At 35.1% G+C, this 72,089-nt stretch overlaps 3 protein-coding genes across 3 annotated transcripts; 2 read left to right on the forward strand and 1 right to left on the reverse strand.

Annotated features, from left to right (window-relative positions):
- Positions 1–27,092: 27,092 nt before the first annotated feature.
- LOC145676659 (uncharacterized) lies at positions 27,093–34,947 on the reverse strand. The gene is made up of 2 exons (XM_081747503.1): positions 34,744–34,947; positions 27,093–27,908 (listed from the first exon to the last, which is right to left on the reverse strand). The coding sequence occupies exons 1-2, from the start codon at positions 34,945–34,947 to the stop codon at positions 27,093–27,095; spliced, it is 1,020 nt and encodes a 339-aa protein (XP_081603629.1).
- A 243-nt stretch (positions 34,948–35,190) lies between these two features.
- Positions 35,191–35,565, forward strand: LOC145676660 (protein GVQW3-like). The gene has a single exon (XM_081747504.1). It carries the CDS (start codon positions 35,191–35,193, stop codon positions 35,563–35,565), a length of 375 nt encoding a protein of 124 aa, XP_081603630.1.
- A 24,622-nt stretch (positions 35,566–60,187) lies between these two features.
- LOC145676661 (uncharacterized) lies at positions 60,188–60,784 on the forward strand. Its single transcript, XM_081747505.1, has one exon. The coding sequence runs from the start codon at positions 60,188–60,190 to the stop codon at positions 60,782–60,784; it is 597 nt and encodes a 198-aa protein (XP_081603631.1).
- Positions 60,785–72,089: the final 11,305 nt, after the last annotated feature.

Genomic DNA, 72,089 nt, shown 5'->3' on the forward strand with positions numbered 1-72,089 from the left:
ATTCAATTCCCCCTTCCCGGTCCCAAAATCATTTAAAGAACCACACCACTTTTTTTTTTTTTTTTTTTTTTTTTAAATCTTCCATGCTTCTCTCTTGTCTATTCAGAATGCATGCTAAGAGATGTGTGTTTAAGAAGCACTGGAACACGTCCGAATCATTTGTTGACGCCCCACTGTAAGCTGATTTTAAGCAATGTCAACAAACTTTTGTTTATAAAACACCCTCTAATTCCTGACTCAACTTCTTGTTCATGTGTGCTGACAACACTTTCAGCCTTTTCTTATCGCAATACACCAACGATTTACGAGTTAACGTGTTGACAGTTCAATATGATTTCGTGTCTGTAATCAACACTTGGGTTAGATTGACTTCTTCGGAAATGGACATTACATAGTAGGTGAATCTTGGGGATAGACTGGATTAATCATTTGATAATTACTTGTCGTTTCCAGTATACTTTAAGAGAGCATTCATACTGTAGTGTCCTTCGATCATGCAGTCTTTAACTCAGGATCAGCGTGCTAATGTAATTGAATGGTCCATTTTATCAGAAAAATCTGCAAGAGCAACAAGATCCCGTATAGTTAAAGAACTCGGATTAAAAGTACACGATATGCAAATTCACCGTTTGTACAAACAGTTCCGCAGCAATTGTTTTCACACTGCCCATCTTGCATCTAGAAAAAGTGCAGGAAGATCTCCAAGTGTATCTACAGAAGAAACAAAAAGACATGTGTTGTTATCTGTTACTAGTTCACCGCCCTTGCTCGTCGAAGCTTAGGCTTAAATATTAAGAAAACTACGCTACAAATAATTTTAAGAAACGTGAAGGTAAAACCATACAAGATCCGAATGGTTTCTGAATTGTGTGCAAGTGATTATGGTGATCGTGTTTATTTCTGTAACTGGTTTATCGAGAAGTTAAATGAAAACCCTATGTTCTTATTTCAAGTGATGTTTTCCGATGGAGCAAAATTCTTCTTAAATGGTTCTGTGTCCTCATGACATGCAAGATATTGGTCATCGATACAGCCGAACGTGAGATCAGAAGTGTCAATGGACAAAGGAGGATTAATGGTTTGGTGTAGTATAACTGCGACTGAGGTGATAGGAGCTTTCTTTTTCTTTTTTTTTTTATGAAAATGTAACAACGTCATCATACCAAAAGCTACTAAGAGAAAAAGTATTTGCTAAACTTGATCGTTTAAATTTAGGTCAAAGTGATGAATTATGGTTTATGCAAGATGGAGCGCCAGTGCATCGCTCAAATACGACTATAAATCTTTTGAGAGAGAAATTTGGGGAACGGATTATTTATATGGGGTCAAGTGTCGAATGGCCACCAAGAAGTCCGGATCTTACACTATGCGATTTTTAATTGTGGGGATTCCTAAAACAAATTGTCTACCAAAAATCATGTAACAGTGTAGAGGACTTGAAACATAGGATTGTCCACAATATAGAGATGATCACTCCAGATATGTTGGAGAAGGTGTTCACAGTTTCTTTAGTAAATCGCATTAATTTATGTCTTGCTCGTTCAGGAGGGCATGCCGAATAAAAGTAAGTTGATTTTATGGGGTTTACACTTAGGTTAATGATCTTTTTAAACAATTAGTGAAAGTAGAGCCAAAAAGAGTTGTTTTCAACAAAGAATAATTTCTAGCAACTGATTCTTATTCCTCGGGAAACATTTGTTTCTATTACAACCGTGTGTCCGTGTGTATTACGTCTGCAGTATATACGAGTAAGTTGTTATATGGAAAGTTGCATAATACGGTTATTGTGTAAGAAGTAATGAAAATACATGTTTTTTCTTTTTACGAATAAAGCAAACAATATTGAAACATAAAACTCACTTTTAATTTTTAAGATCTTACTTTTCTTTTTTTTTTTTTTTTTTTTTTTTTTTTTTTTTTTTTTTTTTGTTCCTGATACGTTTTCCATTGTCATTTTGTGTTCTATTTCGAGATGGTTCTGCTTAAGTGTGTAGAAAATTCGTAGATGATTTGTGTGTGAGATTTTCTGCTATAAAGGAGCCCTAATTGATTTTTTAAAATATAAAATTCTTTGAATATATTCCAGTGACACGATAACAGCAAAGCTATATGCATAATCAGTTACACTGACAAAAGTTATTCATTTACAGTAATTTCCAGGTTTATTGTATATATATTTTTTTTTGTTTTGCAACAATGACAACTTACATATTAATTATGACACATTTATTGTGAATTTTTGTGATTTTTGGAAGGAGGGCTGTAGCCCATATAAGTCACTGGGACATGCAAAGAGCATCGGAATATTAGTTCTGTGACATTTGTGACTAACGCTCATTAGTATTTTCAAAATAAAATTTGGAATTTTCATAAAGATCCACAATCTTATGCTTCGCCCCCTTTGCCGCTAAAGGTGGTGCGTTATCAAAATTATACCGAATTAAAAAAAAAAACCAGCGCCAAATTTCACATTACTTGATTTTAAAAAGTAGCTTCTTCCGGTGTGTCCCTGTTAAGGATATATATCGTGATTTGTGGAAGGGGGCTGTAGCCCCACATCAATCACTGGCACATGCAAGGAGCATCGGAATCTTAATTCTGTGTCATTTGGGATTAATCGGATACTCATTCACACTTCCAGAATAAAATTTGGATATTTTTTATAAAGATTCAAATGCTTATGCTGCGCGCCCTGTGCCCTTCTAATCCAGTGTCACCAAAATAACATTCTATATTTCAAAAACGCGTACCTTTTTACTAAGATAAATTATTTTACATTAATTTGACAAGAAATAATGGTTTCTCGGATGTCCCTTCTAAAATATTTATGGCTAATTTTTATGTGATTTTTTGGAAGGGGGCTGTAGCCCCATATCAATCACTGGCACACGCAAAAAACATCGGAATATTAATTCTGCGAAATTTATGATTAATCTGATGCTCACTGGCATTTCCAGAATAAAATTTTAATTTTTTATGAACATCCATCACTTTATGTTTCGCCCTCTGTGTCGCCCTCTGTGTCCCCTAACATATATGGGATGTTAATATGGGGTACCAAAGTAACATCCCATAATAAAAGACACATACCTTTTTAGCACAATAACACCAAATTTAACTTAATTGATTTTTTAAAAAATAGTTTCTTCCGGTATGTTCCTGCCAACGATATTTATGGTAAATTTTTAATATGATTTTTGGAAGGGAGGCTGTAGCCCCATATTAGTCACTGACACATGCAAGGATCATCGGAATATTAATTCTGTGACAGTGGTGAAAAATCTAACGCTCACTGGCATTTCCGGAACAAAATTTTGAATTTTTATAAACATCCATCATTTTATATTTCGCCCCCTGTGCCCCCCTAAGGCGGTGCGTTATCAAAATAACATTCCAGATTTGAAAAACGCATACTCTTTTGATACAATGACGCCTAATTTTACATTAATTTTAAAAAATACCTTCTTCTCGTATGTCCCTACTAAGGATAATTATCGTGATTTTTTTTATTTTTGAAAGGGGGCTATAGCCCCATATAAGTCACTGGCACATGCAAGGAGCACTAGAATATTAATTCTGTGACAGTGGTGAAAAATCTGACGCTTACTGGCATTTCCGGAACAAAATTTTGAATTTTTATAAAGATCCATCATCGAGTACTTCGCCCCCTGTGCCCCCCCTAAGGCGATGCATTATCAAAATAACATTCCAGATTTGAAAAACGCATACTCTTTTAATACAATGACGTCAAATTTCACATTAATTAACAAAAATACCTTCTTCTCGTATGTCCCTACTACAGATATTTATGGTGATTTTTTTTTATTTTTGAAAGGGGCTATAGCCTCATTATCAGTCACTCTTACATGTAAGGACATTGGAGCATTAATTCTGTGACATTTGTGATTAATCTCGCGCTTACTGGCATTCCGAAAATAAATTTTGGAATTTTGGTAACATATCACCCATTACTTTTTTACGCCCCTTGCCCCCCAAAAGGGGGAACTTCGCAAAATAATGTTTGAGACGGCTTTACTAGCTTTGTGAATGAGTGTTTTTGCATTTTGTAACAAATACAACTCATTTGCTCCAAAATCTTCACGAATAATTATTGGAGAAAACTGCTTCTAAAATTTAACATTGAATCTCCCATAAGGAAAATGAACTTTCGTGTTTACACCCCTAAAAGGGGGGCTAAACAGCAATTTTCTCTTATTTTCATTAGAAATTCGAAAAATTCAGATATTTCTCAATAAGAGTGCCAAATTTTACATTAATAGTGTGTAAACTTCATCTTCTCCCAGCGCTGTAGAAAATAACACGAATTATGGAACAGTCTATATATATATATATATATATATATATATATATATATATGTCTGTATTTTCATTTATTTTTGATAGTGTCTGAAGAAGGATATGCTAGATATCCGAAACAGTTACAAATTATAATTTAAAATAAAGTGGGTTTTAAGCTTTGGTCAGTGTCTCTTTTGCTAAAATCGGAAATTAAAATTTTCTATGGCTGGAAACATTTCTACTATAGTTTATTCAAGGAAAGTTCAGTACCTCATGTAAACAGATACATGTGGTAATTGTTTCACTTTATTGGTTAAAGAGCCTTGGAACATCCATGCGGCAGAAGAAAATAGTCCATTGTCAAATAAGCTGTTTTTCAATGTTTTTGTTGCTTGTAAGGCTCATTACTAGAAATGCAATTTCCTTACAGCTATATAACAGAAACAGCACGGTGTATAAGAACTAAATTGAATTAATGCATTAAAAGAGAATAAGCATGCGCAGAAAGTGAGAGTTTGGTCCACGTTACGCACAAATCACGGTTTACAGTAGGCTGCGTGCGAGGAATATGTACAACACCTACAGGGTACAAGCACGTGCTTTTCGAAAGAAGTGCTGACCGATAGCCAACCATCCGATGACTGGCGGAGTAATACTACTCTGTAATGTTTACATTAGGATCAGAAAGTTTGTTGAATGAACTTTAGATAGATGCAAACCATCTTAAACTTTCGCACATCATTAACACATTCTGGAAGTGACATGTCGATACCTAAAAACGAAGCATGTAATAAGAAAATACATTATGGTAAACAGAAAAGTAAAGAAAATCAATTCGAATTTTTCGAGAGCTCCCTAATTACTCAATTGTAACGATCTGTCCTTGCTTTTGTTCAGTAAGAACCGATGTTCAACTGGTGTAAATTGACTTGTGTTCGTAGTTATAGGTACGGATTTATAAACAAATTTCGAAAATTTTTAATTCTTTTACCCAAAAACAGGGAAATAATAACTTTCTTAGTTGGCAACACCGATTATGAGTTCAAAATAGCCTAGAAAATTAGTATCCATATGAGGCATAGACTATTCTGACAACTCTTAAGTACCTCTCTCCAAAGCCAAGGAAACTAAAAGAACTAGAAAATCTGAAAAATTTCCGACCTTTTTACTTTCGGACTCAAGTGTAGGAGGGAAATTGAACTCTCAGAGGGGAAAAAATCAGGATAAAATTTGGTCCAACCATATTTGGCACAGAAATAAGCTTCCGATTGATTAGTTAGTGTTCACACAGCAGAGGATTAAATGCGTGATCACTCGTGTAAATGCAATTGTAGACTTAAGTTAAATATTAGTCTGCCTCAGAAAAAAAAGGAACGTGAAGATACAAAGTTTCTTTTGTTTTTACCGGCGCAAGTGGGATTGTTATTACGTGCAAAGTGACGTAAATATAAGCTAATGAAATTCTAATAACGAATGCTATTAGAAGAATCCTACCTTTCTTTTAGTCGTAGACGCTATTCAAAATTCGTAAAGGTTATTATAACATAATGGAACATTAAGATTATTCTGTATTTTAAATATTAAATTTTCACATGCCAAAAAGCGGGTTCACAATTTGGGGAGGACAGGGAGCAACTGCGTAGCGTCGAAATCAGCACCATAAAAGCGTGAATATATTCTGCTGTTTTCTGGTATAACATGTGATTCATCCGGGTTACATGCACAGGACCGACACGGCGTAGGATCGACACGGCATAGGATCGACACGGCACAGAACCGAAACGGCACAGAACCGAAACGGCACAGAACCGAAACGGCATAGGATCGACAGCAGAACTTTCATACGATCGAAATAATAAAAAATACATTATTTTATAATTACGCAATATTAAGTAACAATTATTTTCTCAAGGATATATAGGAGAGAACCGTCATACGATCGAAACGGCATAGGAACGAAACGGCGTAGGATCGACACGGCATAGGACCGAAACGGCACAGGATCGACACGGCACAGGACCGAAACGGCATAGGATCGACACGGCACAGGATCGATATTCTGTAGGGTGGTCAACACTTTCTGAAAATATCAATATCGCATATCCCTCACCTTGAATTTGTGGATATAAAAAATTGTAAGGATAAATAATTCTAAATGGTCTATTTTTAAAAAAATTATATATATATATATATATATATATATATATATATATATATATATATATACAAATTGTATAAAAATATTGTGCGTAATATATCCATGCCGTAATAAATACACCTTTAATTTTGTGATATTAAAAAAAAAATACGCTAAATAACTCCAATAGTTGATTCGAGGTTTTCAATACCGAATAAATAATATTATTTGTCTGATATTTTTATAATGCTGTAATTTTTTATGTATACTAAGTTGAAGTATGTACATGTAACTGCAATTTTAAAACTGTAGGCTTAGAATTTGCGTTTGGATTTTTTTTTTTTTTTTTTTTTTTTTTTTTTTTTTTTAAGCGAAGCAATGCACCTATGTTAAGTTGCCTCCTTTCAAATTTCGAATTGAAATCGGAAGCCAATCGTTTGTTTTTCGTTTGTTATTGACTTTTTTGAAGAAAAATAGTAAAAATCGTATCTTTCTTAAAACATAAAGAGATGTTTACAAAATAAAGTTGGTATATGGCCAAATTTACCCTTGTTCCTCCATTTAAAATTTTGATTGAAAATCAAAATCAATTCTTTGATATGCGTATGCTACTAATTACTTTGAAAAAGAATAGTCTGTTTCGAAAAACATAAAGAGTCTTTTCAAGAGAAATGGGTGTTGGAATTTCATATTGGCTCCACTTTAAAGTCTCGAATCAAAACCGAAGCCAAGCGTTTCTTATTGGTTGTTTTTAAGAGCAAATCGCTTGTTTCGAAAAAATAGAGAAAGAGATTTACAAAATAAATTTAGAATGTGATCAAATTCAATCTGATTCCTTTACTTACAAATTTCGATTCAAGACCAAAATCAATCGTTTGATATGGATTTGTTGTTGCTTGTTTGGAAGAAAAGTAATTTGATTCGAAAAACATAAGAATATAATTAAGAAATAATGTTGATGAAGGTGATTTGTTTCGGGGCGGTTTGCTTATTTTGAAGAAAAAATCACTTGTTTCAAAACAACCAGTAAAATATATCTATTTCCAGGATACATTTGGTGGTCAACTTCATACTGTTTTTTCTGCTTTTAAATATCGATTCAATACTCAAGCTAATAACATGTTTTCCTTTCTTATTGATTGGTTTGAAGAGGAAATAGTTTGTTTTGAAAATTATTAAGAGTCATTTACAAAATAAGGTTGGGTGGGCCAACTTTTTGGTGGTATTTCAAATTTCGATTTAAAATCAAACTCAATCATTTATTTTTCGTTCGTTATTGATTGTTTTGAAGAAAAACTAAGAGCCATTAAAGAAATTTTTATAGTAAAGGTGGTCACCTTCACAGGGTTCCTGAACTTCAAATTTCGTTCAAAGCATAAAACGGTTAAAATAATAAGAGAAACACAATCAGTACTCTACGCAAATGTTTAGGGGGTTCAGGGGCTTTAGGAACACAAGTTTATATAATATCAAGTGTTTATATATATAAACTTGCTAATATGATAAACGTGCTTAATTTTGCATAATACCTTGCTCAAGGGGGGTTTCAAAGTCCTTAATCCCTTTACTTCAGTACGCCACTAAACATCAATTATAAGTCATTCGTTATCCAAATTGTACTTCTTGTACTGATTCAATCCTTAATTTTAAAGTTCAAAATTATATGAGCACTTATTATGCTATTGGAAAAGAGCACATATTTTATGACAGTGCAAGGTAGTTTCTTGTTTTAACAATTGAAAGAAAGGAAAACACCAATAAAAGTAATAATAATACCTGACACGAATTCCGATAGTAAATCATATTTTATTATCTTATTTGAAACTTTGAGAAAATTGAAACTCTACACCGAATACAAATTGGATAATAAGCAATGCTTTATACTTGCTTGATAAATTTCAAATTGAGAACAAAGAGAGTGATACTGTTTAAAAGAAAGATTGAATAAAAACAAGAATTTTAGGAATGATCTAAAAAATGGATCAAAATATTATGATCTTGGCTAATATTAATTTTTGAATCAGTTACCATAAAATATTCGAACGGTCTCTAAATCGAGTTTTCTCCAGATATGTAGTTCTCCAGGTATAAGGAGTACAAGAAAAATTTCGATTAATTAAATATTTTGGATTTTTTTTTATAACGGGCCACAAAATTTTTGGACGGTCCCTAAATCGACTTTTCATATTTTTTACGCAATAAGCATATCACACTGAGTTAAGTGATATCTTGGGTTGGGTTACGCTATATGTAGTTCTCCATATATAAGACATACAATAAAATTATTGATTGAATGAAATATATTGGACTTTTTGGATCAGGGGCTACAAACGTTGGGACGGTCCCTAAATCAAGGTTTCGTATTACTTTCGGAATAAGCACATCATGCTGAGTTAAGTGATAGTTTTGGTTTGGCTGCACTATATGTAGTTCTTCAGATATAAGACGTACAAGATTTTTTTTTTTTTTTTTTTATTGAATGAAATATATTAGATTTTTTGGATCAAGAGCAACAGAATTTTTGAATGGCCCCTAAATCGAGCTTTCGTTTTATTCAGGCACTAAGCACATCATACTGAGTTCAGTCATAGTTTAGGTTTGGGTACACTATATGTTGTTCTCCAGATATAAAGCCTACAAGAAATTTATTGTCTGAAATATATTGGATCTTTTGATCCAATAATAGTCCTTCATCCTCCATTTATACATTAAGCAAGTAACAGTATAACGTGTACATTACGTGATACACTTTGTATTTTATGGTGTGATGTTTAATAATAAATTATTAACAGAATACCCGTTCTTCGCACGGGGAGAATAGTTTCATTTTGAGCATAAAGGGCAATGGAATCTGAGTATGGATTTAAACTGCATCGGGAGTGTTACTGTTCATCTGAGTGACTCCAAATACTATTTCATCGACACTAATATCGGTATTATTTTTTATCATTATATATATAGTGTGTAACTTCATTAATGTAATGAACGTCTGGAGGTGATTCCTGGACTCGGAAGAAGAATTTAAATGAAACGAAGTCTTTAGCTTATCATAATTATAACTTCTATGCCAATGGTAACGGATGATCAATCAACGGCTTCCTGTTCAACTTAAGAGTGTGTAAAAATGAGAAAAAAATAACTTTGATCCAGAGTAGGTTTATAACGACTGTGCATAAGACAGTCAGGGGCAAAAGATCATGTACGATGAACTAGAGTATAAGGGATTCTTCACATAACAACAGTGATTCCCACAAATTATGTGAATATAATTTGAGCCAAACTAAGCTAGATTAAAAGATTTCCTCCCCGTAATGCGTAAATTCGTGGAAGATAATAACTACGAGTACAGAAGGAATGAAACTCGACGATACTCAAGGTTTTGCGCGTGTTGCACAAGGAAAGAAAGAAATACAATTTCAAATTATCGATTTATTCTGTTTCGGAGAAGGTAGGATAACTGAAATACTCAGAGGTACCTTGTACAGTATTTGTGCAATGCAGTATGTGTACACGAGACAGCTATGAAGAATAACAGTTCACAGTCTGATATTGTCGACCGTTGACCGCATTGCAAAGATGACATCGGCGAAGCAAATTTTTCCGCGTGTGATCAAGCACATCTGAAATTTCGTAGATGATTGCCGCAGCTATATTACATCGAGCTACAAGTTCTTCGACTGTCGTGGCCGGAGTTTCATACGTATCCCCGAAATAAAAAATCAAGCAGCGTGAGGTAGAATGAACGAGGTTGTCATAACACAGGTTTTTCTCTCCCAATCTGGGAATGTTTCATTTAGGTAAGTCTGCATATTCCTGTCAAAATGTGCAGGTGTACTATCATACTGAAATCACATCTGCTGTCTTATGTTCAAGGGCACATGTTCTATCAATTTTGGGAGAAAATTACGTAAAAATAAAAGATACGTACTCCCACACAAGCAGACCGATAATAAATAAGATCCTACCACAAAATTATCCACCACACCACACCAAATTTCTGCTGCTGATCGTTTACTAGAGTTGCATGTGGGTTTTTACGCCATACACATGATAGTTTCAAGACGGTTTTGATCATTCGACGTACGCTGTCTTCAAGTTCAGCTGTCCATATGGGGCTATTTCCTCCGATTTCACGTACGAGAAACCGAAGGGACCCCTCTCTCGAAGTCGAATATGGAGGCGTGGAAAAATACAAGGAAAGTTACTCTCTTTTGAGGGCGACGGTCACGATATAAACGCCTCACTTCTGGGCTATTGCCCTTTGCTACTCCATAAATGAGTTGCATATCTGCCAGCTCGTGGACAGGGTAATCTTCCATCGCGCAGGCGTGTACAGGTTAACACAATCAATTTTACTTAAACACCAACGTCTACACTTTTACACGACCTTAAATACCTGGACACAACCCTCTACCGTTGAACACAACATTTCCCATCCTGTTATACAGCAATTACACGTGTAACAGTAGAGCATCTGACTATGTATATCACTCACAAGTTGCGTAGATGCTTATTACAACTCAGCCATGCTAACTGAAGCCATTCCACAATAAAACTTCAAGACAGCCTTCTGTAAGCCACTCGCAATTGGCACACAAGGGACGATAGTTCCGTAGGTATTCCTCCGTGTAGGTATTCCATACAGCTCTAAGGTATGTACATTAGAATGTCGAAAAAAGACTATCCTTTTTTTTAAATGTACTTTCAACGAGCTTCCTTTGAGAAAATTTCTCCGGCAATGATAAAATCAAAATGTAAGTGGTCTACACTAGGATAGTATTTTGGTATATTCACAATAGCAATGAAGTTTTTCATAGCTCAGGGAAAAGTTGAGGTTTGCCAACTCGAAGGAAGGGGAAAACGCCATCAAAAGTATTCCTGGGAGAAGATTCATCTAACGGATAAATCAAGTATACTATTCCAGCGCACTTCTTGGTATCGTTATGCAACGTGTACAACATCCCTTGTTTCTCCACTTTTGTTGCTTCTGTGCACAGAAGTACCATATTCCACGGAATTACATATTACGAGGAAGAAACCGTTTAATGCAGCTTACTTTTGCCTCATATCTATTCACACAATATTTGGAATCCCTGGGTCATGTGGAGAATTCCTTGTACACTCGTTCATCACATATGATCTTTGCATTTTTCGATGTTATATTTATTTACATGCCGCCTGACTGTCCTATGCACAGTCGTTTTAAACCTAATCTGGATCAAAGTTATTTTTCCTTTTTCACACACTCTTGGACAGGAAGCCGTTCATTTATCATCCGTTACCATTAGCCTAGAAGATATAAGTGTGATACGTTAAAGACTTCGTTCCATTTAAAATCTTCTTCCGAGACGTCATTATGTACTGAGACAAAATAGATGAATCACACATGTGTATCTCTCTTTCTTTCGAATTCTGAGTGTTCTTCTAACTTGAACGATGCACTATTATTTTTTAATGTTAAATCTTGTACTTGATTGATCATTTCTTCATTCAACGTTTGATAAAATACTCAAAGGAATACTCCAGTTTCTTTGGAAGTCATCCTTGCATCGTCACTGTACACTAATCGAATCTACGACTAAAAACAACGGACATTCTTTTGCCCGACTTCAATCCGACGTTTTGTTCATGAGTTATGGCGGTTTATACATTTTTCCGATAAATTTTCGGGTGTTACACCCAGGTTGTTGTATAGTTTTTGTTTTATTTCGGTGTCAGGAATCACCTAACGACGTTTGCTATATTAATTAAGTTACACCCTATATATATACGGGCGCCATTTTATGTATTTAAAAAACCAAATTTGTTTAGTAACGTAAATAGCTAAACTATGAAAACGTATTTACTAGAGAAACACTTTTTAGTTCTTGTAATAATTTTCTCTCAAACAAAGTGAAGGTAAATATATACCAATAAATCAATACAGCTATATTTTAGAAAATGAAATGAAAACTTTGAGTTTTACGTCCCACGGTTATGCCGGTTAGGCTGAAGGAGACGGTGATTATGAGAAATGAATGAAATGGTGGAATGAAGAAAGTGGGAGGAAACGGGAGAACCCCGAGAAAACCCACGCACACGGTGTTTGTCCACCACAAAGTCCACCCAAGTCAAAACAAGGGAGGAAGGCAAATTAAGCAATTAGTTTACGTTTTAGTAGCTTACAATCAGGGGCGGATCCAGGACCGACTTCTGGGGGGTACGGTAGGTTGTCATACTGCTACTTTTAAGGGTTCCAAACTTTGGGATGGGTTTTATTTATATATATAAAATAAGAAAGATTCCTCTTCTGGAGGGGCGATCGCCCTTCCCCCTGGATCCGCCCCTGCTTACAATAGGGGGAAGGTAGTTTAAAGAGATTGTTTAGAGTGAACTACATTGTAATTGGTGGGATTGGTTGAGAATAGCCAATTAAATGTAAGGGATCTCAAAAGCTGTCTCATTGACATTTTTTTTTCATTTTATTCACTGTTACACGTTTAAGTTTTCCAAAATAAAATATATCACTGTGCTTAGTGACTAATTAGATTTGAATCAAATTAAGTACAGAAAACAGCGGGAGACCCGGGTTCGATTCCCGGCGGGAGCTCATGTGGTTCGGATTCCACGTTAATCAGTAGGTCCACGTCTCACATAGCCTCGCTGCTGAACGGGACGCTAAACTGAAATTCAACTCAAGTACAGAAAACAGAGCTTTTGAAGAAAGGGGATATTACAACTGGATTTTCAATAATTGCATAGGAATATACTTTTCATGGAAATATTCCTGTTGTCTCGTTAAGGTATTTGATATATTTCATGTCAAATCTAACTCAAAATTAAAATTAGGTTTATTTGCACTCACAGTAAAGGAAAAATATATTTGACAAACAGTATCACTGGTATGTACATATTTCATAGCAAGGTTGTTCGGTAGCTAATAACGCCAGAGGCAAATATATTTTACGAGAGGGAATCATATAATCTTTCATCATCTCAATATAAATGAATCGGTCGCTCATAGGACAGATAACAGTTCCTATCGCTAATAGGACTGTCGCTTCTGGGGCTAATTGCTTTTATACACAGTAATTCACGAATAGCTTTGCACATAAAAATATTTTATTTCTTATGTAGAAATAATTTTTAAGTTACATCGAGATTTTTGTTAGGTTTTTCCTACCTTTTGTTTTTAAATTGAGGTGTCTTCAAAGAAGTTCATCTAGTTTATATTTTGATATGTTACATTGAATAGTTTCTTTCGTATGTTTGTGTCTTCTTGTCTTAATTCATATAAATGTCGTGTTTTGAGCATGAGCGGATCTAGGGATTGTCTGTTGTTGGGGCGATTCTTCCGGGGTTTGGAATACCCCTCAATCGAGTGGGAGTCCGGGAACTTTCCCGCAGGAAATCGTTAATATAAAAACTAGATTTTTGAGCATTTTTGTGTATAATTCTCTATAGTACAACATAAGGGGATATTTTTATTTATTTATTTTTTTTTTTTTTCAGAAAGTTGTTGATGAGGGATCAAAGTCTCTCTACCACCCGTTAGTTAAAGAGAAGCTCTCCAGTGGTTTTCATCATTATGCAAATAGAAATGCTATCTTTTAGGCAACATTCCCTCACTGTATTTCACTATTTAGATTGCCGGTATGTCGAGTCAAAATCGTAAGAAAACATACCACCTCTGCTTTTTTTTTTTTTTTTTTTTTTTGTTCTTTATTTTTTTCACTTCGAACACTGACTGGAGACAGTGCTCTCGTGTACGCCCGGTATGGCTATATGGAACCAGAACGAATTACTATTAATAACGCAATCTTACTAAATAGACACGAACTGCTGGTTCGATGTGCTCCTATAAACGCATGCAAATAGCAGTGAAATGACAATGAAAACTGTCTGTCAATTCATATGCAGAATCTAAAGATTCGCTTCAAGTGGCCGGTGAAACTATAGTCAAGCGTGTACTTCGAACTCAAAAAGCTCACAGAATATTTTCTTTAGCCTAACCCTCTTACTTACGCTTTACATTTTCAGCAAGAAGCTTACAGTAACCGTACCCTGTGACCTTCCAAGGTAGACAACTTGTCAAGTTCCGGAAGATTTAAGTATTTTTCTGTCTGACGAGATTAAAATCATATCTCAGACAATAATTGCACACTAGCACCGAACATCATGAAATAAACACGTTATTACTATGTTCAATCTAATTATTTATGAACCTACCAAACCAGTTTCCTTATTGAAATGCATTATTATATTTCAGATAATAAAACTCTCTCTCTCTCTCTCTCTATATATATATATATATATATATATATATATATATATATATATATATATATATATAGTCCAAATCTAACAAATTACGGAAAACAGATAAACTCATAATTATACATGTAAACTAATAAAAATTACTAAAGTACTTACTGCTCGTTTGCTTGCTAGTTCTCTCACGAAAGGTGTGTATTCTTCCAGGAAAGAAAGAGAATTAGGAACTGGAGAGTTGAGAGTGATGTCCACAACACTATCGTAGAATCCACGTGAAGGTGTGTCGCTTCCGTGAATGCGTGTTCTACCGAAAGACAGAATAGTAAACGATGCACAGACAGAAGCTTCCAATAAACCGGCACACCCACCAACTATTTTTAGTTCTCGCTCTAATTGTAAAAATTTCACTGATTTTTAATTTACTATATTTTCTTCACTCACTTCTTTCTACAATCACGTTAACCTTCTAAAGAGTTATATATTATTTAATGTTGCACGCCAATACTATACACTGAATAATGAAAAATCACGTAGATGTTCACTAATTCAATAGTTCTCTTTAAAAACGCGGTTAATTATCACGTTCGCTATCAACGTAATACTCGACGCTCTACTGTCTCAACTGGAACTAGCGCGCGCGAGGAGCAATATGCAAGGCCGTTCGTCGGAAGCGCCTACAGTGATATGGCTTTTAACAACTACGACATGCGCAGATTATGTGCTCGCACGATGCTTTTTTAGAATTCTGGTTTTGTCGTGTCTGCTGCCGATCAATGCGTTCGCTGCTCCCCTTTTCCCTCTCCCTACTATGAAAAACTTGTTACGTGAACCATAGGGGGTCGGGATAAGAAGGGACGGGTGCACAAGGTAGCTGAAATGAGGACATGCTGTTCCATAATATCCAATTTAAAAAAAATGTGACGTGTTTTTCCTAATGAAGATATATGCACAAAACATTCATTCTTTTTTGTGTGTGTGTTACTGTTCAAGATCTGAGCAGTGACAACGCCAGAGGGGGGACAAACGGTAGGAGTGACCCCGGATGGCAATTATTGCTCCCCATAACATATATTGTAATGCAGGTCAGCTAATAACAAATAAAATGAATTCTTTCGATTTTTCCGTCCCACGGTTATGCCGTGTAAGCTAAAGTAGTTGGTAATGATCAAAATGAATGAAGTGGTGAAATGGAGAAAGTGGTAGGAAACGGGAAAACCCCAAGAAAATCCACGCACACAGTGTTTGTGTCAATATAAAACTATCATTTTCGGTATTCAGGAAATAATAACTGTCTCTATATTTCTCTGTTTTTCTTTTCTTTTTTTTTCTTTTTTTGCTCCCCCTCCCAAAAGAAATTTAAGTTTGCCTTGTTATTGGATTTGAGGTAAAACTAAAAAAAAAATACTTGATTAATTGGCCAGTCAAAGGTTTCAAGCTGAGAGGCACATGATCAGTACATCGCGAGTTCCATCACAACTATTAGAGATCTGCTCAATAGCGTCATTTCAAATTTTGCCAGGGAAAGGAGGGCCAAGATTGTCAACCAACATAAACATTTCACATTTTATTGGTATATATATTTTTTAATGTTTTACTCAAACTCCCCAACGCCCTACCTAAATGATGCTCCTGGATCCTCTACTTCTATAAGTCAAATAATTTCCCACTTCCCACAACACTGATTGATTGTTTTATTTATTTATTTATTTTTTTTAAATTTTAGCATTCGTGCAATGGTGTTCAGATGTTATTGAATGACAATATGTCACAAAACCACTATCAGGTTTAAATTAATTTTAAATTCTTGAGGGCTTTGTCAGATGTGGACCTCTTGTTCAAATGGCGAAACGAGAAGATACCCTTCGCGAAGCAGCCATTTCAGTAATAAACAAATTACATAGAGGGTGTTCCAAAAGTAATGGCGAAAAAGGAAACCACAGATTCCTGGCACCAAAACAAGAAAAAAAGGTTGTATGACATATAGTCCAGAAGTGGACACGGGCGGAGCTAGACAGCTTCGAATGTGGGGGAAGAAACTTCACACCTGCTTATCGGGATAATGTTAGGGGCTAGAAAGGCGGAATAGAAATACATAAAAATCATATCGGCTTGATCTGTTAAATGCATGTTCAAATGTTTGACATAAGCGTGCAAAGGATTCCCTATACATCATCTGGGAATTCCCGGAATGTCTCTCCGGCACGAGTAATGCAACGGTGTAGTAAAGATGGACAAAATACAGTACGAAGTTGTGGTCATGGGCGCCCTGAGGGGAGGACATTGTGGGGCCTGATCTCCCCCGATAGCGCACGACAATATATTAAATTTCTTAAAATTTTCTTAATACAAATTAAAATACCAAACGTATATAGCAACCAGAGATTTGAGCCCCACTTAGAAAATTTTCTTCGGGCGCCCATGGTTGTGATCCATAGATTACGACAAAATGATGGTCAATGCAAAGTGCATCTTGCATGGTTATACTAACCTAAAGCCAGGTTGCTACTTTACAAGAATCTTGTAGCTGTCATTTAAAAAAATCTTGCAACCTTATAATATTTCTCCATGTAAACATAGTCTTGAAACGGACATACATTTTTTTTCAACTTGCAAAGTGTCAAACCATGTGTACCTATCTGGGTCGTCTTGCTTGCTATCTGCTATTGTCCTCCCGCTGACATAAAGGAAGAACCAGTTTTGCAGCTTCCGAAACGACGGATTCTTCTGGAGGGGGAGGGGAAGCGCGCCAAAATACACATTTTTAATTAGGATATTCACTATTTGCCCACTAGCGTGCAGTGCTAAATGGGTGGAGATATTTTTCTTGCTTTCAGAAAGTAAATAGAAAGATCGGGTTGCAAGATTTTTTAATGACAGATACAAGAGTCTTGTAAAGTGACAATGTAGCTATACGGATAGTGTGGGAATTAAAGGATATTTTAGAGGGGATGAAGAGTACACCGAGAAAATTAACATAAGGAAACTTAAAAACTTATGGAAAGCATCCAGTTCTACAAAGGGATTTCCCCTCTCATTCCCCTGGCAATTCGCACACTGCTCAGGGGCTGTGGTATACTCACAGAGATAACACTATGTGACAGCCACTTTGTAACTGCGGTGCCAATATGTGTTCTTTACAAATTCCGATGCGCTGAATCCAAATTCGTAACGCAAAATTTTCCAGCACGTACCATTTTCGAGTTACGCGTAACGTCACTTCCCGTGCTGCGTTGCGACCGAAAAAACATTTTATTTATAGGCCTATTGCTGGAAACATTGCTGAACTAAAGAAAAAGAAAAACATGTGAGGCCTTATGCAGAGTCGTTTTGACGTCTGATTAATGCCCTACTACGGGTTTGACTAACGGATACTTATCAAAAGTGTATTCAGAGTCTCTGATTACGACGTAGTAGTTGACGAAGTTAATCACATGTGATTAATTAATCTAGAGATTTTAGCCACAGTTTAGCTTGTGTGACACAACATTTCGGATTTCGGATTTCATGCATTTTCATATTTACAGATTACGCATGCGCACATCTACTTTTCCGTAGTTGCCACATCTATTTTTCTCACCCGATATATTGAGGTTATATTAGTTAATCATACCCAAATCAACTTTTTAGTTGTATTCAAACTACACTATGAATACTAAAAAGTGTACCTTCCTTAGTAAAGAGTTAGTATGTCGCTAACTAGTCTGTGACTAACCATTCATTAACGAATTCTCTCTGAATACCGCCCGTGGCGTATATCAGTCGGCTAGATCTTTACCCGTGATAAATAAACCGGTGGGAGTTTCTCATGATTGTTGTGTTATTTGTATTTTATCGTGGTGGAAGTATAGTTGTTGCAGTTCATCCGCTTTACGTACCGTCATTTCCCATAAATATAGTCCAGGCATCCAACTATGGTCCAAGACAACTCTCATGACGTCATTAGCAATAGCTAGTACGGTTTCCTGCCGGGAGTTAAGCTAGGCATCGGAAAGAACATCCAATAGATGGTGCAATAGGGCAACATAGTTGGTTTGAACGCGCGGGTTTTATTTGCGCGGGAGACGTGATGTGATGAAAATAACAATAACTGCCTCGTGCACAAAAGTGTGAAAACTAAGCTTCGGTGGATAAAATTGATAAGTATGATACGCATGAAAGTTGTTATTTTAAGAACAATCTTATGTCTACAGTAAAACTAGATATAAACTACTGAAGGAAATTATATTGTTTCTGTGTAGTAGGCTAGTAAACAAAAGTCTTCAACTTGAATCCCAACAATGTACCACAATTTTCGTGGACCATAGTTGGGAATTCTAGTCTGTGAAATGTGGTAGCGTGTTATTACAATGTGGACCATAGATGTATCCCATTTGGTTTGCACCTTTATTTCTTGGTTCAACCCTAGGTCTATTTCATTGACTATAGGCAGTGGTGGATCCAGGCTGGGGCCCTGGGTTCCGGTCTATCAGTTTTATTGAAAATTACTAAATTATTAAATGCCAAGAAGCAATTGATTGCTTATTTTACTGGTGAAGGACGGAAACAAGGAACCCTTCCAAAAGCTATTTTTCCGAACCTCTTGCGTAAGCTGATGGAAACGCTTCATGATCGAGGAGCAGTTAACCTACAGTCTGGGTTTCGCAAAACTGGAATATATCCACTGAACAGGAACGAAGTGTTAGATAGATTGCCATCATCTGATCCTGAAAGGAACAAAACTTCCTCTCTTGTATCAACTGTTTTCTTAAAACATTTAGAGAAAATGCGTTATGGAAACGACACCAGTACCAGTGCTAATACTGATGATACCAATGCGTTAGCGTTCAAAAAATGTACCGGTACTACCCGGAAGAGACAACTACATGTTGAACCTGGTAGAAGCATTTCAATAGAAGAGTTTCAAGGTTTGGAAATGTTGCAGCAGAACAGCCTTCCACAAGTGGATCTCAAGCACCAAAATGGAAGCTTTCTAAAAGTAAGATGAAAGTGAAGCGCAGACGAGTTTCAAAAGAATTTGAATCTTCAGACAGTGAAGATGACGAGCCGGAACTCTCACGTTTAACTCTTTCAGATTCAGATACAGATATAAATGTCTCTATGTTACATGAAGACGAAGACGATTTCTCTACCAACATCTTTAGCCATGAAAACTCCAGTTGCAATAGCGTTGACTTGCAAGAGGGTGTGTATGTTATTGTGTCTTATGACAGTAGGCTATGGCCAGGCATTGTAAAGGAAACAAGGGAGACAGGGGCTGTTGTTTCTTGTATGGAAAAAGCTGGCTCGTACTGGATATGGCCACAACAAGAAGATAGGTTATATTATCCACTAAGTGATATAATCATTAACATTATTCCACCTCAGCAAATTTCCTTTTCCCGAGGACTTTTCAAAGTGAAAGAACTTGACAGAGGTATGGCACAGTACTTTGAATTGAATTAGTTTTAACCTGTAATGGTACTGGTGCTTTCTTTAGTGTAGTACCGTAGTGTTAATGTTAAAATATCACTGATATTATAAATGGTACTATTTGATAATTTACAGTGCCGTTTTATTAAAAACTTTGTACTTTAATACTTTTATTTTCTTTTTAATAAATTTTCTATTCTGTAGATTTTCATTTTCATGTAAATTGACTCCCAACATTGCCTTCCACACCACAATCTATTCATGGACCATTGTTGGGCAACTCAGAACATAACTATGTACCACCATATTTTCTTTCATAAATGTGAACGTAAAGTGCTTAGTTTAACGACAGTAAATTATTTTATTAGCGGAAGGTATAGACTACCCAAAGCCAAAATTATGCACTTCTGCGGCAAATATTAGAAAAGATATGGCCAAATATATGCAAAATTTGGACCATAGTTATGGGAAATGACGGTAGTTGTATTGGACAGCGTGTTGTGAATAGAATATTTAATGAGTACATTTGTGAAGGCTCTGGACAAGGGGAGCGTAACTTTCAAGTACTTAAGGGAAAAATTTCCCAACTTAAGTAAAGCAAAGGTTGCAGCAGGGATTTTTCTGGCCCTCAGATAAGGAAATTACTTCATGACCCAGGTTTTGATAATAAAATGAACCATTTTGAAGTCGCTTCATGGAATGCATTTGCTGCGTTATGTGACGGTTTCCTAGGGAAATACAGGAGTCCTCACTATGTGCGGTTGGTCGATGATTTGATAGCAACCTATCAAGTTCTAGGCTGTCGCATGTCATTGAAGCTACATTTCCTTAATTCTCACTTGGACTTTTCCCCTTCAAACTTGTGTGACGTGAGTGATGAACATGGAGAGCGATTCCACTAAGAAATTTCCCAAATGGAACGCCGGTGCCAAGGCAGATGGGATGCTTCAATGATGGGCGACTACTGTTGGTTTTTGTGCAGGGAATCCGATACTAAATCACACAAAAGAAGATCATCAGGCGTTTATTTCCAGCAGTAACAAGTAAGTGCGTTGTAAAACTAATTTCTCTAGTGTGTCTTTGCAGTTTTGGTGCAGAAAAGAATGCTTTACTACTTTACTATCCCAATACATGATGCGCTGTATATAGTGAGCCTATATGGGATATGGAAACTGGCCATATTCTGTAACTCAGTAATGTGACGTGATAGAAAATTTCTAATTACAAAAATTGAATTCAGCGACCCCAAATTAGTAAAGAACAGATACTTTCATTCCAGTTACAAAAATAAAGTTTCACCAGGAATCAGGAAGTTACTATATAAGAATCAGGAATCAGTTAAAATAAAGTTGAATCAGGAAGAGCCAAGAGGTGCCGGCAGAGCCAAAAATGCCATGACACATTTGTTTAATCACCTCGCAATGGGAGTGAGAAATTAAGAAACAGAAAGAGTGAAAGACAAATTAGAAAAAAGAAAGAAAAGGAAAGACAGGAAAGAAAGAAAGAGACAAAAGGAAGAAAGGAAGACAAAAATAAGGGAAGAAAGAACCAGTAGCGTCATTTCAGATTTGGCTTGGGGGGGCAAGACCCCTTGATATATGTAAAATTTAGCGATTTTCACTGATATAGTACTATTCTATTGATAAAATCTACATAAATGTCAAACTCAGGGGGGCAAATGCCCCTCCCTGTCCCCCTAAATGACGCCCCTGGAAAAAACGACAATAGGAAGGGAAAAAAGAAGGGGCTTAGGATTTAGGATTTAGATTTCTGGGCTTTCGGCATCTAAGGCCATTTAGCCCTTCACAATTTGAGGGATGACGTCCCTCGGCGAGCACGCAATCCGGGGAAAGGGAAGGAAGAAGGGGTTGGGGAAGGAAGGAAGCGGCCTGGGACATATAAGTTAGGTACCACCCCGGCATTTTCCTGGTGTGAATGAAGAAAACTCAGGAGAACCTCATTCAGGGTGACTGGCCTGAAAAAGCGTGTTACACTTTTTCGACCGAGTGACCCCACCGGGAATCGAACCCGGTACCGCTCGCATGGAAAGTGAGAGCGTTAGCGACTATGTCACGCGGGGCCACAGGGAAGAAAGAAAAAAAAAGACAATACCTAACAGATACAACAAAATACGAATTGATGACGTACTTAATAAAACTCTTCTTATTCTTTCGTAACACGTACATATTGGATACTGGCCTATCGATACCGGTGGTCCACCTACCAGTAGCGTTGCCTCTCCCAAGTTTGCTTCATCGAACGTGCAGTATAAAAATGTAAATGGCACTACCCTCCTTACCCTCCAAGAGATAATCTTTTATCTAGTCAGTGATTTGTCAGCGGTAGGTAGTTGGGGTGTCTGTTCCAACTTTGAGTTTGCTGCCACAAAAGATGAGTTAGAACACATTACTTCGTAGAGTGCTGGACGTCGAGATAACCTGTTGTAGTAATTGACTATTCTGTGTTTTCGGGGAAAATACCGCAGCATTATAGTAACAAAAAATTTGCAGACATGCATTTCTTTTATGGAAAAGCAAATGGAAATGCACTGGAAGCAGGACTTAAGACATCCAGAGAAAAGGACCTTCATAAGGATTCATCAACGCCTGTGGAACTTGGAAACTTTGGATTTGGAGAAGGAACAAGTAGGCTGAACGTTCATAACACCCGGCGTAGAGGAAAGTGTGCTACAACGCGTAGAAGCGTCACCGGGAAGTTTAACTAGGTGAATAGCGCTACAGGAATATGCCGTATCTAAGAGTAGTGTATGGTGTATCTTACATCCTAATTTGTTATATCCATATCACCTTCAACGTACAAGGCTTAGTGCGGTAGCGGATTTTGCCCCAAGAGTTGTGTTTTGTGAATTGATTAGAAAGCCAGCTTGCAGAGCATCCACAGTTTGTGACGAATATTTTATGTACAGATGAATCAGGGTTCTCCCGCATCAGTCTTGTAAATTTCAGCAATACACACGTTTGAAAATCCCCATGCTGTGCATGAGTTGCGACACCAGCAGCGCCTCTGATTTAACGTATGGCTGGGGATAATAGGAGATAATCTATTGGAACCTAATGGGACATGCTTCCAAGAAACATCAATGGGCCCTGATCTCTTCATTTCCTTCAGCATGACCTGCCGTGTCTTCTCGAGAATATCTCTCTTCAACAGAGGAAAACTATGTGGTTCATGCATGATAGAGCACCAGCTCACTTTGCTGTCTCTGTCAGACGGTATCTTACTTGTTGCTACGGCCAATGATGAATAGGCCGCAGTGGTCCTCTAGCTTGGCCTCTCAGATCACAAGATTTGAATCCTCTGGATTTTTGTGTCGGGGGACACCTCAAAACCACATTGAAGTTCGCACCGGTAGTGATGGAATGTATTCGAAACTCATTGTAGCGATGATTAGCAGGTTGCATAGATGTGGGAAGACAGCACTTTGAACATCTGTAAATACTTTTATTGTTAGAACGTTTATCCTAGTAGTTTGTAGTGCTACTCTGTGTAAGATAATACTTATAAGTAGAGTACGGTATATATTTTACCTCTTATTTCATTATATTACACGACTAATTACACTTGTTCTTATTTCTACCCTCTCTCTGCAAGTTTCTATCTGGCATACCGCATTCCATTGGAAACTATGCAACCATATTCAGTGGCCTTTCCTTTGACTCACATTGTACATATGCGTGCAATCGTGTTATGGATAACAACTTCTTTCTGAATTCCATCTTACAGACATTCCCTGCCCCTGCCGTACGGACGTTTGGCGAATTTCTAAGTGACGTATGGAGAATCTCTGACGCAGTTATGTAACATGGTTTGACAGGCCAAGTCGATATGATTCTAATCTATTTCAGAATCCTTTCCTAGCTCCTATCATTATTTGGGTAGGTAGGTGTGAAGTTCCATTCTCCCATTTTCGGAGCTAGGCTGTTCATTGCCAGACTATATATCATATAAGTTTTCTTGTTTTGGTGTCAGGAATCTGTGGTTTCCTTTTCCGCCATTATCTTTGGGACACCCTGTATACTATCGACAACAATTGATAGTTGCATGTTATCGCTTTCTATATATTATCTGTCTCAGTTTTTAATATTTTTTGTAGTCTTAGCTTTTAACATTTTTTGTAGTCTTCATTGTCTTTAAGTTGTTCATTAATTAAAAAAAATGAAAATGAGCTTTGGCTTTAATGAGCCTTAATACTTGACCACAGTAGCGTACGTAGAATTTCATCAAGAGGGGCAGGGTTCAAACTCCCAAGTTTATATCATTTCAGGTTTACACATATCATATCATTTTACACATACCTTAACACGGTAAATGTTTATTTTTTCATATATCGCTCAAGGGTAGTTAAAACCCGGAACCTCCAGTCGCGTTTGCTACTGCTTAATTCAACATCCTCCTCTAAAATGGAAAGGTTTCAGCAAAAGAAAAAAAAAAGTTGAGAACTGTAATTTGAGCAGTTGTTTGAAATAGCTATTTAATAAAGCAGCTTCATCTCCGTAGAAACAAATAAATTGGTTAGTTTTGTGTTATGTCATTAGGCAACACCAACATTATAACGAATGTATTGTGATCTCCGAACCACACTGTGTTGAATTCTGTGAAATTGTTGAGTAGACAGAGCATAGTAGCCAATTATTTTGATTTTAATTGGACACTGTTGATTTTGACCCGACCGTCCGGCGTAGCGACAAACTTATAAAGGGAGTTCTTACTTAGCACCCCATATATACTGTATATAAGTAGTACGTCCCGGCATTGACGCAACTGAGTCAATGACTTACGGATACCTAGGAAACCCTCTCTAAATTTTGGCAATCCAAACATCTCGGCCCACCACCTCAAATTTAGAGATAAGTCCTTAAATTTTAGAAATTGCCAAATTTAAAAATTGGATATGGTAGTATACGATCAGGGTATGTATCTTTGTAGGTTTGGGTGGTCCATCTCGTTCCCTTTCATGGGTAAAAAAGTTGCCAAAAAATCAAAATTTGAAGATTTTTAAAACTATTTGATCCTCGTTGATGGTTTATCAGTTACGTATATGGTTATATAGTTGAGTAAAGGAATCCATGCTCTTTCATAGGGCATGAATATATTGACACACTTGTATTCATATTTGGGAGGGGAACACAGGATACCCCTTAAAATTGGGAATTGCCAAATTTAAAAAAAATGGTACGGTAGAATATGACCTGGAAATGTATCTTGTTTGGTAAACATTCTCTAGAATTCAAATATATAACTTTGTAAATTTGGACGGTCCTGCTCATCCATTCCATGGATAAAAATTGCCAAAATATTTATATTACCATGGTCTTACCATATGGCCGGTTACTGACCTAATTTATTTTCTTCGATGAAACTTTAATGCAACGTTTGGTCATATGAGTCCAATCTTTTTTATAGCAAGGAATATTAATGTACTTCTCTTAAATTTTGGGAGGGGTACAGTAGCCCAACAAAATTTGGTAAATGGTCTCTAGGATTTAAATATATATTTCTGTAAATTTGGTTTTCGCAACTTGTTGGCTTCTATGCGTAAAGAAGTTGCCATAAATTTAAAATTTGTAGGGTTTTGACCTATTATATCCTCTTTAATGTATTATATGCTTATATGGCTGAATACAGGAGCCAGTTCTCTCACACAGGATATGGATATATTGATGCTTTTCTTTTCGGAGAGGTACATTGGCTTTCTTAAATTGTCAACAAATATATATTCATAAATGTTGTCTAGAACTTATATATAGAGTCATTGGGGGTGAAGTCGGTGTATTAAGGATAAAATGCACTACACTGTGCTTATGCAGGTAGTTATTTGAAAATTAAAACTCATGCTAGATACAGTGAACCTTTTACTATAAACTCAATGGAAATGGACGTGCAAGTGTGAAACAATAAAGTGAGGAAAGAGAGAAAAAGAAAAGTCGGCGACTTACCCGCTTCACCCCGTTTGTGGGGGTGAAGTCGGTAGGTGCATGGGGTGAACTGGGTACATGTTTATTACTAATCATATATTCTACTAGGTACCACTACTTCGTCATAAACCATTATATCTCACTACATCATCACTAGAAATTTTCCACCTTCAAGCACACTTTCAATTCAACATTGTCTGTACACAAAGTTCCACTACAAACATTCAGTTTAACATTTTCCACAAACAAACTGTTTTTTATAAAAAGCACCGAAACAGTATTCGTGATACCAGGTGTCGCAACTTTGGCACTGCATCCACTCCAAGAATTTGGTACATGTCTTGTTGCTGTATGTTCGTCCACAAAACCCACAGATGTTTCTGTTGTCAGCAAAATCGGCAGTGCGTGCCGCATTGTCTTGAGTACTTGCCACCGCCAACTGAAGAGACCTAGGTGAAGGTCTATGTGCAAACTTACCTCGTTGCCCTGTCAGCTGTGAAATATGATCGGGGGAAGTAAGTATTTCCGTGCCCTGAATGGCTCTTTTCCCTGTCTTGTGTGAAGCTCTCTTTGCAGGAGAAGGCAGACTCTCCCGCACTCCAAGCGTGACCTGTGATTCCTGTCTTGTCGGTTGTTCATTGTCTAGCCATCTTTCTTCATGAGACGCGTTCGTTACAGAGACGTCGATAATTTTGTCATCACTAATGGCCAGTCTGTTCAATGGAAATTGCCAGTAGCTGTAAAACCTGCTACACCATTTCCCACTGTGGCAGCTTTCCCCCATGCCTGATTCAGTAGCTGACCGAACTGCACTTTTGTTAGTGATCTTCCTGGGTTTGAGAATACCCACTGGTTGCAAGCTTGTTTAAAGAATAAACTAAGAGGGCGAAAGACAGCTTTGTCGAATGGTTGTAAAGCATGAGTCGTGTGACTCGGAAGACACAGAGCTGTGATTTCGTGTTCAAGGCTAGTACTTCCAACGACTTTGTGTGGGCTGCATGGCCATCCATGAGAAGTAAACAAGGCCCCTGTGGCTTGTGTTTGACGAAGTGTTTTAGTCACTCTAGAAACGCAACGTCGTTGACGTAACCAGAATCCGTCATTAGCACTTGGGAGCCTGGTGGTAAGCCATCACGATATTCGTTCTTTAATAATTTCCCTTTGAAAATCACAAACGGTGAGAGAAACATGCCCGTAGCATTGCAGCACGCAATCACTGTTACGTTTTCCCCCCTTTCCTTGGATGTAAGCGACACAACATCACTTTGCCCTTTTCTAGCGACGACTGCGTCTGGAGGCTCGTTGTTCAGAGGCAATCCAGTGTCATCTACATTGAACACAATTACACCCTTATCTTGAAGATTGAGTTCAATTAATACCCTTTCCAGCCTCTCATCCAGTCTTTCCCGTGTTAAACCAGAAACCCGAGCTTGCGATATGCCGACAGGTGTTCGTATGGAAAGCTCTGGGTGGCGACGCATAAAGCTGTGGAACCAGTCATACCCTGCTCCACGGCGCGCTTTGTTAAACGGGTGATCTATTTGCAACCATTCAGCATAACGAAAGGCTGCCCTACGAACGTCACCTGGTGTAACTGGGAATCCTCTCTGTGCCAATGTTTGTAATAGGTATGCTAGAGCATTCCCTTGATCTATACTGAACACGGGCTTACCACCTATAACCATGTTAACTGTGCCTATCTTACCTCGGTGTACGTGTCCGCGCAGTGTCTTGAAGAGAACACCAAAAGCCTTACTTGCTTTGAAAATGGAGTCTCCAGCTTGTACTGCCTTCACTGCTGCTTGCATTGTCGCCGGCTTCCATTTCATGATAGGTCTTCTAGAGTTGGTCCTCTTTTTGTACGTTCGCGGCATCTGACAATTAAAATACAAAATTGTCACACAGGCGAATAGTTCTGCATTAGTATTACTAACCTAAGCTACGTGAATGTATCAATTATAAACAACTCTTGTGTCACATGGACATTGGAGTGCCTTCCTCCCCTTTACGGAGTGGCTAGCATGCTTTTGTGAAGTGCGCGTAATCCCGGGTTCAATCTCCGGTGGAGGCACTCTTTTACCGAAATGTTTTGAAGTCTACTGTTCATAATTGTACATCCTGTCCTATGTAGCTTTCCTGCTCTCATAGTATCTTAAAATGTACGCAAACGGAACAAATGTGCACATTGGACCGGATGACCACGCCGTGATTGCAGTGTTGAGACATTGCTTGACCATTGCTAAGGAAAGCTGCTGTAACATGATACAGGTTTGCGTTGTAATTACGGTCCAGTAGTAACTCGTTAACAATTGCAAGTAAAAGTTTCATATTTATTATATTCCAGGTTCGGTGCGTTATTTTGATTACTGAAACACGTGGCGTAGTTGCTAACGCCTTTGGTGCGAGCTGTCCCAGGTTCAATTCCCAGTGGGGTCACTCGGTCGAAAAGGTGTAACAGCTTTTTCAGGTCTGCCATCCTGAGAGATTTTTCCTGGGTTTTCCTCATTTATACCAAGCAAATGCCTGGTTGGTATCTAACAAACAGGTCCCAGGCCGCTTTCTTCCCCACCCATTCCTTTCTTCCTTCCCTTTCCCCGGATTGTATGATCGCCGAGGGACATCATCCCTCACACGTGAAGAGCTTAAGGCTATCGATTCCGGAATCCCCATAATATGTATAAATAAATTAAATAAATAAATGTACGCTTTTCAAAGTCGGAAATCACGACCAAACTTCTACATCTTCTACATGGATACTACTTTATTGAAACATGCATTTTTCACCATTCATACAGGAGAGGTCTGCTGCTCCCTGACCCCTTGTTCTGATTATGCCACTGTGTTTGATTATCGAGTGCGTCTTAAGGCCAAGTTAGGTTCAAACACAGCTACAACAAACATTGTATTTATTTTCATGCTGAATGTTCATTTTACAAGCATGGAAAAGACAACAGTACCGACTTCGCCCCACATAGGTTACCCCGTTGTTTCTCTGCCAAATTACTATTAGTTCATAAAGCATCAAGATAACAACTATGTACTCTCTACACAGAAACCTTATCTTACCTCACGAGAAAATGCGCAAGTCAAAACTACACGTGCAACTCATTATACACCTTAAGAGGCCCACTCACGGTCCATGGTTTGCGCAAACATGGCTGTTTGTGCAAACAATTTGACCGTGTGTGGCGATGTATGAACTGTTTGCGCAAACGTTTTTGCAAACATTTTCCACATCGAACTCGTTCGAAAATTGTTTACACGAACATGATGTTTGCGCAAACACGTGGACCGTGTATGGGCATGTTTGTGCAAACACGAGCTTTATTTCCGAGTAGGAAGCCTAGTGTACAGACGCTTATTTCTTGCGCTATGGCGTCAATGAATAGGAATCAAGAATTCTGGCGAGAATTTATTGACCTTTATCGAAATTTACCTGAACTGTGGAAGGTAAAGAGTGAAGATTATAAAAACAGGAATTTGAAAAATGCGGCATATGAGAAGTTATTGCAGATTTCAGATGAGAAACGACATGGCCTTGTGTTGGCTTCACACGGCGTCCAATTGGCATTGAGTGGTGTTGACAGTTCGCGACAAGCAGTTCTGCACGCTGTCTTCTCGCGCTACTGCGAATCTTGACAATATCACAGGCGCTACTTAGAAATATTGTACTAGCACATTAACTGCTCACTTTAGGAAGTAGAGAAAAGAATTACGAACACACACGTGAAAACTACATCTTTCTATGTCAACTGGTTGTCATGATATACTCTTTGAAAGGTTTCCATATAAAACAATTAGTGAAACGAGCGTTAGAGTCCCGCGTCTAATTTCCAGTGGATTTTTTTTTTTTTTCGATTTGCAAATAGAACTTACAACTTTTATTACAGGATAATCAGGGGTGTAGCCAGCAAGTTGTTCTAGGAGAACATTACTTTCAGGGGGAGGAAAGCTTTTCACATATTAAAAGCAGAACAAATTACCTCTTTCACAACATGAAAGCATTTTAACTTACCATACATACATACATACTGTGCACATATTATATTTTCACAATGCTTCCTTATCAAAAGACGGATCGTGACAGTACTGAAGTTAAAAACCGGAGTGTAAAAGATGAATCAATAAGCTATTCATAAGAAAATAAATGCTGTTTATAGCAGTCTGTTTATCTAACTTTGTGTTTATGTAGGTTAAAATACTAAAGAGGGGGAAAAAACGAAAAAATATTAACTCCGATATTATTATGCAATAATATAGTAGTGAGTTCACAGTGCACCCAGTTAGGGAAATGAGAATATAAAGCATATGATTAATTTTAGTTGATTCAATTAGGTATAGAAACCGTATTGATGATGATTGATTTTTTTTTTTTAAAATCATATTTTATAATAAAGTCCTTCATTTGCATTAACTGTTAAATAAGTTTATTAAACATATACCAGACGAACCTCATTTTGGAGCTGGAAATAGTTCGGAAAGACAGAGCCCCCTTTTCCCCCGTGGCTACATACCTTTGCAATCTTTGCCATCATCGTAAGAATAAAGCATGGGACGTTTGTAATTTGTTTTGAAATTTACTTCAAGATAGACCCTTTCTTATTCGACAGAAGGAACGCAGTATGTTTTCTGTTTCTTTTTTTCTTTTTTTCTCCTCTATAAGGGAATCAAAAGCATCAGGCGTCTGAATGGTGTCATAAATTATCGTAACCCAAAACAAACTAGAGCATATCGAGTTGCTTAGGAATCAGATGGATTACTTTCGTGGCACCTACACGAAGAACAAGGGTGCTACTTGTTATGAAAACGGAGAAGGTAAGAAAGGGGCTAGTGTAGAATTCATCAGTGTCTCGTTGCTTTCTTTCGTGGTAGTTCGTTTATTCTCCAAAATTATAATTAACAATGTCTTTAAGCATACCGAGTACAGCAGGTTTTATTTTCTGTCTTCCTTTTTTTCTTTTTCTTTCAAGTGCTACGAAGTCAAGCTCGAAGAATTATTTTTGTGCTTACAGTTTTTGGAACGCATAAAAATAAATTTACAAGAGTCAGATTCAGACAAAGACGAAATATTAACTGACATAGATGATAGTGAAAGTAGTGTTGAAGACAAGTGTTTAGCATTTTCACTGGAAAAGTTAACATGTAAGTAATTTAGTTGCTATATATACTTCTAGGATGCACAGTCAAAATTCTTGAGTTTGCTGGAATAGCAGGCCTACATCTACATTGTGAATAATGTTGCCAATGTATGTGTCATAATCAACCACTCTTTCATCCACACCCTCTTCTTTCTTTTTGGTTTCGCGGATATTTCCGCTTCCAAAGCACAAGCAATTACTATCGCTAAACAAGCTGCTTCAGTGGACATGCTTACGCGATTAAACTCAAAATTGAACTGAAGTTTGTGCAAACAGTTGTATCGTGTGTGGCCGAGTGTTTGCGCAAACACGATGTTTGCACAAACATGATGTTTGCGCAAACCGTGGACCGTGAGTGGGCCCTCTTAGGTTCTCCAGAACGAAACTTATAATAGCAAGAATAAACGGCATAAGTGACTCACCTTCTACACAAAGAAGTCTCGTGGTATGCTCGTTCTGCGATCCAATTTCCTTCTTCTCACCCTCGCTCATACAGCATGACTAACTGTTTCGAAAACAAACCTTTCTTCCTTCACTCGCCTCAACACGATGTTGTCAGTTCGTCATACCTTACACACTACCGACTTCACCCCTAATGACTCTATGAAATGAAATCTTTGAGTTTTACGTCCCACGGTTATGCCGATTAGGCTAAAGGAGACGGTGATGATGAGTGATGAATGAAATGGTGGAATGAAGAAAGTGGGAGGAAACGGGTGAACCCCGAGAAAACCCACGCACACGGTGTTTGTCCACCACAAAGTCCACTTGGCGGGGGCTGGGATCGAACCCGGGACCCCAAGCACCAGATAATGATTATATATATATATATATATATATATATATATATATATATATATATATATATATATATATATATATATATATATATATATATATATATATATATACTGAATTGGACTTGGTAATGCTTATCCTCTAAAATGGGTATAGATTGTCAAAAGTGAGACTTGATACTTGGCGGAATTTTTTTATGGGGGGATATAGAATGAGGCGCGAATTTTTAATATTACCCTGAATGTTTACTAAGATATATTGTAACGTATAATCATATGAATGACTACAAGGTTTCATTATCTTTCATTAAACATAAGTATCTTGAAACACTCTTCTTAAGCTTCAGGAGTAAGCAGAACGTGAGCTAAAGGAAGTTAAAAGTAAAACACTTTTTATGATATATCAGGATTAAAAGACCTTAGTTAAGGATATAATATTCCAGACATTTTTAAAATAACATAAAAATTAAATTTAAAAATATCTCAGGTAAAAGCGAATTCATAGTATGGAATCTCGAAAGAAATGTATTCTTACAAATAATATCAATGTAATTGTAAGAATGTCCAAGTCAATATGCAGATAGTTTTTTAAACTATTGGATATTTATTTGCATTAAATTATTATCAATGAACAGAGTTTAGAAAGTCATTATTCCCAGTTGAGAATGAAATAAATGGAAGATTTCTCTGTCATGTAAATTGCGAGTTTTTTAAACTATTGGATATTTATTTGCATTATATTATTATCAATGAACAGAGTTTAGAAAGTCATTATTCCCAGTTGAGAATGAAATAAATGGAAGATTTCTCTGTCATGTAAATTGCGAGTTTTTATGGTTATAAAAGAAATAAAATTGAAATATTCGATATTTGTAATTTTATCCTTAGAAGTAGTGAACCATACATATATTCAAAATTTAAATTTTTAATTCCTTATTGACATTCGTTTGAATTTTTAAAATCAGAAATAGCGAAAAATATTTCAAATTAAAAATTTAGTGAATTTTTATGGTATTACTTTTGAGTTTTCGAAGAATTGTTAATGATACAATTACTAAATACTGAATATTAACATAACTGAATAAATTTATACTTGAAAATGTTGATTATGTGACAAACATTACAAAAGTTCTATTATAAATTTAACAATGACTTATACTAAAATAAACTGCAATGGAGTGGGAAGTAGTTTAATTTTATTTCGCATTCTGTCTACATGGGATGGGAGAATAGGAAAACTTTGTTTACATAGAAACCAACCAGGCAACAAAAATACATTTATTAAATTCATTTTTAGTCATTTTTGAATAATATTGTTTAATAATATCAAAACAATATCAACCATTAGATAAGGCTTCTCTAGTTGAGTTTCTCAGATGAGTTGGAAAAGGTGTTACCTTTTGTGTATATTGTATTTTAAAGAATCCGTTAAATGTAATCGTATCGCATGTGCTAAAATTCCTTTATTAATAAATGCATCAAATGTCATTATTCTTAAGAACGGGTAACCATTACCTATGGTGTTTCCTATTGAAAGTAATAAGCCTGTGCAAATCCTTTTCACTTGCCTTGAATTGTTGAAAAATTAGAAAGGGAGTTATAATGTGTGGTTGCAACACGACTTTTTGTGCGTTTAAAATGGCTTGCAAAATTAATTCGTACCTTTGGCGCAAAACCCCTCAAATAGCTTCTATGTTCTGAATTAACTTTAAGCTTAAATCTAAAATTTCTTCATCTATTCCTTGTTCTCTTATGTTAATTTCTTTACTAAGATTCCTAAGACCTGTAGTTAAAATCTTTTTGTTTTCCTCTACTACATGCAATGTAGAATTTATGCCTTGTAATGTACACTCATGTCCAAAATGAATATCGCATATCTATAACTGTCTTATTGTAAGAATATAATTTGATAATTATTTCGCAGGGTACTTTTAATACTGATACTATGTGCATAATCGGGAAATGTATGTTTGTGATAAATTACATAGGAAAACAATTATAAATACGAAAATTAGAATGAGTAAAACAAAATGTTGCTAAATGGACAAGAAAGTTTCATTTTCGTTATATTTCTCTTATTTACTACTATTTTGACATGAAATTTGAGACATTCGCATGTCTTTGGCAAAAAAATCGCATGTCTTTGCCGATTATACACGTAAAATTCGTTATCAAATTATATTCCTACAACAATATATTTATAGACATGCGACAATAATTTTGGACATGAGTGTACATTTCACTATTAAAATTTGCTTTTTACTTAATCTTAGCAAGTCCACCTGTTCTTGCAATTGTTCTCCAAGGTATTAGTAATATTTTGGACACTTGACCAATTGTATTTATTAGACTTATTTTCTTTCCACCTCATTTAAAGTAATACGAAAGACCTCATTTATAATTTATTTTGTTTATATGTCATTTAATTTTACAGCTGATTTTAAAAAAATACATACACAGTTTTTTTTGTCTTTCTTACTACCAAATGGTTACACAATGATTGAGTCCTCCTTACGTATTCTCAGGGGCCGCGGTGGCTCAGTGGTAGAGCGTTCACCTCTGGTGCTTGGGGTCCCGGGTTTGATCCCAGCCCTTGCCAAATGAACTTTGTGGTGGACAAACACCGTGTGCGTGGGTTTCCTCGGGGTTCTCCCATTTCCTCCCACTTTCTTCATTCCACCATTTCATTCATTTCTCATAATCATCGTCTCCTTTAGCCTAATCGGCATAACCGTGGGACGTAAAACTGAAAGATTTCATTTCATTTTCCTTACGTATTCTTGTAAATTAAGAGATTGTATATCTAATTTTGTCATATCAACGAGGGTTACTAACTGCCATTCGCTTTCGAACATTTGCACCTGGTCACATGAATCATAATACACATCTGCAGTGTCTTCATTAGTCTGAATTATAGCCCCCAATCCACTACGTAACTCCACTAAATACATAAAAATTATGAAGTTGCCTCCTAGCATCTTTACCAAACCTGTAAAATAAAACCTTTTTACTACTATATTAATTTCCCACGTATACTATATATACGAGGGCGGGGTGAAAAGTTCTCGGCCTGACCCAAAAATTGTATTCCAATCAGCAAAATTTTATTTTTCTTGCCTAGGGGCGTTTTTCAGTTGTTCGTATAAATGTCAACTTGTTCTCTCAAGTAGTTTATGTGCAGGCATTGTTGCAGTTAGACGTCTTGCGTGTTAGTTGTGAAAATGGATAAACTTGAATATCGTGACGTAATCAAATTTTTCGCTTTGAATGGACTAACCCCTACGGAAATTAATTCGAAGTTTACAAAAGTTTACGAAGACTCTGCTCCTTCCATGTCAACCGTTAAAAAGTGGGCAGCTGAATTTAAACGTGGTTGCACATCCCTCGAAGATGACTCACGTGAAGGAAGGCTGAAAACCGCAACCACAATCGAAAAAGTGCATGATATTGTGTTGGACGACAGGCGAGTGAAGATGAGTGAGATAGCTGAAAGTGTGGGGATATCGGAGGAACGGGTGCAAAACATCTTGCATAAAGAACTAGGGATGCGAAAGCTCTGCGCAAGATGGTTGCTGCATTTGCTGACTACCGACTAAAAGCAAATGCGAAAACAATTTTTGCAGCAATCTTTGAACCGATTCAAAAGGGATCCGACCGATTTTGTGAAACCATTTGTGACAATAGATGAGACAGGGTTCACCTCTACACGCCAGAAATGAAACAGCAGTCCAAACAGTGGGTGGAAGCCGGCGGTGCATTGCCGAAGAAAGCAAAGACGATCGTATCGGCCGGAAAAGTCATGGCCAGTGTGTTTTGGAATGCGAAAGGGATCCTATTAATTGATTACCTTGCAAAAGGGAGAACAATTACAGGCGAATATTTCCCCAACTTTCTTGACCACCTGAATGCCAAAATTCGCGAGAAGAGGCCTGGCTTGAAGAAGGAGAAAATCAACTTTCACCAGGACAAGGCACCTGTGCACAAGGGTGCGTTGGCGATGGAAAAACTGCGGGATTTGGGTACGATGCTCGGCTGTCCCCTATATTCTCCTGATTTGACACCATCGGATTTCTATCTGTTCCCAAACTTGAAAAAAAAAATCTTTCTGGGAAGCGCTTCACATCGAATGAAGAAGTTGAGAGGGTCGTGGATGACTATTTTCACAACCTTACAGATTCTTACTTCTGGGAAGGGATATTGATGTTGGGGAAATGCTGGACCAAGTGTATTGAAGTTAAGGGAGTTTATGTCGAAAAATAAAATATTTTTGAACTGAAATTCGCGGTCTTTCATTGTCAGGCCGTGAACTTTTCACCCCACCCTCGTATATTAATAATACAATTTTAACTTATTAGCATGTACAATAGTCACTAGTAGTCCCTTTTCTAAGGTACAGTTTACATTATTTACAGTGATTGCTTCGTACGGTCCTCTCCATTGACTATCAAGGTTTTTTTGATCTGCCTTCTCACGGATTCATCTAACAGTAACTATCACCGACTTAAAATATGTGTTCATTTTGTGATTTGCCATAATTTTCTTTACTTTTTCTTTCTTCTCAGCTAGTTTTGCTCTTGCCAATTCATGTAGTTCCTGCAATTTCCTTTTAAATGACTGTACATGGTCATCGTAATTGTACTGCGCGTCAATAGGTTTTTCTTTGCAAAATACTTGGAATATTTGCTGGAGCACAAAATGAAATTTCTAACAGAGTATAGCACTTTGAACAGTGTGGTGTAGTATTAAACAAAATGTAGGAAAGGGAATCCAATAATCACAATCATCTTGATTTCGGAAACAAAATATCTAAGATATTGAATCAAGGTGCTTGCAATGTGACTTCCTTTTTCGAGACTTCCGTTCGGTTCCGACCTGTAACAAATAGTACGGATTTTCTTTATCTACAATAGTTTAGAAACTCTGTTAAAGAATTCGCTAAGGAAACTGGTTCAGCAAATGCTTTACCCACCATATTAGCATCTTGCAACGGAATAGGGATGTTTAACAAGAATTTTGAAAGATGGTCTTGAACCTTAATAGATATTTATTTTGTTTTTTCGAAAGTTACTGGCATAGTGAAATCTTTTCAAATACATCGGAGAAAGTATTTGTTACTATAATTTTCATTTTAATCTTTTGCTGACTGGTTTTATTGCGTTGACATACATCACACGTCATGATAAAATCTTCTACATCATCTTTTAATTTTGGCTATTGGCTTAATTTAATGTTGTTTAAAGAAAGATAAGTTTTTATTTTATCATAGCATCTATTCATACCTATGTGACCTCCAACCACTAGAATGAAATTATTCTTAAAAAATCTGTTTTGTATCGCAATATAATTCAAGCATTTGTTTTAGTTTTTTACCGTTTGGTTTTCAAGAGGAAAAGTTTCTTCTTTTTCTTCCTTTGAAATTGTGGTGGAGTAAGTCCAAGGATGTTATAAAATATGGGATCTGTCCATACAACAAAATCGTGAAGCCATACGTCACAGCTTCGCCACACCTACTCTGCCCACTCCGCGCCACTAAGATCTCAATGTTTCGAGCCAACAATCATGGCGGAAACGAGAGTAGCCAATCAGAAGTGCCGGCTCAGACGATGCTGGGTTGTTTTTTTGGCTTCATTGAGTTCATATGTTGAAGATACGAATGGGCAGATTCTCTATTTTATAACATCCTTGAGTAAGTTGCACAACTCAAAGCACCACTGTTTGTAACCAATGTTCCATTTTTGTACACCATTTCACATTGAAATTTCTCTGATTGGAATCTCAATTTAATAATCTTGATCTAGGGTTTTGAGCTCGGAACATCCATGTGAGCGGACGACAGTCAGTCATAAATGTAACTTTATTCCCATATATTTATGGACGAAATATTTTTGCAGCCCGAACAATTGCAAGAAGTTCTCTTTCATTGGAACTGCACGATTGTTATGCTCTATTAAGTGTCTTCCTCGTGTACACCACTGGAAGGTCTTTACCTATTTCACCTTGTGAGTGAATAACTCCGCAGCGAAAACCACTGGCTCTGTTGTTATTATACATGTCTTTTTGAAATCAGGGTACTGTAATATTGGTATGTTTGTTAATTTTTATTTAATAGCTCAAATGCTGTTTCTTGTTTTTGACCCCAATTAAAAGACATTTTCTTTCAACAGTGAAGTCAATGGGTGAGCGATTTAACTGTAATCTTTCACTTACTTCCTATAGTAACCACTTAAGCCCCAAAACTATTTAATATGTTTTTATTCGTTGGAATGGGAAAGTACTTTCCTTTTTCTACTAATCTAGGTTCTGATTTTACGCCATCACGTTATAACATGGCCATGGTAAGTTAATTCTAGTTTCAAAAATTCCGTTTTCTGTATGCTCAATTGCAAATTATTTTCGCGAAATCTCTGCAATATTTCGGGGAGTCTGGTATTATGTTCTTCTAAAGTAGAAGAATATATCACACAATCGCCTAGATATATGGTTTCTACAAGACTAGATAACACAGTATTCATTAATCTTTGAAACGGGGCTGTAACAGTGACTAAGCCAAAGGGTAACCTGAAAAATTGATAATGATTTTGAGATTGAGAAGTTTCTTATTTCATGCTTCAATAATTCTTGGATTTATTTTTCTAATTCTTTTTGTGACATTCGGCCACACTGTAAGACTTTTTGTGAATTGTAGTGCCTGCACACTTTGGATCAAGATTAATACAATGTTCTACAGCTGGAGTAGCTGTTAATTTATCTACAGGAAGGAATAATACATCGTTATATTCATCACATATTTCAAGAATGTTTTATTCTTTTCCTAAGTTGTCTAATCTTAAACGACTATGCAGCATTTCTAATCGCGAAAGATGATGTTCCTTTTAGATACTTAGTTTGTTTTGTTATTTTCATTTGTCTGAATGGGTAAAATACAATTTTGTCAAACTTTTCTAGCGTCACGGGTTTTAAAATTATTTCCAGTTCTATATCATTTAAATTAATTATGCTCGCTACACATTTATCCTCTTTAGTATGTGTTAAACAAGAGGGAAAAAAATTCTATTGTTATATCCTTTTTTTCCAAAATTCCATCTCCTTCGTATTCAGTGGGGAGAGAAATAAAATTCTCACATCTCGCTGGAATGCAATAAGTATAGTGTAGCACGAGATTGCCTTCTAAACTACTAATCTTTGGATTTATCATTTCAGAAAGACTGTTGGAAGAAGAAGTAAAACATGACACATACTTTACTTTTCTTCAAAAAGTCACGCCCTAAAATTTGCTTATCTGAATTAACACATATTTCAGGAACTATGTAAAAAATATGAGTAACTCTACGTTTTTGATAACTAATGTTAATCTTAGAGTACCCAATATTCTAATTTTTGTTTCATTGCGTTCTTGTAAACCAACTGACTGTGTGATATCGATTGCATTTTTAAAATTGCTTGGAATTAAATAGATTGACAAAATGCTAGTGTCGCTACCAGTATCCTCTACAAACGATACTGTTTGTTTTCATTCTTTAACAAATACAGGTATTATAACTTCCTTTTTATTTTGTACAATGCAACTCTCAACTTCATTTCGTACGATGCAACCTTCAAAAAAGTGTTCTACGTAAAGCGGTTGCTTATTTACGCTTAATTGTGGTTTCCCTGGTTACAGCGTGGATTGGAGTCAGAATTCAGAATATTACTAGAACTTCTATTCTGTTCTTGACCTACCTGGTCAGGATTGGTGTGTTTTATGCAATTTGTGAACCGAGATTCCTGTCTCTTACTACAATACTTCATTGTTCCTACATTGTTATTAGAACAACCATTTCAACAGCAATTAACATTGTAAACACGATGACCACCGATTTCATGTTCTTTATTTGAATCAAGTCTATCTCGACTTGTAATGCAACCATACATTGACTGAACTCCGAATCCTTCGCATTCGAATTCGTAACCAAGCCCCTCGGGACTTGCACCAAGTCTTTCTTAACTTGAGGTGCAACAAAACACCGTCCTGTAACCATGTGATTGAGAAACATTGAACTTTTTTACGCTAATTGGTGCCGAAGCTTAAAATTCCCTGGTTGTTTGCACAGTAAGCAAATATTGTCTTTCTTTGTTTTTTGATGGATTCGAACAGGGATGAGCACGTTGAAACGCTATTTGAGTTTCTTCTTCTAACACCAACTCTATAACGGATCCCAATGAGGTCTCGTCGTCACATTTTGATCGTACAATCGTTTGAATATGTTTGTTTGAAAGTTCTTGCATAAAACTGGCCTTAGCTAAAATCTCTACTAGCGCCATAGCACCAGACAACTCTTCAACGTCAATTTCTCGAGCTACTGCTTCGAGCAATTGGCTCTGTAATGTCTACTTTACTAGGCCAAACAACTATGCTGTCTGGCTTATTTTGTTTTGCACTGAACTGACAAGCATAGAAATCTATTGTATAGCGAATAGAGTAATCCTCAATCAAAATTTGTTTGACGTCTTCCCAAGTTTTTGTAGTATTTCTAACTAATAATTTACTGCGTTATTTTAGCCTTAGTGAATTTAAGTAAGATTGAATGTTTATCGGGATTAAATAATTCAAATGCTGCATCTACATTAGAAAGAAATTCTCCCAATGTTTCTCTTTTACTACTGAATGGAACTGCTGTGAGTTTTAGAGCCTCAGAAATGGTGCAATATTCTGGCTGCTCCTCACTCTCTGAATTGGAATGAACGTTATCTCAAGATGTGGTCATAGGCAATTAGTAAGCTTGTCAATTTAACGATTCAAAAATATTAATTACCTTCCAATCTTTGATAAACACCTCCCCCCCTTCCCCGCCACCAGATTAAGATGTTACAAAGCTATAATCTCTCCTTTACAGGAACGGCGGTCATTTATGCTAGGTTCACTGGCTTCTGTTCCTCTTTTATCTTTGTCGCAAACCACGGAAAAGAAAACAAAATACCTCAGTCTTCCTTGATGTGGCCCAAAATAATTGTAAAGCACATAAGAAATAGAAAATTCGTACTTGTTTGGGAATCCTGCGATATTATAAGCTGTCCTCGGGTTACAGAAGATTCTTGGTTTCATTCTGGATGGAAGAGAGCGCTCTGTTGTGATCTTATGTGGAACCAGCCTTACTCAAGATAATGGAAACTGTTTGGGTCTTCTATTGTTGTCCTTAGTTCGAATACTTTCAAGTATAGGCTAACTCTCTGCCTCGTATCAAGAATACAACTTAACTGCAATCCGTAAAGCTTTTGGATCTCTTCAATGACTAATAAATTTGGAACTTCGCATTGTCGAAACAATAAAATATGCTTTTTATGAATTTAAATGAAATTTCACGTCACGATAATTTTCAACTTGTAACTTTAAAACTTCACTTCACTGAAGAGACCTGACTGGATTCCCCAAGCTGCGACCAAAATAGTTTATGTTGTATACGGGTTCTTTTTCGCAGAAAACCTTTTTCTGTATCTTCGTTCAGTCAGGATTTGCTGGAATAAAAATCCAATTTTGGTAACTGTCTTTTAATGAATGGTCAAAATTTCGTTACAACTTATTACAGCGAAAGACATGAAGCTTACAAGTTTCAATAACTATCAAATTCTCATCCAGATTAATTTGAACGTTAATCTGTTACATCCGCCTTCAGAGTGGATTAACATATTATCATCAAAGTATTTATGCTAGGGAATTACATTGACCTTTTAAGAAATCACGTTGCATAGATGCGTTCCTTAGTTGGTTATGTAGACCAGTTCATAGGTTATTTATTGACCAAGAGAAAATATAATTAAGCTTTATCAAAGAATAGACGAGGAGTCTATTAACATACTCTCTACAGCAACTATGATTTCAAATATGTACATTTAAAAGAACACCTTTCCTTTTATTTGATACCAACTACTTAAGTCTAAATAAGAAATCATTTTTATTCACGAGCGATGTCTAATATTCATGTGCTGCACTCCTGCAATAAAATTTAAACGTTCAAGTGTTTATATTTCTATTGTGTGAAATTGAACAAACGTATAACAGTTTTTCTGTTTTCCTTGCTTCTTACAGTATTGTACGAAAATGAAATCTTTGAGTTTAACGTTCCACGATTATGCCCTTTAGGCTAAGGGAGACTGATGATTAAAGCAAGTGAATGATAATGGAAGAATTGGTGGAATGAAAATGTGGTCGAAAACAAGAAAACCCCGAGAAACCCCACACATGATGTTGTCTTGCACCTCGAACCTAAGGGAGCGAGGAGGTTTAAACATAACTTTCAAATATTCTTCATAGACCTCCCTTTTTTCACGAAGAAGATGCATTTCAACTAGTAAAATATACATAAGAAAAAACTAACCAAAATTTTTTACACATAAAAGACTAAAAGGATCCTGTAATTGATCTTTTCCAAGATTTATTTTGAAAATACTTTCTCCCTAACTGGGTTCCTAGAGCATCCAACTTGAATCCAATGAAAAATCTATGGGTAGAAGTTACTAGAACTCTACAGGAAAATTGGCCAGACAACCCACGCAGGATATCTGACGAGCTATGGGAGATAGCTTTTAATGCATAGAAAGAAGTGGCATGGGGACACCAATATGTCATCTTCTTAGTTAACTCAATACCAAGTAGACTAAGAGCAGTAATATAAGATAATGGGGACTACATTAGATACTAATCTTGAATAAAATCACAGTCAACAAAAAACTCTTTATACAGCTACCTAATTGTATCTATTTCCCCTATAACGACTTAAATTGAGACTTATAATTTCCCAGCTTACTTCTACATCATATAGCAATTATTTACTAGTAATGTAGTCAATGTTTCTCGTGGGCGAGTAATTAGTGTTCTCGCCTTCTAAGCTATAGATCTAGGTCCGATCCCTGCTGAGGTACTTTTTGTTTCCACTAGTGAGCAGGGATTTATTTGTAGTCAGGGAAGCCTGGGAATTTCCCCCCTTCTAAGTTTTGGTTTCCCTGTCTCTAGGTTTAATTCTATCTTCCCAGCCTGGGCAGATATTTTCCACCTTTCTTAGGCTATACAATCTGTTTTAAAGTACAATAATTCAACTCCATATTTTAGTAACAATTCTTTACTTTTTTAGTATGCTTATTGTCGGGAGCTATGCTGGTCTTGTTTAATTGTTTCCCGAAGAAAAATCTTGCAGCTGATACCACTGATTATCATACTTGATCTGAGTAGCACGGTAATAATAATAATAATAATAATAATAATAATAATAATAATAATAATAATAATAATAATAATAATAATAATAATAATAATAATAATAGAACATTTTCAGTTATTAGTTAGCAGTCACTGAAGTTGTGAATTGATAGTTTCTTCGTTGACAAGCACCTTAAAAAGAACATAAGGAAATGGATATTAGACTATGTTTTAATAAAGGAAAAGCTCCTGACGATTAAAAGGCAAGTAATTCCGGTACACAAAGTAAGCAAATAAGAGGCTTTCGTGTTAATTGTGAATGAAATTCGTGTTAAAAAGACAACTGTGATATTTAGAACTGCCTATGTTATTGCGCAAAATCATCTGTCGTTTACCGTGCATCTTATTAAATAGTAAGAAATAAATGGAATGAACCTCGAACAAGTTCTCTACTCTAATGTCACGTGTTCAAATATTATTGACTTTTCAGCTACAGAAATGAACGAAAAATGACCCAGTATCTTGCGAATTCCGATGAACCCTTCGCGCTAATGATGGACGAGTCCTCCACTGTGTCTCATAAATCTGTTCTCATTGTGTATATCCGGACTGTAGTTAATCAGGTGTGCAGCAATATATTTTTAGGTTTATTTGAGTTATAGGTAACAATAGGCAGAGAGATTTGCGATTCCATAGTTAAAATATGTGAAAGTATGAATCTTTCCAAAATGGTATTACGGGGAAGACTTATAGCAGTTTGTATTGATGGCGCAAATAACATGCAAGGCGAAATAAATGGTGCTGTTTCTTTACTCCAGTGAGAATTAGACACCAATTTATTGCGTTTCACTGCATGAGTTATAAGCTGGAACTGGCTGTTCACAACGTTGTAAATACGATTTCAGATATGGTTCATTTTCAAAGCCTTGTAGAACGATTGCATGGTGTTCACTCAATGTACCCGAAAACAGGAGAGAAATCGAATTAATATCACGAGAAATAAGTATTCGCTTCTATAATATTACTAAAGTTTTGATGTACAGTGGTTAGACTCTTCATACCGTTCAGTAGAAGCATTGCGGAAGTTCAACCCTGCGCTAGTGGAACACTTTCGAGAAGCTTCTACAAATTTGCAGAGAAGCTTTCAGCAGCGTGCAATATTTTCAGATCTGTACGAAAAACTCAGTAAGTGGAACTTTGTTTATGAAAAGTCCATGATCCGAGATGCGCTGGAACCTCTACATATCCTTAACCTGTTTCTACAAGAAAGGTCTGCATCCCTTGTGCAGGTAATAAGCAAAATTGAAAAAACTGTAAATGTTCTGAAAGCGTTGAAAGAAAAAGGGGCATGTACATGGAAAAATTACGTCATTTTGAAGAAACTGCTCAGTTTTGTGGAGTCTCACAGGCAAAACCCTTAGACAATTCTCTTGAGAAGTACCAGAAAATAAGATTGCAAGAGTTTAGCAGATAACATACGCTCGAAACATTCAATGAGGCCGAGGTTTTGCTACAATCCAATGCGAGAAGAATTGTCCGCAAGAAAGTTAAACGGCAACAAAGAAGTAATGCAAATTTCAAAAATTAAATAAAATAAAATAAAAAAATAAAAGAATTAAAATTTTTCCTCTGATGATTCAGCCAAAATTCTGCAGGAATTTCTAGAGCATAAGATGAAATCTAATATTGGCCCAAATCTACAAAATCTTAACATGGAAATCAGTGTTCTTCCAGTTTCTTCTGCAGAGTGTGGGAGAGGCTTTTCCAGCTTAAACTTCCAACATACTGATACTAGAAACCATTTATCTGTAAAAACCCTCGAATTTATTATTTTCATAAACGTTAATGGACCAGATATTACCTCGTTCAATGCAGAAAAGTATGCCATCAGCTGGATAAAAAAATTGACATCATGACATCATGCTACTACCAACAAACCAACTGGGAAAAAGACGGTATCCGATGTAAAAAATAAATAAATAAATAAATAAATAAATAAATAAATTATTGTGAAAGTATTGTAAATTTCTAAAGACAGTGTTAGATAACATGCTGTAAATCATGCTTCAGCTTAACCCTGTTTTTGTTCAATTCTGGATTCATTTTAATGCCAGTATGTTTTGTTGGCCAAAAGTTTACTTTTAGCAGAACATTGATAGGTGCACACACTCCTGAATCTAATTTTATTAAGTACAAGGAGCAAAATAGTACTAAAACTTACTTATGATAATGAGGAATGACATTTAGTAGCGTCTTTCCCCTTCTATTTAATAAAATTAGGCTCAAGTATATGTGCACCTATCACTGTTCTGCCCAAAGTAAACTCTTACCTTTTGTTGTATTTATTGTTCGGGCGGGAATTTGGTCTTTAAGGACCAAATTAGAACAGACTAAAGAATTATTTGTCATAGCAAAACCCTTTTACGTAGGAGTGTAACACTTGTTATGACAAGGTGTGCAGATTGCAATGCAACTATAGGGCTTTTATTGGATGCTCCACACTTGTCCTCAGCAGCAGGACAAAAAGTAGTAAGGTAACTAACGCATGCAATCTAATCTACCTAACCAAATCTTATCTAACATTCCTATCCGTATTTATCATAAAATTGTTTTTAAAAAAGTTTTAATGATGAACTTAGGGTCTCCTATCAAACCAGTACGATAAATTCAAAGTAGGTAGGTTTAAAAATAACGTTGTCCCAACCCCACTTGAAAGTTGTTCTGTTATACGGAACACAATCTTGCATAAATATTCGCCCTTCTACAAAATCCACAAATAAATCACTGCTAGTGAGTAACATTTATTTCAAAATCATTCAATTATTTATGGAATATTTGAAATGATGACACAACAAAGAATAAGGAGAGTAACTATGTGTCAATGTTGCTTGAAGAAGACACTGAAATCCACATCATGAACAAAAATAAACACAATATAAAGAAATAAAGAAACGCAAATTGGTAAACAACAAAACATTAAAGGAAATAAATACAAATACACAAAATAATAATAATGCCAATAAGCGCAAAGTTGTGAGAGAAAAGGTCAACTTGCTATAATGAGAACAATGAAGCTACATTGGTATAAATGTTTTTTTCACTAACATAGTTATCAGTCACCTGAAAGGATGTTTCGTCTAGAAAACTATTGCTTATGCAATCGAAAAGTTAATTAAATTATTAAATATATCACTGCTATGAAATGTCACCAGCAGTGTTCGAAGTGGAAAAAAACAGAGACGGTATGTTTTAATACGATCTTGACTCAACATACCGGCTATCTAAATGTTGAAATACAGTGAGGGTATGTTGCCTAAAAGATTGCATTTTTATTTACATAATGACTGAAAACCATTGGGAAGCTCTTTAGTTACGGGGAGGGGAGGGGGCATGGAAAGACTGATCCCTTGCCAACAACTTTCTGAAAAGAAATTAAAATAATCCCTAATGTTGTATTATAGAGAATTATACACGAAAATGCTCGAAAACGAGTTTTATAATAACAATTTCCTACAGGAAATCTGCCGGACCCCCCATTCGACTGAAGGGTATAGCAAACCCCTGGAAGAATCGCCCCACAGAAGACAACCTCTAAATCCGCTCATGCTAAAAACATGACATTTATGTGAATTAAGACAAGAAGGCACACACATACATACGAAAGAAACTATTCAATGTGGCACATCAAACTATAAACTAGATGAACTTCTTTGAAGACACCTCAATTTAAAAGCAAAAACTAGGAAAAAGATAACATAAATGTCTTTGTTGCCAACTAAGAAATTATTTCTACATAAGAAATTAAAAAAAAAAAAAAAAGTTCTTTCAAATATTTGTTTTGGAACCTGGTGAATGTACAGACTTGTAATGTATATATTGGGTATCTGTAGTTGGCTTATGGAGGATGATAGTAACGAACTTTTTATTTTGTCTACTGATGTTTAAATGCAAATAGGAGACCCATTTTTTCTCGTTCTCTACTGTTTATTTTAAACTATTATGGATACGATTTGCTTAGTAAAAAATTTTATTGCGAAATTACCTTATATAGAAAAACTCTACTTGTCTATACCTAGTATAGGTAGTACCTTCATTTCTGTTTCTTAAGATTTTTTTCAAAGGTATAGTGAACTAAGTTAGTTAAGAAAGGAGATAATGCATTACCTATGGCTAAACCTTCTACTTGGTGAAAAATGTTCTCTTTAAAGGAAAAAAAATATTGCATAATAAACAGCATTCCAGAAGCCTGAGTACTTAAATTTTTTAAGACGTATTGAGTTTTTCAGGTATAAAGTAGATGTTACGGCCCCATATAGTAATTCTAAACTATGAAAGCAAACATACAAACTACGTCTATTGAAACGATTTGATTATGGTGACCGTTAATCAATCTAATAATTTCCTATTTCACTTCATGACTGTTATTAATGCAATGTGTAAAAATAGTGTTCAATTCTTTAAAGAAATCGAATAACCACTTGGAAACTTTGTATGCAGAGTGAAGTAGTCCCAGTGTAATTGGTCCGTCTTATGAATTTTAGACAGGTCGTAAATTATGGATAAACAAGGATCTGCTAATTTTAGCTCCCTTACTGTCGAATCATCTAGATCGATGATTTTACTATGGTTCTGTTTGTGATTGTTATTACTTTTTGTAACGGATGGAAGTTAATTTGGTATAAAAATTGACTTGCATTTTCTGCAATATTTTTTTTCTTGTACTTTTTTTTTTTTTTTTGTAATGATAATATATTTATTACTTGTGTCAGCTTAAATGCACTAATTCTTGTGCTGTATTAACTATGTTTTGTAATCAATCATTAGTTCTGAATAGAAATTAATAGAAATTCTTTCCCTTCTGATTTTTACGGGTGCTTAGGGTATTTAAAGAAATTTGTATTGCTGCATAGCAATCATCTAAACCCTCTCTTACATTATGTTCATTACTGTTTCTAACGCAATATGTAAAAGTAATGTTTAATTTTTTAAGAAAATCAACTAATCATTTATCGATCTTGTATGCATAATTGCGTTGTTCTAACATGCTAGGTAAGAGATGCGCTTAGATATGATCGTGTTGCACTTAAGATCTTTACACAACTTGGGTTTTGTACCGCGTTGAAGCAATCCAAAACTTTAAAAATATATATATATATATATATCATTCAAGAGTTACTACATCGAACCCAGTAAGAAATCAATGTTTATGAAATAAAGTGCAGTTGCCGTAAGGATTTAATGTAAGTATGACAAAAGGAAAACTCAAAGGACTAGTTATGGAATATCTTAAAGATGTTAAAGTAGAATATTCGGTTTTAGGATTGTTGAAATATTTGATAGAAATACAACACAATATTGATAATTAATGATTTTTATTTGGGGCCAAAAGTGAAAGAGATATTCTATTTCCGAATATTTATTTACTTATTTGCTTAAGGAATCCAAAGCTGAATTTAGATATGGGGCGATTAAATAAGGGATGGAAGGCACTAAATATTATTATTTCTCCTGTTTTTAGCTTCCGTGAACAAGGGGCTAGAAGGGAGTGAAAAGCTAGGAAGTGCAAGATGTTTTCAGGAATTACAGTTATCTGTAAGTAAAATGGTCCTATGAACTCCTGAGTGTGTTGATATATTTTTTAAGTTGGAAAGATGAATTCACATGATAAAGAAAATAATATATATCAAAGCTTATATCATTATAAATTAATTTACGTCAAACGAAGCCACCACAACTATCCAGTAAAAGTAACATACCATTCTTACAAGTAACCAAAAGAAGTAAACTAATTAATTCTGAGTTTCACAACAACCATTAATCGATTAATTCAACTGCAACACACGATCAGAGTCACTATACGTGACTAGAAGGCTAGACCAATATAAAACATTAGAACAGATGCTACTATGGCACTAAACCTATAAGAATTAATCCACAGTCCATATAATTCTTAATTTATATACATAATATATTAAAAAGGACATAAAGCTATCACGTCTTTCTTATTTATTTTCCTCAATTTTAAATTTTTGTTTTGAAATGCTCATTCCTTTAAGATTGTTTCTTAAAATCTTCCTTAATTACATCATTATTATAAACTTAAGAAATATTAGTTTTTATTATAATCTATCTATTTATTTTTATTTTATTATTATTATTATTATTATTATTATTATTATTATTATTATTATTATTATTATTATTATTATTATTATTATTATTTTACATATACTTTTGCCTAGATGTTCCAATCTTGAACCTTCATACGTAGTCAATTTTTTTGCTTTAAGAGATATTCAATTGACAAAGCATCAAAGTATCGTGCTAGTCAATGATTAATCACATATGAACACTGAGTCTTCCTAAGTAGAAGTTCAATGTTCGATCCAACAGCATTGTATGGGAACACAGTTTTGCACAATGCACGTATGTTGGCATATGGAGAAACAGTTGTTTGTTTTCAATAACTTAATCCTCACAAAATTTCAATCGAATAACTTATCCTTGGAACATAACATTAACATATATAGCAATAGTTCTTGCCATAAGCACCAACGCAAATAAAACATTGGGGCGGGGGAAAATTGCTCACGAGACGAGATGAGACTAGACAATGTTTCTAATACAAAGAAATAAATTTTTCATTGCATTTCCCCCCACTAGTGTTCCTTAATTTCCTTTCATCGTGAAATAGATAAATTGTGAGTAAGATAGATAAATTGTGATTACATTACATGTCACTCTTATGCTGGATATGTCGTTTAAGACGTAATATCAAAAAACGATCATTTATGTCAACCAGCGATTTGTGTTCAAGTCCTCATTATGAATTTTCAATATATTTTGATGTATAAGCAAATGGAGGGGATTATGGAATAGCAGTACAACTGCTCTGGTTTGTATTGCATTCTTTCGATGATCACTGAAACTATTTCTATGAAAACAATGGAAGACACCAAAACATGGAGATTTTCTGCTAGAGCTGTGAAAGTGTTGAGAGAGAAAATTCCAATTTCACGTCTAGAATGGCCTGAAACAAGCGGTTCATTGTCATCATAACTTTGTTCTGGAGTACACTATAAAGAAAACTCAAAGGTAGTGACCAGGACCTAGAGATGAATGGTGTGCACCAGGTTAAGGTGTATTCTGATGATGTCAATATAATAAGGGATGATAGGAGAACAATAGAAAGAAATGGAGAGATCTTATTAAACACTTGTAGGAACATGAGTTTAGAAATAAATGCAGAGAGAACTAAATACATGGAGGTTCGTCGAGATCGTAATACTGCAAATGATGGATGCGTTAAAATTTAAAATAATACTTTAGTGGATACTTTCAAATATCTAAGATCAATCTTAACAGACCAAAATCATATTCACGAAGAAATTAAATGCCGATTAAAAGTAGGGAATTCATTATATTATTTAGTTCAAAATGTTTTGTCATCGCCAATTCTGTCGAGGAATTTGAGCTTAAATATATATAAAATGACAATCATACCTGTTGTGTTGTATGGTTGCGAAATATGGTCACTTACTCTGAGGGAAGAATGTATACTGAGAGTATCTGAGAACAAGATCTTGAAAGTTGAAACAATATTTGGACTCAAGAGAGACGAGAATAGAGAATGGTGGAAACTTCATTACGAATAACTTATATAATTTACCAAACATGGTCAGGGTCATCAGTCTTGGAGGTTGAGGTGTGAAAGTCGTGTAGCCTGACTGGAGGAAAGTAGTATAGCTTTCAAAGTTTTAACTGGAAATCCAATCGAAAAACGATCATTAGGAAGACATAGGCGAAGATAGGAGGGCAATATTAAGATGGATCTCGCAGAAATAGAAATATAAAGTAGAAAGTGGATCCAGTTGGCTAAGAACAGAAGTTAATGGAGAGCTTCTGTAAACAAGGCACTGATCCTCGGGGTTACATAGGCCATGGAGTTAGTTACTTTTATATTTCTACTACTACCTTCCATTCCTTTCTTAATCATCCCTTGTCTAGATTCAACTGTGGATTCCTTAAGCAAAGAAATAAATTTTCAGAAATAAGACTATGTGTTTAATTTTTGACCCCAAATAAAATTATTGAATTATCAATATTGTGTTGTGTTTCTATCAAGTGTTTCAATAATTCCAAAGCCAAATATTCTGCTTTAGCGTATCTAAGATATTCCTTAACTTGAATTTTGAGCTTTGTTTTTCTCATATAGTCCTCTCGGCAACTGCACTTTATCTCATAAACATTGATTTCTTACTGGGTTCGATGTAGTAATTCTTGAATGATTTTTTTTTTTTTTTTTTTTTTTTTTAAGTTTTGGGTTGCTTCAACGCGGTACAAAACCCAAATTGTGTAAAGATCTTATTTAGTGCAACACGATCATATCTAAGCGCATCTCTTACCTAGCATGTTAGAACAACGCAATTATGCATACAAGATCGATAAATGATTAGTTGATTTTCTTAAAAAATTGAACATTACTTTTACATATTGCGTTAGAAACAGTAATGAACATAATGTAAGAGAGGGTTTAGATATGATTGCTATGCAGCAATAAAAAAATTTCTTTAAATACCCTAAGCACCCGTAAAAATCAGAAGGCAAAAATTTCTATTAATTTCTATTCAGAACTAATGATTAATTACAAAACATAGTTAACACAGCACAAGAATTAGTGCATTTAAGCTGACACAAGTAATAAATATATTATCATTACAAAAGAAATGTACAAGAAAAAAATATTGCAAAAAAAGCAAGCCAATTTTTACACCAAATTAGCTTCCATCCGTTACAAAAAGGAATAACAATCACAAACAAAACTATAGTAAAATCTCCGATCTAGATGATTCGACAGTAAGGGAGCTAAAATTAGCAGATCCTTGTTTATCCATAATTTACGACCTGTCTAAAATTCATAAGACGGACCAATTACACTGGGATTACTCCACTCTGCATACAAAGTTTCCAAGTGGTTATTCGATTTCGTTAAAGAATTGAACACTATTTTTACACATTGCATTAATAACAGTCATGAAGTAAAATAGCAAATTATTAGATTGATTAACGGTCACCATATTCAAGTAGTTGCAATAGATGTAGTTCATATGTTTCCTTTGATACCATTATAATTGGTCTATGGGGTCATAGCGGCCACCCTATATATATAAGGGGCCGCGGTGGCTCAGTGGTAGAGCGTTCACCTCTGGTGCATGGGCTCCTTGGTTCGATCAAAGCTCGCGCAAAGTGAGTTTTATGGTGGACAAACACCGTGTGTGTGGGTGTTCTCGGGGTTCTCCCGTTTTCTCCCACTTTGTTCATTCAACCATTTCATGCATTCCTCATCACCGTTTCCTTTAGTCTAGCTGGCATAATCATGGGAAGTAAAACTTAAAGATTTCATTTCATTTCATTTTGTCTACCTTATACATAAAAAGAAAACTCAATACATCTGAAGTAAATTGAATATTCAGGCTCCTGGAATGCTGTTTGTTATGCACTTCGTTTTTCCTTAAAGAGAACGTATTCCACCCAATAGAAGGTCTAGTCAAGTACAGTCTTTTATCTCCTTCGTCAACTAACTTAGTTCACAATACTTTTGAAAAAAGATTCTTAAGGAATAGAAATTAAATTCAGTATAGTACCATAGATACTATAGTATAGGTTGATGATATATTTTTTCTATATAAGGAAAGTTCGCAATTGGATTTGTTACTAAGCAAATTGTACACACCTGTTCACAAAAAGCTGGAAACTCAGTCAGAAACTAAGTCCGAAAAAGTGAGCCTAGATCCGACACAATTCCCGCAGATCTATACACAGGGAATTGCATGTTCCTGCCGTTCTTTATATAGATACTAGCTGCAAACCGTACTGTCATCCGAGCGATGTGAAAATGTAAAAACAAAATCAAACTACTTATTTCTGAAATTAATATTGATTGCACACCTCATGCACAGTTCCAATATGCAACATCAACCATTATCTTAAGTAGAAATTGCTGAAAACGACAGAAAATGGATATTTAAACCTCCAAGTAGGAACCTGTGCTTGGAGCGATTCTATTATCAATATTATAACACAATCTCTTGTAAGTTGCGTCTGTGGTCAAGCGGGTTTAGTACTGCTACTGACATTTCTGAAACGAAGGGCGACGGTTCGAGCCTCTGTGCGGAAAGTTAAAGGTTTTCTTCCTTTTTTAAATATATGAGAACTTTTTTATAAATATAAATTTCTACTGTGAACTGATTGGAAACACAGTATCCGACGAACTGCCACTTTTCAAATCCCTGTCACATTTACTAGCCCGCCATGTCCATAATTCACATACGAAAACGCTAAAATGAGAAATGTGAACACAGTTGAGTACCTGAAACCACACGTCCAACATGAAAATTATTCATATATATATTTCGGGGGGCTTTGTTAACTTCATTCTTGGAAATGTGAACATCCTACAAGATATTTCAATCACTTTACAATATTTTATTTGAATAAACATAAAATTTCGGGGGGGGGGGGGGGTCAAGCCCAGAAGTCCCCTAAAATACAACTATATATATATATATATATATATATATATATATATATATATATATATATATATATATATATATATATATATGCTTGTAATATTTTTGCATTACAAAAACTTAGGGTACCTCATAATCTGCATTCAATCGGATTAAATCGCAATGCCAGTAATCTGTAATATCTTACATTTGTATTTATTTACATTGAATGTGTACTTGTTTTATACTGCATAGCAGGAATATTACCTGCTACATAAGAAACAATTATCTATAATTGGATTTAAGTAGGAAATCGATATAGTTATTATAAGAAGAAGCTTGTGAAAATGAAGTGTATAATAGTGGTTGTATCTGAAATAGATGTTGCGTAATGGTGTAATTGGTTACCCCGCCAGCTTTGGAATACTGGGCTCTTCAAACTGTTCTTCCTTAGGGATGGGCAGAGTCAAGTCGAGACAGAATTTTCCTGACAAAATTCGAGTCGAGACACAGCTCTTCCAATAGAAAAATATACATTTGTCGAGTCGAGACATCACTTTTACAGTATATTGTCGAGACGAGACGGCCTCAAATTTTGTCTCGTGCGCATCCCTATCCATCCTACCTCATCCTACCTAGATAAAATCAATTTTGGATGCGAATATTCAATTTCTTTTAACGATAATTGTAAGCTACGATACAGATTGAAGTAAGATATTGGCTTGAACTGCTTTATTACCACTTAACTTTCGTATACTGCAATTATATCTAATTCTGGCATAAATATTTATTATTATTAGAATGTAAACACTGAAGAATATATATTAACACACAATGAGGAAGAACTCAATGCTCGTAGTAATTAACAAATTGGTTGAAGTTTATTTAAAATTAACTCTCTTGAAATCTAAATCATCATTATTAGAAAGAAAGCAAGAGAACCGTTTTGTTAATTTGGACATATTATAAGAGATTGAAGATTGTGTATTTAATCGAACAGAATATATGAAACTAAATGGAATGGCATGTCGAACCGAACTTGAAAGAGGATAGGATGTGTAAATCAAAAATGAAAGAAAGAAATGGTTAACAGCAGTAGTCACTACTTACAGCAGATGAATGAAATCCCCCCCCCCAAAAAAAACAAGCAGTAGTCACTACTTACAGTAGATGAATGAAATCCCCCCCTCCAAAAAAAAAAAAGTTCAACAATTCTGAAACATAAGGGCGTCACATTTTCTTCGTTTCCTGACAAAATTGAAAAATGAACTTTGCATATTGTTCGTCTATACCACTTCAATATATTTAGCTAACAAACCAAGTACGGTCGACTGACTAGACGTCAAGTGAGTGAAATTTATATAGGAAGTTTCGATACAGCGTTCACCGAAGTGACGCAGACGTGGTGTTGAAGCTTCTGGTAGGTTCTATTTCGTCATGGATTTTAGGTCAGTGAGATTTCTTTATACGTATCGGAAAGCTCTTTAACTCCATACTAAAGGCGTATCGTATGATTTATTCAAATCGTCAGGTATTCGGACTACCATGAACCCAATTCGTTTCGCTTCACTGTTCACAAGTTTAACTTGAAATAAATTCTTACTTTTCCACGGAAACACAAACTGTTTTAATGCTCATTTTATTATGGATGAAATGTATAATTCTGCAAGTAATAAAAATTTACATGTCCATCTCCGAGATTCGATCCCTTGTCCTTTGGCTCAGCAGTTCGGCACGTAAACAACTAGACTAGTTGTCGTTGTGTAACAGTTTTCAGGAAAATCGGTTTGAACTGCACGAAGGAAATTGAGGGCATTGATTATAACTGGATTGAGGCAACTACCATGTGCTCCTATGTATACATAATTTCGAAATACTTTATCCTTAAGTACTACAATGATGAATTGTTTCTACAGTACAGTTAATAACGGATCAACATATCTTATTACACTTAAAAGAAGAAAATACAGATTTACAGAATGTTTTCGATTGTGAAAGTTGGATTGTGGTTTCGAACGTATCATCTTTGGTTTACTGTTTCCCGAAGATACTCGAAGTTGAACTTAGGAAATGTTTGCCTCAAAAGACCAATATTACACAGTCCAAGTTCAAAAACTAGTTCTTATAGCAATTATAGTGATTTCCTAATTAAATTTAATTTAGAGTTTTCCCGTGCCGTAAGCGTCGGTGGACCATCGATAGGTAACTAGCGACCTCTCGCCAAAAATTGATGGCCCCACTGCAACGATCCGCGGTGGCCCCCCTTCCGTTTTGAATATTATACCACCAGTGGGCCACCGGTGGCAGAGACGCGACGAAATGCCAATAAATTACAAAATTACTCCACCGAAATATGTTAAATAGCTATATGCATGATTCATTTACATTGAGATGAGTCTGAAAAGCACTTACAGAATATATATAAAGTTCTCCCGGAATGGCGCGAAACAGCAACCTTGTGATGTAGACCGGAAATGCGTTATAATATTCATAATAGTATCGCTCCAAGCGCAGGTTGACACTTGAAGTTTTAAATAGTCATTTTCGGTCTTTTCCAGTAATTTCTACTTAAGATATTGATTGTTTTTGCATATTGGAACTGTGCATGAAGTGTGCAATCAATATTAATGTAAGATATAAGTAGTTTGATTTTGTTTTTACATTTTCACATCGCTCGGATGACAGTACGGTTTGCAGCTAGTGTCTATATAAATAACGGCGGGAACATGCAATTCCCTGTGTATAGATCTGCGGGAATTGTGACGAATCTAGGCTCACTTTTTCGGACTTAGTTTTTGAACGAGTTTCCAGCTTTTTGTGAACAGATGTGTACATATAGTAATTTAAAGTAAACCGTAGAACATGAGAAAAACGGTCAATTTACTTAGTTGCATTTAAGCATCAATAGATACAATAACAAGTTTGTCACTGGCGTCCTACATTCACCAGTACCAAAGAATACAGTAAATACTTGGAAGATTTTTTTTCCTGTGTGCTGTACGACTTACCTCGTTGCCGGTCCGAACAACAAAAGGAGATTGATTACTTATTGAAGATTGCTACGATGCATTCGTATCCATAGTCCATCTTATTAAGTTACTATTATCAGGGGAAAAAAAAAAGAAAAAAAAGAAAAACCGAGAAACCTCTGATATTTTGTCGGTCGGATTACCTATATACCCCAGATTGAATACACTAAATAACGTTTTTTATATAATATGAGTTTAGTACCTTATTGAAAGCCTCCGAAACTTTAGGGAAAAGAATTCCTGTCAATCCAAGAGTTACTACAGCAACCTTAGGGAAAATCAGGAGTTTATGCAATAAACTTCAAGGACTATTTACACAACACGAAACCTCAAAATGCGGGATAAAGAAACTTCTTAGAGATCTAAAGCAGAATAGCTCATTCCGGGACTATCGAAACATTTGAAAGGAACACAAACCATGGTGAACCATGAATTTTATTTGGGGTCGATAATGAAACAGAGATACTTATTTTCAAAAATTTATTTATTTGTTCAAGGAATCTAAAGTTGAATTTAAATAAGAGATGATCAAGTAAAGAATGGTAGGCGAAAATAAAAAAAACAACACTGGCATAAAAATAAGAACATCAATTTGAGTTGGCATACAAATTGAGTCCGTTATGTAACAGTATGTTACTCCACCACTGGACGAATGACCAGGAGCTTGGACAAAGTGTTTTTTCGTACTGCTTTACCCTGATGAGTCCATTCCTCTTACTTTATGATGTTCTTATTATTCTTTCTCCCGTTTTTAACCTCCATGAACAAAGCTCCAAGGGCAAAGCCAAAAGCTGGGAATTGCAAGGTGTTTCAAGGAGTTACAGTTGCCTACAGTTTCAAGGAGTTACAGCCTGAATAACAGTGTATCGGTCTGAGCTTGTGATAGATATTTTATGATATACTATCATACTAATTACTGTAATAAAGAGTTTCATTTTGGTTAAGAGTATTACTATATGACTTTTATATTCAGTTTGCATATTATTGATTTATTATGCCTGTTAATGGTAAAATTTAGTCATTATTATAAGATATTTATTTTTAAAAATTTACATTTCATTATGTATATAGGAGTTTATAGTCCTCAGTGGAACAATGTGAGTGAGATTACAAGCAAATTACGAAAACATGCATTCCTTCCAACGAAATGACGTATTTACTCTATACATACAGAGCGTTCAAAAAGTCTCTATACACCTGAATCGTGGCAAGTTAAAGTCGCATTCAAAGTCACATGAAATAAAATTTTATGCGAAGGTTTGCAACACTGCTATATTAACGCCTTGCGTGAAGTTCCTTTCTTAGATTCCAGTCTGCAAAGTAACGTTGAAGTGATTGTTGCATCTAGTTAGCGGTCTCTGAAACAATGGTGTTAACTTTGGAACAACGAATATTTTTGGTTGAACATGTGTTCCGTAAACAAGGTGAGTACAAACAGACAGTCAAAGATAAGTTTGCAGCTAGGTTTCCGGATACCCTGTTCCGAATCGTCACACTGTAAGGGTACTGATCGATAAATTTAGAGACATTGGAACGGTAATGGACTATGATCGAAGTGGTAGACCGTCGGTGCTCGATGAAGAAAAAATGCTACACATATCGGATGCAATGCAACGTAGCCCCCATAAACCACTTCGAAAACTTGCCCAGGAAGAAGCAATAAGTATTGGTACGGCACAAAAGGCGGTTCGTAAAAAACTGCGTCTTATCCCGTATAAGGTGAGAGCGGTGCAGCAGTTACTTCCTCCTGACAGTTTAAAACGAGTGCAGTATTGTGAATGGTTTACACGGTTTGTTATGGACAAGTCTGACGATGTTTTGGATAATGTTTTTTTTTTTTATTTTTTTTATTTTTTTTTTTTTTTACTGATGAGGCCTGGTTCCATTTATCAGGTTACGTCAATGCCCAGAACTCACGTTTGTCGTGTGCAGAAAACCCACATGTCATACATGAAGTTCCTCTGCATGACCAGAAGGTAGGGGTGTGGATTGCAATATCCAGAAGAAGAATAGTCGGCCCCATATTTTTCAGACAAACAATAGATTCAACTCGTTATTGTGAAATTTGTGAAATTATTCACCAGTTCATGGGAGAACTAACGGAAGACGAAATTCGTAATACTTGGATACAACAAAATGGCGCTACAGCACATACAGCTCGCCAATCCATGAGATTACTGCAAGAGGTTTTTGGAGATCGAATAATTTCAAAGGGATTGTGGCCACCATGGTATCCTGACTTGTCTCCTCCGGATTTTTACTTCTGGGGTTATGCAAAGAATTCTGTTTATAAAGGGAACCCCCACACGCTACAAGAACTCGAAACAGCTATTCGAGATTTTGCTCATAGCATTCCACATGCACAACTTGTGAGAGTATTTGAGAACAAGAAGAAACGTGTGCAAACATGTTTGGAGGCTCATGGGGGACATTTCCAACATTTGCTGTGAAAATGTGTGTTAACATGTGTATATATGCTACGCCCTGTACATAGTGCTTTTATGCCATAAAATATAATAAATTTTGAGTAAAATAATTTTGTCGTTGCTTTGGATATGTGACGATTCAGGTGTATAGAGACTTTTGGAACGCTCTGTATTTAATGACTTTGTGTTATATAGAGACAATTGCAATCATTACATTTCGTTAGTTCATATTCTCAACGACTGCAAAACTAAGTGTTCTATATGTATCATATCCCTGGCTTAGTAGTCAGCAATGAAATCTATGCATTCAATTTACTAAATATTTTCTATATAGATAGTATTACTTATCTTAGTAGTAGAAATAATATCTATTAACAGACGTGTCAATTCAAGCTCTAACAACTAAATATTTACTTAAGCTACACGTTTACTTTACAGAAATAATTCTCATACTAATTCTTTTTCCGGGTTAGGTTCCGGAAAGGCACAACATTTTCTGCGTAGTCCTCCCTTATATGAGGCTTTAGAACACCTAAACTGAAATCACAATGCTAGCTTTGATTTGACCATATGAAAGGAATGAATTAATTGAAATTATTAAAATTTATAAATAGTCCCTCGTTGATGCCTTTTAGTCTAAAAGAGACGGACGATTAATAAAATCGAGTGATGACGAAATAATTAGTGGAATGAATATGTGAGACGAAACGGGAAAATCCTGAAAAAATCACGGACGCAATGTTGTTCCCCACAAACTTACTTGGTCAAACCAGGGTCCCATAGTACTAGTAGTGAGTGCTCTACCACTGACAATGGTATTCCCCTCTTTTCATGAATTTATTAAATTACGAAGACATTTAAACAATATACATCTCAACATTAAATTAGCAATGAAAATTAGAAATCAAGGGAAGATACTGTTTCTGGATATATTAATTATGAAGAAAAACTTGGGACTATTAGATCACAGACAACATAGAAAAGCCAATTCATACTGGTCTCTAATTAAAGACTTGATTCCTGTCATTATTCATCTTAGAAAAATGTAATTTATTCATGAGAAAATAGAAGAAAATAACAACATGCTAAGACAATACAATAGTGACCTTAAAAAGTGTGTTGAGCAAGTGGAACAAGTGAAAAGTGAAACTGTTAATTTAGTTAAGCAACTTGATGTGCTGGAGTCAAGAACTGAAGAGTTGGACCAATATGGTCGTAGGAATACACTGGAAGTGCATGGTATTCCAGTTGCGAATAACGAAAATGTTACCCAAATAATAAAAGATGTAGGTAATGCGCTTGATTGTAAGTTGGACACTTCTATGATAGATACTTGTCATAGATTAAGTTCTACAGCAGGTAACTCCATTCCAGGCATAATTGTAAAGTTTGTCCGGAGACAAGATAGGGACACATTCCTTCAAAAACGAAAGGTAAAACGTAATCTTTCCTGTCGTGATATTGGATTGAAGGTCAATAACCCTATCTATGTCAATCCGAACCTTACTAGTTACAGGCGAAACTTGTTCAAGGAAGCAAGGAAGGTGAAGCTTGAAAATAATTATGAGTTTGTGTGGATAGACTGGGCTTGTAAGATTAAGCTTAGAAAATCAGCCAATGACAGACGCGTATATACATTGAATTCGATGGCAGATATACAAGCTCTCTCGCATAAGTAGACATGTTTAGTGAGTATGATTTATCTGTTTATTATCAAAATATGCGTAGTATTAATAACAAATCATGTGACTTGTATTTGGGAGTCTTGGCGGAGAATTATGATTTAATAGCTATTACAGAAACTTGGCTTACCAGTAATGTTTATGACAATGAAATATTAGATAACAGATATATCATCTATAGACAGGATAGGTTGGGGACTAGAGGAGGAGGTGTAATCTTAGCCATTAAAGACAAATATAATAGTTATTCTATTGATACTAGTATCGATGGCATTCAAATTGTTTGTACACGAATTGTAATACGAGCTGTTAGGATAATGGTTATTGTGCTTTATATACCTCCTGGTACAAGTATTGATACTTATCGAGAGTTGTATTCAAAAATAGAGTATTTATTTGTCAAATATAATGATAAAGTATTAATTATAGGTGACTTTAACATACCATCACTTATCGGCACTGCAACAAATTGGAATGCAAATGATATTTTCATCACAGAAATTAATAATTTTATATCATTGTTAGGGTTAACGAATGTGAATAATGTCTTAAATGTTAATCACAGAACACTTGATTTGGTTTTATGCGGCCGTGATGATGTAATTAAAGTCGAGTTATGTACCTCACCTCTGGTATCAGTTGATGTACATCACCCTCCGTTGGTATTTAATATTCCATGTAATTATAAGGATACCCGAAAGAGATGTGACGTCTCTTCTTATTATAATTATCGTAAGGCAGATTTTTGTGGTATCTATAGAGACTTAAAGAATCAAACATGGAAGGACTTAAGAAACGTTAGGAATATAAATGACGCTTTAGATATTTTCTATGATACAGTATATAAAATTATTGAAGCACACGTACCCAAGTTTAACAATAGAAATAGAAGAAAATTTCCGCCTTGGTTCGATAATGAAATAATTAATGTTCTAAAAAGAAAAGAGTATCATAGGAGACGCAGAAAAACTTCAAATTATCATGACGAACAATATAATGAATTTCGTAGACATTCGAAAAAATTGATAAAAACTGCGTATAATAACTACATTAAATCTTATGAAGAAATAATCAAACACGACCCTAAAAAAATTTGGAATTTATTGAATAGTAAAAGAAAAAGAAAATCTAATATTTCTGTAATGCAATACAGGGATGATACATTAAATTCACCTCAAGAAATTGCAAATGGGTTCGCCAAGTATTTTGGCAGTGTTTATGATCCTAGTCCACCTACATATACTCTGAATGAAAATTATGAATCAGTTATAAGCTATAGTTTAGCAATAACACATATTTCTAAAAATGAAATTCACCAATCAATAAAGCAATTAAAATCTAGCAGAAGTAGTGGCCCAGATGAACTTCCCACATATTTATTTAAAGGTTGTGCTGAACCTTTATTAGTTCCACTATGTTTGATATTCAATTTAATTTTGAAAACTCAATCCTTTCCGGATAAATGGAAGCTGAGTAAAATAACACCGATATTAAAAACGGGAAACTCTAAGAATATTGAAAATTATAGACCTATTGCCCTAATTTCAGTTCCTTCAAAAATTTTCGAACAAATTTTATTTAACAGAATTTTCTCGCATGTCAAATCCTATATTTCACCTTTTCAGCATGGTTTTTACCCAGGACGCTCAACTTTGACCAACTTAACTTCTTTTTCTCAATTTATTGCAAGTTCTATAAATGATGGATATTACGTTGATGTAATTTATACGGATTTTCAAAAAGCATTTGATAAATTAAATCACACGGTTTTAATAAATAAGCTTCTGGCTATGGGGTTTTCAACCTCTTTGATAAATATTATGATCTCTTATTTGCGAGGTAGAACATATTTTGTCAATTATAATTTTGTAAAATCTTTTATTTACGTAGCTAATTCAGGTATACCACAAGGTTCAAACTTGGGCCCATTGCTATTTTCCTTATTCATTAATGATTTACCAAATGTTGTAAAATATAGTAATTGTTTATTATATGCCGACGACATGAAAATATTTAAAGCTATAAAAGTGAATAATGATCGACATGAACTACAAAGAGATATTAATAGTTGTCTGCAATGGTGTATCAGAAACAAATTATATTTTAACATAAAAAAATGTAATATTATAACGTTTTCAAATAAAATTAATTGTCCATCTTTTGAGTATAAGATTAATAATGAAAAGTTAAAAAGAGTATATTCTGTTAATGACTTAGGTGTATTACTAGATCATAAGTTTACACTTAAATGTCACATAAATAAAATTATTGCAGAGTCGTACAGGGCACTAGGGTTTTTAATAAGGAGTACAAGAGACCTATATAATATCCAAGCTTTAAAACACCTCTTTATAGCGATGATTAGAAGTAAGTTGGAATACTGTTGTGCTCTTTGGGATCCTATTCACAAATTACAAGCAAATAACATAGAACGAGTCCAATTTAAATTTTTGAAACATCTTTATTTCAAATTGTATCACATATCAGCAACTAAAAATAAGATCTCGTATTCTTCTCTTTTAATTAAATTTGATATGCATTCTCTTTACAGTAGACGTTTCCTTATTCAGCAAACATACTTGTACAAGACAATAAACTCAGTAACAGATAATTGTAATTTGCTCCAATATATTAATTTCAATATACCAAAACGACCATTGCGTAAGAATTTAATATTTAACATAACGAGATCTCATATTACAGTTCACCAGGACTCATTCATAGTTAGAGCTTGTAAGAATTTCAATCAGCTGGTTTCATCAGATTTGGATCTTGACTTCTCTTATCCTACCGCTGTATATTTGCGTATACTCAAAAATAATATTTTGAAAAGACATTATGTATGGATTAATTAAATAATTAAGAAGTGTTTCATATTATTCATATTTTTTTCATATTCATTTTTTTTCATATTTTTCATTTTCTTTTAAATTTATACTATTAATATTTTGATTTGTTTTTATTATTTAACTTGTATTTTTCCTTGTTTACATGTATTTTTTTTATTTCTTTCAGTATATAGATATATATGTATTTCATATGTAATTATGTGTGTATACATATGTTCCTCTGTAAATGGAGTTTGGCTCTGTAGAGGACTATTATAAATAAATAAATAAATAAATAAATAAATAAATATTACATAGATTATTATATATGGCAAAAATGATATCCGATAAAGACAGTCTACCAAAAGAAATAAGTCACTTCATACCTTGTATTTATAAAGCCATTATAACAGTGATCGCCAAACCGTCGATTGCGAGCTACTAGTAGCTCGCAGGGACATTTTTGGTAGATCGTGTTAACGCTTCGGTTGCCTAACTTTGATTCCTCAACTGATTCCTCTATAAACAAATGTATTTTTTTTAAGAGGTAGTTCTTTCGATTTGTAGCTCAGAGTAGTATTTGAAAACGGTACGGCAGTTCAGAAGCTTCATGAGTTTGGCCACCACTGCTTTATAAGAATAAGCCGTTTATTAAATAAATATGCAATAAGAACAATTTAATTCAACTTCTAAGAATCAGACAAATACATCGTTCCGTGAATGATCAGAACGATTAAACATTCCAGGTGAAAGCGGATTAACATATATTGGACAAGTGAAAATATAATAAACACCACATGTGAGTAATGTATATCCGATTAAACTAGTATAAGTCAATTCAGACACAACATGCACTAGAAGAGACAAAATTTTGTTTAAAAATACATGTTTTACATTAGCACAATTTCTCACGAATACAAAGGGTTAATAAGAGACGCAATAGAAATAAAATTATGTGATAGCACAATAGAAAGAAAAGAGGGCTTGAAATTAAGTGAAATTTGAAACATCTTAGTACAATAAAAAAAGAGAAGTTATTCATGATGACTCTGGAATTCACTGAAGAAATAATTAACACTTCTGACCAGAGTATATACACCTATTTATTAAAACTAAAATACAGTGTAACGGTTTCGACAACCTAACATTATCTTCATCAGACACTAACTGAACAACTGAACTGTTCAGTTAGTGTCTGATGAAGATAATGTTAAGTTGTCGAAACCGTTACACTGTATTTTAGTTTTAATAAATAAGTGTATATACTCTGGCTAAAAAAGTGAAGAAGAAAAAAAATAATTAAGGAAGTGGTTCATATAAATCTGCATTAAATTTAACGTTGTAAAAATATTTGATTTTTATATATTGAAAAGTAAAATTATAACAATTAAAATTACCAACGATTATAAATTTATTGCAACTCTAACGACAAAGGTAGTCAATTGCCTTTGAGAAGTCAGTTCAAATAAGTTAAATACGGACGGAAAATAAAGAATTTCATTTATTTGATTATAAATATCTCCGCGAAAATTTCATGAATATATAATAGTACAGTATTATATTAATTAAAATCACAAAAATTTGTACTGAAACATTAGCAATAAAACAAACAATATCGTAATTGAGAAACCAAAAGTATTGATTGTATCTTGCATATATGACATGTTTCTCACACCCCTATGTAAAAGGAGGTAGTGTTAAAAGTTAAAATAATAAAATACAAAGGTATGAATTTTCTAAAAATTTAACTTTAGCAGTACTGCCAATATGGTGACAAGTAATGATGTAAGGTGTAAAATTTTCCGCTATATTTTTCCGAAAAATTTTCCGTTCTAGAAAAATATCAGCAATCAAGCAACAATTCATCAGCAATCATAAAATTGATTGAATTCATGTATAGAAATGTTAAAATGTGAAAGATCGTTTAAGGATTCTGAAAATTTTTTCATGGCTCAGACAATTTTCAGTACTATGTAGGAACAGGTTAAACAATTTTTCATGAATCGAAATATTTTTTGTCTTATATCGAAAAATTGAAGAACTTTTTATGAGTCGGAAAGTTTTCATCATTTTGAAGCAAAAAGTAAAACAACTTTTTGTGAATCGGAAAGTTTTATTACTCTGTAGAAACAAGTGAAAGGAATTTTCATAGATCGGAAAATTTTCATCACGACGTAGAAACAAGTGGAAAAAACTTTTCATAAGCCGGACAATTTTGGATATTATGTATAGTGATGTTAGGTGGAAAATTTTCCACTATATTTAACTGCACATAAAGCTACAAAGTTGAATTTCTGTAGAGGAAAGTTAGTCAGCAACAAATTATAATTTTCCAATCAGCTTTCGGGAACAGGAAAATTTTCTAATATTTCAAGTTGGGAAGTAAAATTTTACACAGTGGTTCTCTCTCTCTCTTCCTCTGCGAGGTCTTTCGTTGCTAAGCGGTTAGCATACACGCCTTTGGCATGGAAAACCTGGCTTCGATTCCCAGCGGAGCTCATGTAGTTCGGATTCCACGTAAATCGGTTGGTCCCGTTTTATATAGTCTCGCTGCTGAAAGGGACGTTAAACTCAAAATCAACTCAACTCCTCTCTCTCTCTATGTGTGTGTATGCAAAGTGCAGAGAACATACATCGAGTTCGTAGAGTAAAAATATCCCATTCTATTATTTAAAATTTCAATCTATTAAAAGTCATGAATATTTTCCGATTCATAAAAACATACTCTACTTATTCCTACATCGTTGTTTAGCCGTAAAATTTATTGGTAATAAATATTGTCTTAAAAAGTTTCATGAAGTGAAAATCTTACGATTCTTCATTTCAAGAATGTTTCAAAAGCTTTAATGCATTCTTCCCTCAGAATCCACCTTTGATCTTACAATATTAGATTTCGTCAGCTTAATACGCATAAGACGGTTTTCTCATAGCTTTACTACTTTTATAGATTTGTATTCTGCAACATTTATAAATAAGTAGATATAATATAAAGTATTTTTTTATTTATTTATTTATTCACTTTTACGTTGGCCCCAACGAGCTAATGCTCACATTAAGGGGCAGTACAATCCACTACGTACATACTTCAATAATAATAAAACATGACAATATATGTTTGTCATAGACTAAAAAGAAACAAATAAAAGAAAGAAAGAAACAAAATAAAGAAACAATAATGGAAATAAAGTACAATTATATATATATATAAGAAAAGGAAATACATGGTACTGTAAATTTTTGACTACCCAAAATTCGAGTTTAAGTAGCTCATGAAAGCAAATACTGGCCATTTTCTGGAAATAAACATTTATTTATAAATATATTCATTCAGAAGAGAAAGTGAAATATAACTAATAAGAAAGCTGATTTGTGTAGTTATTCTTCCAATAAAATAATAAAATAAAAATAAAAAGCTGCACTATTAGCGCTGCGTTCTAAAAGCAACTAGTAATTTCATTTTAATTTACAAAATATAAAACATATTTCTTTTATATATATATATATATGCACTTGTTCTATCGAATCGTCATTATTTCTAATACATTTTTATACATAATAATGGTAGTTTTACAATACAAATATCTGCTCTAAGATGTTGATTATACAAAATTCCAATATGAAATTATGATTTACGAGTGTTAAACACAATAAAATAATTTTTTCTTATTTTCTGTTACAAAAGTAATCTTCATAAGGAACTTTTATGTACTTATTTCATTACATAGGCAGGTCTACATGTGAAGAAATAGTGGAATTTTCTGTTTCTGAAATTGATAAATTCACAAAGGTTTCTTTTCAATTTCTTGTTACATTTTAAATATGGGAAAGGGATATTTGTTCTCTACGAACTCGATGTATATTCCCTGAACTTTACACACACACACACACACACACACACACACACACACACACACACACACACACACACACACACACACACACACACACACACACACACACACACACACACACACACACACACACACACACACACACACACACACACACACACACACACACACACACACACACACACACACACACACACACACACACACACACACACACACACACACACACACACACACACACACACACACACACACACACACACACAGAGAGAGAGAGAGAGAGAGAGAGAGAGAGAAAGAGAGAGAAACACTATATATTTTTACTTCCCAATTTGAAATATTAGAAAATTTTCTGGTTTCCGAAAGCTAACTGGAAAATTATAATTTGTTGTTGTCTAACTTTCCTCTACAGAAATTGAATTTTATAGCTGAATGTGCAGTTAAATATAGTGGAAAATTTTCCACCTAACATCACTATACATAATATCCAAAATTGTCCGGCTTATGAAAAGTTTTTTCACTTGTTTCTACATAGTGATGAAAATTTTCCGATCTATGAAAATTCCTTTCACTTGTTTCTACAGAGCAATAAAACTTTCCGATTCACAAAAAGTTGTTTTACTTATTGCTTCAAGATGATGAAAACTTTCCGACTCATAAGAAGTTCTTCAATTTTTCGATATAAGACAAAAATATTTCAATTCATGAAAAATTGTTTAACTTGTTCCTTTACAGTACTAAAAATTGTCTGAGCCATAAAAATTGTCAGATTCTTTAAAAGATCTTTCACTTTTTAACATTTCTATACATGTATTCAATTTTATGAATACTGAAGAACTGTTACTTGATCACTGATGTTTGTTAAGAACGGAAAATTTTCCGGAAAAATATAGAAGAAAATTTTCCACCTCATATCACGGCTAAACAACGATGCAGGAATAAGTGGAGTATGTTTTTATGAATAGGAAAATTTTCCGTTTCAAAATTTTCCGGAAAATTTTCATCACTGTACAGGACAGAGAATTTTTCGATTCATGAAAAATTGTTCCACTTGTTCCTACATAGTACGGAAAATTGTCTGAGCCATAAAGAATTTCGGATTCTTTAAACGATCTTTCAGTTTTTAACATTTCTATACATGATTTCAATCAATTTTATGAATACTGAGGAATTATTACTTGATCACATATTTGTTAAGAACGGAAAATTTTCCGGAAAAATATAGAAGAAAATTTTCCACCTCATATCACGGCTAAACAACGATGTAGGAATAAGTGGAATATGTTTTAAGGAATCGGAAAATTTTCATCACTGGTGACAAGCTTAAAGAAGACATCATTTTCCGGACATTTACCTAAAAAACACGAAAAGGTATTACTATTTATTTTTATAAGTATAGAAGGAAGGAACTGATTGTTAGCTGATGCATGGATTTAAGTTTGTGGCAAATATTTCTGAAATCAATTTTAATAGTTCAACTTTCGTGGACATTTTCTTCTGCGAATGAGAAACAAGAAACACATTCTTCTGAATGTATCTATCACTCGTATGTTTGGATTCTATAGTCTGTGGCATAGTCAGGAGGGTGAGGGACTTGGCCCAAACTCCTTTCTTCTTAGTGCAGCGATATTTAAAATGGATTGTGCTTGCATCTAGTATGTTCTATTTGTAATTCTGATATTACAACGTTTTCCTTAAATAATTTATCACAAGAAAAATATTCTACAGCCATGTTCAAGAAACTTATTTCCCAGAAGCTCTACATTTAACCCTACGTAAGGCTTCAGTAAATTAGTAGTACACTACATTCTTAATCTTTTCAACGTCTGTAGCTTACTTATGTAGTATCTAAATTAACCAACTCATTTGCGAGTAGAAAGTATTAAAAAAAGAGAATAGCTATTTAAATTTAAACAAGCCGAAGTGAACTGAACTAAGAAACTCCTGTGTGCAAATCTGTGGAATACAGCCCATTGCTGAGCCAAACCCGTCTCTGGCGGAGTTTAAAGACCAAATATAGTGACGTTTATTCCTTAGACCAACAATTGACAACTGGCGGACCGCGGAAGGTAAAAAACTAGACCTCCAAAAGTTTTTTGAAAGTATAAATTGCTTAAGTAGATTATTATTTTTTAAAAAATATTTTTTTATAGATAATACATTTGAGCGCGTCACCCTTATCATTTCTTATAGTATTTTGCAAGTAATTGCGTGACTGATTTGTGTTCTTAATGGTAAGCAATCTATATATATAAAAGAGAACGTACAAATCCTTTGTCCGCTCATCACGCTAATACGGCTGAACCAATTTCTTTTATTTTTGGGGGGTTATTAGGATTTGGACCCTAGATGGTTTTTACCATATCACTTTAATTTTCAATTACCAGTGTCTTGAGATAATTGACCATTCAGGTGTCCATTACGTACAAATCCTTTGTTAGTTCATCATAGGTATAAAAATAAACGTATGTATATGCAACCCGCATGACCGTGTCACTCGGCGGGTTAACATAAATGACAGGCGTTATAATGGTTTTTATCATATCACTTGAAAGCGAAAAAGTAAAAATTATCTAAGTAACAAAGTTTATTGCGTTCGGGGGTGACCGCAGCGAAGCGGGGCGGGTTAACATAAATGACAGGCGATATAATGTTAACATTTACTGCAATCTTCTATGGTTTTTATCATATCACTTGAAAGCGAAAAAGTAAAAATTATCTAAGTAACAAAGTTTATTGCGTTCCGGGGTGACCGCAGCGAAGCGGGGTGAACGCTGCTAGTTAGCTTAAATACCTAGTTGCTGTGCTGTGTAGTGCAAGTGAGTGCGCTGGATAGCGGTGGTGGAAGGAAACAAGCTGGCAGGCCGGCATAGCATGTTATCTCAACCCACAGAAAAGCTCTGTACATCCGAAGTAAATACAAGAATTTTATTTACTGAAATTGGAAATTTTATAAATCGATTTCTTACTCTGGCAACCTCTAAAGTCTATTATAAACGGAGGAGGCATATTCTTTTTAACACAATTTTTGTGCTCTCTACTCGAACGAAAGCTTAACGCAACTTTATGAAACTTTGATGTGAAACGACAATTTTATCTTTCGGGCGTGTACTCGGCAGCGTCGACCTGTGACATGGAAGCGGCTTCTTTGCGGTACGTCGACATACACTTTGACACAGAAGCAACAACTTTGTTGTGCGTTGGCACACGCTTTGTATCGGACGGCAGTATATTTATAAATACGAATCTAAATAAAATAGACACATTTTATCGTCACTTCCCCAGTAGTTCTTGCGATCTCGTACGGAGCTCTTATTAATTTGTTTTGTTATTATCGAGGTTTATAACTTTTTTTTTTGCCTCGATATGGATGCGTGAGGTTAATAGTAAAAATATGAAGTTTTGACTGAGTGGACTGTACAATATTGTTTTACGCTGTCTGATAGACCTGGAACTCTTCAAATTTGTCTCACATGCAACAAAACTGTCGCTCTTGTAACAAGTGCCAATTTAAAGCGATACTATGAGACAACTCATCAGCAGTTCCATAAAAAATTTCCTCTGGGTAGTAAAGCTCAGCAAGAAACACTCTAGGTATATCTAGCTTCTCACAAAAAAAAGCACGGCTTTACTAAATTGCTCTATGAGCGAGCAACAAAAATCTGCAGAAGCAGCGTTGCGTATATGATGGACGCTTAATAAATACTAGAAACCATTTTCAGACTCTGAGGTAGTAAGAAAAGGTATGATGGAAGAGCAATACAAAAGAAGAACTGAAATTTTGACTGCTGACAATAAAAGTACTTTTCGAACTTTTGAAACGGTGCCACAATCAATGATAGGCCAGAAGAGAATCAATGATAACTATGCTGGGCTACTATCTTATCAGTGCATAATTCACCAGGCAGTTGCCCTTTGTGGGAAACTTAGTGCCAGTCTGAAAGAAGTAATGGACAACCTGATCAAATTGATTATGTTATGAGATCTCGTTCTGCTCTTCAGCACAGGCAGTTCAAAGAGTTTCTTTCTGAGTATGAGTCGATACATTCTGACTTACTGCAATACAACAATGTTGGTTGGCCAAGTAAAGATCAAGTGATTGAACGGCTCTGACAAATAAAAGTAATAACCTTCTTAGACAACTTGGATACACAAGAAGCAAGGAACCATATGGAGTGACTAGCAAACGAACGCAGTATGTTAGCTGTGACTTTGCTGAAATATTTATGGAAAAAAAATTATAGAAATATTTAAATGCCCTTAATACCGAGCTACAAGGAAATGGGAAATTAATATGTGATCTGATACAAAGTGTATCTTCTTTCCGTCGCAGGCTGGATATCTTAAAAAAAATGGAAGTCAAGAATGTATTCACTTCCCAATAAGTCTTGAATATAAAAATTATTCTGAAATAGACATTATAGTATATTTAAATTTTATGTCATATCTTAGAAAGGAATTTGCAGCAAGGTCCCAAGACTTCGCAGAGAAAGAGAAGTTGTTGTCATTCTTAAAATTGCCCTTTGAAGTTTCTCCAGAGGCAGAATGGACTGATGTGGCTACAAAGTTGTTCCGCCTTCCAAAAGTCTTTACTCTAAATAGAGATAATAGACTTGCTGGAAG

Source organism: Thermobia domestica, unplaced genomic scaffold, assembly GCF_964235325.1.
Source record: "Thermobia domestica unplaced genomic scaffold, izTheDome1.hap1.1 HAP1_SCAFFOLD_274, whole genome shotgun sequence".
In the NCBI taxonomy this organism is placed as follows: domain Eukaryota; kingdom Metazoa; phylum Arthropoda; class Insecta; order Zygentoma; family Lepismatidae; genus Thermobia; species Thermobia domestica.

What these genes read in the sequence shown, in the direction of transcription:
- LOC145676659 (XM_081747503.1), bottom strand. Translation starts at nt 34,947, where the DNA reads ATGCTAGGAGGCAACTTCATAATTTTTATGTATTTAGTGGAGTTACGT. An exon ending in CTCTTAATTTACAAGAATAC is followed by an intron (nt 27,909 to 34,743) that starts GTAAGGAAAATG and finishes TTTAATTGTCAG; the next exon opens with ATGCCGCGAACGTACAAAAA.
- LOC145676660 (XM_081747504.1), top strand. Translation starts at nt 35,191, where the DNA reads ATGGATAAACTTGAATATCGTGACGTAATCAAATTTTTCGCTTTGAAT.
- LOC145676661 (XM_081747505.1), top strand. Translation starts at nt 60,188, where the DNA reads ATGCTAAGACAATACAATAGTGACCTTAAAAAGTGTGTTGAGCAAGTG.